The sequence below is a fragment of the Pollachius pollachius genome (assembly GCF_949987615.1).
Source record: "Pollachius pollachius genome assembly, chromosome: 5".
In the NCBI taxonomy this organism is placed as follows: Eukaryota; Metazoa; Chordata; class Actinopteri; order Gadiformes; family Gadidae; genus Pollachius; species Pollachius pollachius.
The window spans coordinates 1,040,566-1,112,654 of NC_136938.1; the positions used below are offsets into that span (position 1 = coordinate 1,040,566).

The window sequence follows — 72,089 nt, forward strand, 5'->3', positions numbered from 1 at the left end:
AACCATCCAAAGCCCGGAATAATTCTGCAGCTGTGGTGTTCCTTGGAAGTGACAGCACACACAACAAATCCTCCTGCACATCGTCCTCAAAACTGTACCGTACAAAAACAAGCAGAATTGCCCTGTTTTTCACATCAGTGGACTCATCGACCTGGATCGCATACCACGGTGAACCATTCACCCTCTCCAACAACTGTGCTTCAATATCCTCCGCTATATCATCAATTCGCCTATGGACGGTGCTGGCTGAAAGAGTTACCGAGCCTATCTTTTTTGCTGCAGCCTCCCCAAGGAGTTCATTGCACATGTCTTTTGCAGCAGTCAGAATTAGCTCTTCCCCAATAGTAAAGGGCTTCTTACACTTAGCAATTCGACTAGCCACTAAGTATGAGGCTTTTAGCGCAGCCACGTTCACAGATGTGGTTGTTTTAAGCACTATTTTTTGTGATTCTTGCTCACGTTTTTTACGCTTGTAGAAGTCAAGGGGTTTGTCTTTAAGTGTAGGATGCTTGGATTCTAAATGTCGAATAAGCTTTGACGGTTACATAGCTTCATTCGACAACGTATCGCCACATACCACACATAACGGACTTGGTGCATGTGACTTACCGGTCTCTATGAACCCATATTTTAGGTACGACTCGTCATACTTTCGATTGAAAGACCCTTTCTTTTTCTTTGCGGTTTCTTGCTCATTATCGTCAGTGGGTCTTTTCCCCCCGCTACCCCTTCCAAAGAAACTTTCTAAACACGTTTGTTTTGAGTTGCTCATTTTCGCAGTTTAGCTAACTTAGTGTGACACTACTGTTGAACTGAACACGTGAAGTTAGCTGCGCAGCTTAGGCTGCGCAGCAACTGAAGCCAATACGTGTTGGGGGCGGGACAGACAGACCGTTATGCCTAAGAAAAGAAGTTAAGACCTTGCCAAAAATGCAAACATGTTATATGCAATCTAACAACTGCATATAGACTTATGGCATGTAAAAGAGTGACAGTATTGCGAAGTAATTTGAGTTTATTAAGTATGCATGCATTTTGCATGAATTTTTTTTTTTTTATTATTATTATTTTTTTACTCATGTCGTAGCCTACGAACTTACGGCCCGGTTAGGAATGTCCCGCGGCCCGGTACCGGGCCACGGCCCGGTGGTTGGGGACCGCTGCCCTAGAGGACTCCCATGGGGAGTCCCCCAGAGGACCCACACGGGGGCCCCCAATGGTTCCAAGCGCCCCCTATTGGACACAAAGTATAACTTGGTAATCATTAAGTGAATGCGACTTCACACTCCACAAAAATTATTCGAATTAGATTCGATTAGAAATCCTCCCTGGATCTCCCTATAGTCGAGAGCAACTCCTAATGGACCGTACCATTAAATTGAAGGCCCACTGACCTTATGTGGCCGTCTCTCTGCCTCTGGGTGTTAAAGATAGGGGCCAGGTTCTTCTAGGGAACAGTGGATGGTGATAATATCTAAAAAGTGTGGGAAACTGGTAACATAAGTTTGGTATTAATACAATTATTAAATAAATATGTAAATCGCAATGATAATCATGGTTGGGGTAATGGAACCTTTGGGAGGATGAAAGGGTGGATACCTCAGGTTGGGTAGCTCCCTTGGTTCAAAGACTATGGAGAGGCTACCTGAAAACTCATTGTTTTTTTCATCCTTTTTTTTTATTTATCGATAATTATGATATTAACAGTGTCATCAATCAAACAAGTGAAAGGAATTTTTATAAAGGGAAATGGAACAATAACCGTCATGGCTCGAATATATAGTTTTAAACCAGAAAGCAAGTGTCAACTGTACGTAACGGTATGCAACACATGGAATGATCAGAAGGGATTGTATATGGATATATTTGTCAGGGAAAAAAAAAAAAAGATATATACAGTCCTCTAATCCAGGTGATCGATTAATCTTACAAGAATACTAAGTAATAGTGGGAACGTGAAAGTCCTAGAAATAAGTTAACATATATACAAAGGTATTAACATGAAAAATGTGAAAATAACACATGTCCATCACAAGGCACGGTAAGTAATAAATGTAAAGGGATTACATACATGGAAACAATTATCATTATAATTTTCTTCACAATCTAGTGATTAAAATGATCTTATTCATTCTAGCAATTTTCGAAGAACACAATCATATAGATTATTCAAAATAGTCCGAGATCGGGCCCCTCTAGGTCTCGTTTAGGCCCTTGGGGTACCATGTACCCAGTTTTTTCATCCAAAAACGCTCCATTCCTTTTCTTTCTTTCGTCGTCCAGTGGGGGTTGTGTTGTAGGCCTTCTAATCAAAGGTTTTGTAGTCCATGGGCCCTGAAGTGTTTTACTAGAAAAGGGTTTGATTTACGTCCGGTACGGATGTTATAACTATGTGCAGAAAGGCGAGCCAACAAGCTGTTTCGGGTTTCCCCTACATATATAATCTTGCAATGTCTGCAGTGGATTTTATACACACAGTTGCAGTGTTTCATGGTGATTTTCTTTTTTAAGGAATAGGTGTTTTTCGTGTTGGGGTTTGTGACAGTCCTACAACGTCCCGGGGATCCGGGCTGTGCTGATGGAGAGGGAAGTTTGGCTCGGACTAGTATGTCACGTAGATTGGGGTTTTGTTTGTAGGCAGAGATAATTTCAATGTTTTGTGTGAGACATGTTCCCGCCATGGTGCCTTCAAAGTGCTTCCTGGCACGTCTCATAGCATGTGTCGTATAAGGGGAACAGACCGCAACAAAGGGGACAATGCGTTTGCTCCTAAATCTATCCTTTTGCAGAAGTGTCTGCGTACTGTTGGCGTTTCTCCTAATTGTGCGTAATAGGGATCTCGGGTATCCACTTCTCCTCAGCGCCTGGAAGAGGGTTTGTGTGGCGGAGGTACAATCTTCCGGCCTGGAGCATATACGTCCGAAGCGGAAAAGTTGAGATTTTATTATGCCACCGAAGGTGTGTTTAGGGTGGAAACTAGAATAATGGAGTAGGGCATGCGAGTCTGTTGGTTTGAAGAATACCTTAGTATCCAAATGGCCTGTGGTGTTGAATTCTGGGCCTTTGAAAGTTGTCACATCCAGAAAATCCATGGTTGTTGAGCTGGTGAGTGGTTTTGTCTTTATTGAATGGTGATGAGAATTTAAGGTTTGGGTGAATTCCTGAAATTCTTCCTCACTATGGGTCCAAATACCCCAAATGTCGTCCAGGTAACGGTAGTAGTGGGTTGGTAATTTGGTGCACTTGGGTAAGACAGTATCTTCCCAAGCGGCCATATATATATTGGCATAAGCTGAGGCGAAACGTTTGCCCATTGCTGTACCCTTGACCTGTAGGTAGTATTGTTCATTGAATTCAAAATCATTCCTCGTCAAACTGATATTAATTAGTTGGAGGATGCCCTGATCTGGTCAGGATAGGTCAGGATGTTTGTCTATTAGTGTTTTTACGGCCTTTAATCCCCTCTGGGTGTCAATGTTTGTGAATAGACTTTCCATATCCATAGAAAAGATAAGGGAGGGCTCTTGTATGTGATACATCTAACCTTGCTGATGAAGTCATAGGTGTCTTTAAGGCAACTATTATGGAGGGTAGATATAGGGTTGAGGTAATGACCTAGAAATTCTGCTGTTTGGTAGCTCTCACTACCGCAATCCGATACAATTGGTCTCCCTGGGGGAATTCCAAATGGGATTGGCCAAGTATCTGGTGCTTCATGGATTTTCGGGAGGAGATAAAAGAATCTTCTCCGTGGTGTGTCATCCCTGAGTAGGTATTTGTTTTGTTTTTTTGTTATTGTTTTGTTTTTGGTCATTGATTCCACAATATCCTTTATTTGGGATGCCGTTTCCATATATATAGGGGCACTAAGCGGTTTGTAATAGTCAGAATTACGTAATTGCCTTAAGGCCTCATCCACATGTTGACATTTGTCCATTATCACAACTGAGCTTCCTTTCTCGACTGGTTTGATGACAATAGAGCTATTCTGTTGTAGCTCCGTTAGAGCTTGTTTCTCCATGTCTGATAGGTTGTATTTTTCCTGTACCGGTTGTATGTCGCGTAAAACCCGGCGGTCCTTTTGAAAAAGGGCCAATAGTGCCTCAGGCAGGTCAGAAGGATTAGGTTCCCAGGTCGATTTGGGATGAAAAGGGGGTGGTTCTTTGATCCATGTTCCTTCAAAATAGGATTGGAGTTTGAGTCTGCGATGGTAGCTAGAGAGATGTGCCATCAAAGATTGCCTCTGATTATTTACGGGTGGAGTTGGGATGAAGGAAAGGCCCTTTTGGAGTAATTTAAGGTGTCGATGTTGGGGTATAAAAGTGGGAGATAAATTTATGACCCACTTGTCCTGGATTAGGGGTGGTCCAACAGGTGTTGGGTCCCCTGGCCTAAAAAAGATCGCCAGTGGTTCCACATCTTGCAACCCGTAGGTCCAGTCCAATGGATATTATCTGCATCTGTGTGGAATTGTCCCTGGCTCAGTCTGGGGATGTGGTTGGGAAGACACTTGATCAGCTAATTAAGAAGGCATATGTTGTTCCTCTGTATGTTACCCAGGTCTTTGGACGCATTGACAACTGGTATGTGAATTTGGCCATTTGGAAAGGTTGCTTTGGCCGTTGAACACAGCCTTCTGAGGGAGTCGTCCAACAGGGAAGGGTTACTACGGTGCTTGTCATTTATGCCGAATGATAGGATCACACTTTCTACCATCTCTGACGTTGGGGTATTGTGTTTAAGGAGATGCATGGCATGCAAAAGATGGCTCCTGGGAAACAGTCAACTTGGACCCATTCGTCCAGGATCATTGTAAGTTGTGCAATATTGGAGTCTCCCACAACTAAGATTTTCCTGGTTGGTCTTAGGATACAATTTGTTACCCCATGGGCATGGTGAGTGTATTGGTCCAATGGGGGGGAAGGAGTCGAAATCCGATCGGGAGAGGGGTTTGGAACGGTCCGGTGGCGTGCCACCGATGGTTATGGGGAGCGGGTTCGGGTTTACAATGGGTGTCTGCGACCCGGATTGTATTGCTCCGTGTCTTATGGGGGGAAGGCGGGTTATAACTGGGGAGAGTGGGAGCTTGTTAATTCCAAGTACTTGGTTTGCTGGTAGTACATCGTCAAAAATATCGGGGCTGCCGTTTGGGGTCCAATCTCTGTGGGTATCCTGTGTTATGGGGGGATTGGTGGGTCCTTGCAGCCGGTCCTGTGGGTCCGGCCGGTGTCTCTTCCTGGGGGGTGATTGATCCGAATTTGTGTTCTGCCGTTCACGGGGGGGTGGTGATGGTTCTGTTGCAGAGGGACATGGCACACTCCACTTTTTTAGATCATCCAATATAGATTGGAAGAGTGATTCTTTAACCCCTGGGAATCTTTTCTTCACCCATTTTGTGGCTATCAGCCAAGCTACTTCCCAGTTCCCTCTTAGGAAAGGAGCTATGGTTTTATTGAGGTCCAGGATTGTCTCAGAATGGTGTTCCGTAAGGGCTTGAAGGGCTGTTTGAAGCCAATTTTTGGCATTACCATTTAGCACTAATGCTATTTTATTGTTTGGAATTGCCGGTTGGATGGTTTGGGAGAGCCGTGACTTTACTTGTTTTAGGAACCTAAGGGCTGGTGGTTCCGTAGGACCCCGTTGGACATTTTCAAGATGGTGGTTGGCCTGTATAAGGTTGTAAAAACAATGTGTCTGGTACTGGAAATCATCCAAGTTCGTGTGTTTCATCATGATTTCAGGTCTATAAGTAGGAAGACAAGAAAATAAAATAAAATTTTCAATGAGTGCTTATTGGTCATATTTTGCAGGTTTTTGTCTACTAAGCGAGTTAAACAAGTTTAATATGTAGTTGAAGTATCAATTGTATGTTTTAAACTGAAACAAAGAGTGGGAAGGGTTAGAGTCAGGGTAGAAATAGGGGTTAGGGAGATTGGGAAGGGTCAGAGGTAAGGAGATGTGCGGTGTCTACCACGACATTCTCCCCTGCCTGTCTGGGCATTCTCTGACATCCTATTCACCTCTCAATCCTTGTGGAGGACGGAGGGGTGATAGGATGGTAAAGGGAGAGAGAGAGAGGGGGGTAGGGGTTACGGAGAGTGGGAAGGGTCAGAGGTAAGGAGATGTGCGGTGTCTACCACGACATTCTCCCCTGCCTGTCTGGGCATTCTCTGACATCCTATTCACCTCTCAATCCTTGTGGAGGACGTTGGGGTGATAGGATGGTAAAGGGTTAAAACATCGTGTTACGTTACACGTTTCGAGTTCGTATTAGGCATTTTAGAGCCCCCTGCAGGCCATTACTTGTATGCAGTCCTTTTGTAGTTTCTTAATATGTGTTCATTCTCATTGGCTGACAAGAGTCACATTGTTTTAGTCACGTGATCGGTCATTATTTCGGCAGCCATTTTGATCTGTCTTTTGAGCCAGCGATCCACACGGTGAAACATATCTTTCTTGTATCTCACGTCATCCATCCGTGTAAGCCTTGGAGAAGCTTTGTTTGTAAGTAACTTAATTCATCCATGTCTTATGTAATAATTTACGTTCATATTTCATTGTATTTCACAACTTATAAGTACATTTTTATAACCAATTTGCATATTGGTTCATTTCCAGTTTCACACTTCTAAACCTGCAACAACTCGTTCAACGACTATCAATAAATGGACATACAAGTGAATGTCGACAACATTCTTTACGGACTTCCATTATTGCTCCTGTCTTCAAGTTTTGTGGGGAAAAGTGTTTAGCTGTCTGGTGATGTGTGCATCGCTACGCGCTCAGGTGCCAGAACAGTGAAAAAACAGCATCACAGCGGCCTCTAAACAACGGATACCTACCGTGATCAAGAGAGACATTCTCTGTTAGCCGTTCCAGTGCATCAGTGTGATCTCACTACTCTAAGATGGAAGCTGCTTCACGAACGGAAGAACAAAAAGACTCTACGTTAGCAGATGCTACAAAGTCTGTGTCTGTTGACTCCAGCTCAAGCTCAAGGTCTTCTTCTGCTAGCCTAGCTGCAGCTAAAGCAAGGGCTAAAGTATCAGCTGCACGTGCCCGCATCACGTTTGTTCAAAAAGAAAATGATCTACTAATAGAAAAAGCTCGTATGGACGCTCATATGGACGCTGCTCTTGCTACCCTAAAGCTAGACAAAGAGATTGCATCAGCAGAAGCAGAAGCCGAAGCCCTTGAGTCAACTGCAGCAGAATTGGAGAGAGGCTCCAGAACTATAATTTCTCTTCCAACTCAATCTCCACGTGAAAGAACGTTTAACTACGTTGAGCGTCATTCAAATGCAGCCTCTGAGTCTACCCCCACTGACCCAACACGTCGGCTTCAACGACGTAACCCTGCTAACGTTAATAGCACAAGGCAATATAATCAAGACTCCTTCGATGGAGACCTCAACAGGTCTAGGCAACCTGCTTTAACCAACCAGGCACCAAGGCCTGCTCCTGATGATAAAGCTCACATCCCCTACCCAATGGGGACACATCAGCCACTCTCGTCCACTCACCCCAGACAGGCTCCTCATACTCACAATGGTGACCATACAGGGTTCGGTGAGGTAGCTCAATTCCTTTTTCGGCGTGAACTATTGAGCTCCAGTCTTACCAAATTCGATGATCAACCTGAGAGCTACCGGGCATGGAGGTCGAGCTTCCTAAACTCCATTAGAGGAACTGATCTCACCTCCAGCGAAGAGCTCGATCTGCTCACTAAATGGTTAGGCCCGCAGTCTTCAGCGCACATCAAGAGGATAAGAGCTGTCCACGTCAACGACTCAACTCAAGGCCTGAGAATGGCATGGTCTCTTCTTGAGGAGTGTTACGGCTCACCAGAGATGATCGAAAAGGCTCTCTTTGACCGAGTGGAGAAGTTTCCCAAAATCAACAACAGGGATTATCTTAAACTCAGAGAGCTTGGAGACCTGCTACAGGAGCTAGCATTGGCTAAGCGCGAGGGCTACTTACCTGGACTTGCTTGCTTGGACACAGCTAGAGGTCTGAACCCCATAGTGGAAAAATTACCATGGAACCTCCAAGAAAAGTGGATTTCTAAGGGGAGTAACTACAAGTTAGAGCACAACGTGCTCTTCCCACCTTTCACCTACTTTGCTGACTTCGTCTCCAGAGAGGCCTACATCCGCAACGACCCAAGCTTCCTTTTTGCCAGTTCAGCTGCTACAACAACCAAGCCAGACGCTACAGATAAGAAGACAAGAAACTTCGTATCCACTCATATAACGGATGTCTCTCCGGTTTCTGACTCCGACACAACAGAGACTTCCAGTGCTAGGCCTGATGTCAGTAAGCAGTGCCCCATCCACCAAAAGCCTCACCCCCTCAAACATTGTAGAGGCTTTCGATCCAAACATATCGAAGAACGCAAGGCATTTCTCAAAGAAGCTGGTATATGTTTTCAATGTTGTTATTCAAGCAAACAAGTTGCCAAAGATTGCAAAACAGAAGTGCACTGTAAGGAGTGCAACAGCGACAGGCATATATCGGCTCTTCACGCTGGGCCAGCTCCTTTGGCTAACCAGCCCCCTCAGGCAGAGAACGGCAGGGAGTCGGAACCTCCTCCTACAGTGAACTCCATGTGCACTGAGATCTGTGGCGGAAACAACGGACCTAGCTCCTGCTCTAAAATCTGCCTCATCAAAGTGCATCCTAAGGGAGAACCAAACAGGTCAGTGAGACTCTGCGCCATTCTTGATGACCAGAGCAACCGGTCACTCACCAGGCCAGAGTTCTTCAACCTCTTTAACCTTGAAAACTCAGAGGCTCCCTACACATTACGTACGTGTGCCGGTCTCACTGAAATGTCAGGTAGGAGAGGCAGAGGCTTTGTCGCACAACCTTTGGATGGAAATCTCAGTATAGATCTTCCGACACTCATTGAATGCAACTACATTCCTGAAGACAGGTCCGAGATACCTACTCCAGAAGTAGCAAAATATCACACTCACCTCAATTCCATTGTTGAGCACATTCCTCCGCTTGACCCAGAGGCTGAGATCCTTCTTCTCCTTGGGCGTGATGTCCTACAGGCTCACAAGGTACGAGACCAGCGCAACGGACCTAATAACGCACCATATGCCCAACGCTTGGATCTTGGTTGGGTCATCATAGGTGAGGTCTGCCTAGGCACAGCTCACAAACCCAAAGATACAAGTGTGTTCCGCACTCACGTTCTGGAGAACGGCCGCCATTCACACTTCTCACCCTGTCAAAACCATCTCACAGTTAAGGATAAACTCACTGTGAAGACCCAAAGCACCAACTGCCTCTGTGAACTGTCAAGCTTACATTGACTCCTTGGGAAGCAAGATATTCCAACGCACCGAAGATGACAACAAGGTCGCTCCCTCCATTGAAGACAAGCTGTTCATCGAGTTAATGGATAAGGAGAGCTACATCGACGACGGTAACAGCTGGGTAGCCCCACTTCCGTTCCGCCCGTCAAGACCACGTCTGCCTAACAATAGAGAGCAAGCTCTGAATCATTTCAACTCTCTTTGTCGCACGCTTGGAAGAAAGCCAGAGATGAAGGAACATTTTGTCACCTTCATGCAACGTATCTTCGATCAAGATCATGCAGAGCTCGCTCCTCCGTTGGCTAACAGAGAGGAGTGCTGGTACCTCCCCACATTCGGAGTGTATCACCCCCACAAACCAGGTCAAATCAGAGTTGTCTTCGACTCCAGTGCCAAACATCTTGGAGCGTCTCTGAACGACGTGTTGTTGACCAGACCAGATATTAACAACAGTTTGCTGGCAGTTCTGATGCATTTTCGATGTGAACAGGTTGCCTTCACCGCCGACATCGAACAGATGTTCCATAGTTTCATCGTGAGAGAAGATCACAGGAACTTTCTTAGGTTCCTATGGTTCAGGAACAACGACCCTACGGACGTGGTTGTAGAATACCGAATACGGGTCCATGTGTTTGGCAACAGCCCGTCTCCAGCGGTAGCGACCTACGGCCTCAGACGAGCTGCTCTACACGGAGAAGAGGAGTTTGGTCACGCAGCGAAAAAGTTTGTACATAGAGAGTTCTATGTAGACGATGGCCTCAAATCTCTGCCCTCTGTGTCTCAAGCAATCGACCTACTTACTGCAGCACGAGGTATGTTAGCAATGTCCAACCTACGTCTCCACAGGATTGCGTCCAACTGTCCAGCAGTTATGCAAGCGTTTCCATCCTCTGAGTATGCCAAGGACTTGAAGGACCTCGACCTGGAAACTGACTCTCCACCGATGCAGCGCAGCCTGGGATTGAATTGGGACCTGAGCAGAGATAAGTTCACTTTTCGGGTCGCCAACACCAATAGGCCCTTCACACGCAGAGGTGTGCTTGCTTGTGTGAACTGTCTGTTCGATCCACTTGGCCTGGTGGCACCGATACAAGGAAAGCTCCTTCTGAGAGAACTCACCCACAACACCGTTGATTGGGACGAGTCGCTCGCTGTTGAAAAGGAAACAGAGTGGATTGCTTGGAGGGATTCACTACAAGCCCTTGAAAGCTTTGAGACGCCTCGTTGCTACACAAGCACATCTGTTTCCAACGCCCAGCGCGTGGAGCTACACATCTTTTCAGACGCTTCCGTGAAGGCCATTGCTGCAGTAGCTTACCTCAAGGTGGTAGACGACAGCGGCGAGGTCCATGTAGGATTCGTCATAGGAAAGACAAAGTTAGCTTCGATGTCAGTCCATACAGTCCCGCGGCTTGAACTGGGAGCAGCAGTCCTGGCGGTTGAGATAGCAGAATTGGCTTCAAGAGAGTTGGATCTGAAGTTTGATGATGTACGGTTCTATACAGACAGCAAGGTTGTGCTTGGGTACATTTACAACGCAACCCGCCGGTTCTACGTGTATGTCAGTAACAGGGTAGAACGCATCAGGAAGTTCTCAAGCCCCAACCAGTGGCACTATGTACCCACCGGCCAGAACCCAGCAGACGTAGCAACCAGACCAGTACATGCAGCACTGCTCACCAACACGAGCTGGTTAACCGGGCCTGACTTTCTGCTGCTACCGTCTAAAGAAGACATCACACTGGAAACACCTTTCAGCCTTGTGGACCCAGACTCTGATGCAGAAGTGCGATCTCACCTCACCACATGCACCAGCCCAAACCTGGGCTCTCAGCGGTTTGAACGGTTTTCAACATGGCAGTCTCTCATTAGAGCCATAGCCACACTCATCCACATCACAGAGGTCATCGGATCCAGCACTACAACGGGAAACAAAGAATGTAAAGGCTGGCATCAATGTTCAAAAGCACACACATCCGACAATATGTTGAAGGCAAAACAGGTCGTCATTCGATGTGTTCAAAAGGAAAGCTATCGCACTGAGATGTCCTGTCTGCAGCAAGGGATAAGCATTCCTAACGACAGTCCACTGAGGAAGTTGGATCCTGTTCTCGATTGTGACGGACTCTTGAGAATCGGTGGCCGGCTTCAACGCTCAAGTCTTACCGCGGAGGAGAAACACCCTCTCATTGTCCCTGGTCGCAGCCACGTCGGCGCTCTACTTACCAGCTACTACCACAGGAGAGTCGAACACCAGGGCCGGATCTTCACAGAGGGAGCTATGCGTGCAGACGGCATTTGGATGGTCGGAGCCAAGAGGTGCATCGCAAAGCTTCTACACAAGTGTGTCACATGTAACAAGCTCAGAGGCAAAACAGCAGAGCAAAAGATGGCCGACCTCCCTCCAGACCGCCTAAGTACAGAGCCTCCTTTCACCAACGTAGGCATTGATGTTTTTGGTCCTTGGAGTATCTCTACTCGACGCACCCGTGGAGGCGCTGCCAACAGCAAAAGGTGGGCAGTTATCTTCACCTGTCTCAGTGTACGTGCTGTTCACATAGAGCTCATTGAAGCCATGGACACATCAAGCTTCATCAACGCTCTGCGTAGATTTCTTGCCATCCGGGGTCCTGTGAAGCTTATTCGTTCAGACTGTGGCACAAATTTCAAGGGAGCCCGTAAAGAGCTGCAAGTACTCTTGCAAGACGACCAGGAGCCCAACATCTCTAAGTTCCTCAGTGCAGAGGGTTGTACATGGATCTTTAACCCGCCTCATTCATCACACATGGGCGGTGTGTGGGAGAGGATGATTGGCATCTCTAGAAGGATTCTGGATTCCATGCTAAGTCAGACTCAACCTTCCCTACTCACCCACGAAGTTCTGTCTACTACGATGGCAGAGGTGTCCGCCATTATCAACGCCAGACCTCTGACGACCATCTCTACTGATGCAGACGCTCCGTTGCTTCTGACTCCCAACACGATTCTTACCCAGAAGATTTGCCGTCCACATCCTCCTCCAGGCTGCTTCGTCGACGCAGACATACACCGTCAGCAATGGAGAAGAGTCCAGCACTTGGCCAACACCTTTTGGGAAAAGTGGCGGCGTGAGTATGTCTCAACCCTCCAGAGTCGTTCTAAGTGGCAGAAGAGCCAGCCCAACATCAAGGAGGGAGACTTAGTGCTTCTTCGCAATACTCAGCTGAAGAGAAACCAGTGGCCCATGGCATTGGTGACTATAAACTTCCCTGGAAGTGACGGAAAGATCAGGAAGTTGGAGCTCAAGATAACTAGAGGAGGCACTTCCAAGACCTTTCTTCGCCCTATCACTGAAGTGGTGGTGCTGATGACCCCTTAGGGCCACACAGACTCTTGATTGACCCCTATATGTTTAGTCATTTAAGGTGTTATTGTGTTCAATACCAGGCGGGGAGTGTTACGTTACACGTTTCGAGTTCGTATTAGGCATTTTAGAGCCCCCTGCAGGCCATTACTTGTATGCAGTCCTTTTGTAGTTTCTTAATATGTGTTCATTCTCATTGGCTGACAAGAGTCACATTGTTTTAGTCACGTGATCGGTCATTATTTCGGCAGCCATTTTGATCTGTCTTTTGAGCCAGCGATCCACACGGTGAAACATATCTTTCTTGTATCTCACGTCATCCATCCGTGTAAGCCTTGGAGAAGCTTTGTTTGTAAGTAACTTAATTCATCCATGTCTTATGTAATAATTTACGTTCATGTTTCATTGTATTTCACAACTTATAAGTACATTTTTATAACCAATTTGCATATTGGTTCATTTCCAGTTTCACACTTCTAAACCTGCAACAACTCGTTCAACGACTATCAATAAATGGACATACAAGTGAATGTCGACAACATCCTTTACGGACTTCCATTATTGCTCCTGTCTTCAAGTTTTGTGGGGAAAAGTGTTTAGCTGTCTGGTGATGTGTGCATCGCTACGCGCTCAGGTGCCAGAACACATCGACGGCAAGTCAATGTTTTAGTAGGAGAGGTTTTTCCATTGGTATCTGATGTTATGGAAATTGACGTTCTGTTGAATATTATTTTTACGGTGGTAGAATTGGATGATTCAAGTAGTTTAATTGTTTGAAATTGGTAGGGTCAAATACAACTGGGGCTCAAAAAAGACCAGTTCATCCGAAGGCTCTGGCTGGGTTAGGTGTAATTCAATATCCCAAAGATCTCCCCACGTCGTCCGCCGACTTAATAAAGATCTAAGGCAAGGCACGGGCCGGCGCTTGTTACTCTTGATCTTAATGTCCACATGTATTTTGACCCAAAAACTAGGAAAAGATTGGAAGTGATCTTCGTATTCTACTCTGGATTTTCAGATAGAAAGGCTTTTCGTATTCCAGTTGGGATTTTTAGATAGAAAAGTTTTTTATGTATTTTTTGTATTTTTTAACCTGTTTATGTTTGTTGAAAAATCTCTTGAAAGATTGCAGGACACTTCATCAGTCGTGGACCCCGGGATCACCCGAGGGAGGCCCCCCAGAGGTCGATCAACTCTCTGATCATGTCCCATAACCCATCAAGAATCTTTTCTTTATATATAAGATTTCCATGGATAGTTTACTCACATAGTTGTTTAAGTAGGTAGTGTTGTTTGCCCTTCTTATTCTAATCATTGTTATTCTTGTTATTATTCGTTCTCCTGTCGTAGTTGAGGTCGGAAAGACTATTGGTTCTCTTGTCGGAGTTGAGGTCAGAAAGATTATTCGTTCTCCTGTCGGAGTTGAGATCGGAAGTTTATTCATTCTCCTGTCGGAGTTGAGATCGGAAATATTATTCGTTCTCCTCTCGGAGTTGAGGTCGGGAATATTATTCGTTCTCCTGTCGGATTTGAGATCGGGAATATTATTCGTTCTCTTGTCGGAGTTGAGATCGGAAATATTATTCGTTCTCCTGTCGGATTTGAGATCGGGAATATTATTTATTCTCCTGTCGGAGTTGAGGGTTCAGGGCTAGAAACTCGGGTTAAGTTTAAGGAATAAGGCTAGGGGTTAGGGATCAGGGCTAGAAACTCGGGTTAAGTTTAGGGAATAAGGCTAGGGGTTAGAGATCAGGGCTAGAGACTTGGGTTAAGGTTAGGGACTAGGGCTAGTGGTTAGATTTAGGGTTAAGGTTGGGGTAAGTGGTTAGGGTTAGGGTTAGGGTTAGGATAGGGGGTTTTAACCAAAGTGCACCCCGGTGCACTTCGTTTTCGTTGAATATGTTTTGACAGGAAGGTGCCAGAGATACGGGAGGCAGACGCGCCCCCCCAAAAGGGAGGAGCGGCTTTCCAACGGCACCGACCCCAAGTCCGTGCGACCTTCCCCCCCCCGAGATGTGGAGTCGGGCATCACATATGCTGCAGGCCGTAGCGGCTTTGCACAGCCAAATCCTAAGTGTGCTCGGTGCGGGTCCCATTTTACTTGTATTTTTTTTTTTAATCGTCTCCTTTCCTCACCGTATTCCTCTCTTTTTAACACTTACATATACAACATTCATCCCTGTTCCTTCACTTTGTTCTGTTTTTTCAAGTTGGCTACACACACACATACACACATTCTTGTTGTCCCACCCATTGTTTAATAAAGAAAATACTATTTCATTCATCCAAGCGTAATGATTTGTTATTCTTTAATACATGTATATGGAACTATGCAGGCTTACCTGAACCACGTGACCACCCTGCCGGCGGGATCAGAGAGTTATGGTTAGGGTTAAGGTTAGGGTTAGGGTTAGGAGGGGTTAAGGTTAGGGTTAGGGTTAGGAGGGGTTAAGGTCAGGGCAGGGGGAGGAGGGGTTAAGGTGGGGGCTGGGGCCAAGATTAGGGGATAGGGCCAGGGTCGGGTTGGGGGTCCGGTTAGGGTTAGGGTTAGGGTTGCTATTGTTTCTAGGGAGGTTTGGCTGACCCGGTTAGGGTTAGGGTTAGGGTTGCTATTGTTTCTAGGGAGGTTTGGCTGACCCGGTTAGGGTTAGGGTTGCTATTGTTTCTAGGGAGGTTTGGCTGACCCGGTTAGGGTTAAGGTTGTTATTGTTTCTAGGGAGGTTTGGCTGACCCGGTTAGGGTTAGGGTTAGGGTTGTTATTGTTTCTAGGGAGTTTTGGCTGACCCGGTTAGGGTTAGGGTTAGAGTTGTTATTGTTTCTGGGGAGGTTTGGTTGACCCGGTTAGGGTTAGGGTTAGGGTTGTTATTGTTTCTAGGGAGGTTTGGCTGACCCGGTTAGGGTTAGGGTTAGGGTTGTTATTGTTTCTGGGGATGTTTGGTTGACCCGGTTACGGTTAGGGTTAGGGTTGTTATTGTTTCTAGGGAGGTTTGGCTGACCCGGTTAGGGTTAGGGATAGGGTTGTTATTGTTTCTAGGGAGGTTTGGTTGACCCGGTTGTAAGAGGACGGCGACTTGGCGTTTGATGGTCTGGAGAAAGCGTCTAGAATAGTCTCAAGGTTTGAGGGCATCAAAAAGGGTCTTGGTGGCCTCGTCCACATGATGGGGGAGGGAACAGATTCTGTCAAAGCGGATGAGTTAAGATTTAATGATGGAACTAAAAGTGTGTCGGGGGTGATAGCTGGTGCTGAATAATAAAGAATGTCAGTCTCTGTCTTTAAAGTAAGCTTTAGTTGTTAATGTTTTCTGTCCCTCTACCACATCAGTGAAGAAGACCACCGTGTCCAGGAAGGGGACCTGTTGGAGCTGGAGGGTGGGCTTCAATTTTATACAGGGGGGATGTGAATGAAGAATATTATTAAAGATATTGAATTCTGCCAAATATGTCATGCAGGTAACGGTAATATACCAGGAGACGTGATGAGCATTTAAGAACAGCTGCCTGCTCCCAGTCAGCCAGGTAGATGTCTGCGTACACCGGGAATACTTTCTCCCCATGGCACACCCGCACGTCTGCAGAGAGAAGGTGTCGTCAAACAGAAAGTCATTTCGGGTGAGGGTAATTCCGAAAAATTGTAAAATTAAATCATCAGGATGAGATGGAATGGGTGAAGTGTCACGTGCACTCTTTACAGCCTCCAATCCGAGAGGAGGATCAATGTTGTCGCATAGAGAATCCACATCGATAGAAAAGAAAAAAGTGTTCTCAGGGACCTTGAGATGTTTTCATTTCTGGACGAAGGTGTAGGTGTCCTTAACATAACGAGCGTGGGTGTGAGAAAGAGGATTAATATAGTAATCAATAAACTCTGCTTGGCTATAGGATTCTGAACCCCAACCGCTAACAATGGGACGACCCGGAGGGACCAGGAGTGGAATAGTCCAACTCTCAGAGGGCTTATGTATTTTAGTATGTATGTCTCGCCTCAACAGGCCGCGGTCAGGGCGTGCCAGTGTGGGGATGAAGGCGAGGCCCCGTTCGAGGACCTCACGCTCCATTGAGGACGGCTGGAAGGTGGAGAGGTTAGTGACATTGGACTGGGGGGCCGGAGGGGACGACGTTGCGCTTAGCGACCCAACTGTTAACCCAGCTGTGGTAACCAGTCCCGCAGCATCGACCTCGCCGTCTCCGGAGCCCAGTGGAGGTTGTCGTGGGTTGTCTGAAACTGAAGTAGAGATAATTGATTAAGATGGCCGCAACGGGAGTCCAAACCCTCCATGCTATCCCTCACAAATTGTTGAAAGCCTTTACGCAAAGGAGTTGGCGAGTGGATAGCCTGATGGATGCAGTGAGGAGGGGAATGGCGATGCAGGCCTAACAAGTCATCGGGTGTCTTTAATGATGGTGAGCGCTGTTTGCTCCCTGAGGCAGTTATTTATGCCGATCAAAAAGACAATTCACTTAATGTCAGGCCTAGGGGACGTGAACCTGAGTAAAATGGCGGTGAGGTCTCTCCCGGAAAACTTTCTGCTTGTATGTCATCATGTTTGATATGCGGGCAGGGACGCGGGAAGGGGGGGTTGATGGTGCCGCAGCAAAGAACTTTTCATGCCATTTTTTTCTATTTCTTTAAATATTCTAAATTGACTGACCCAGTGCTTAATTTGTAAAATGGGAGGTCCCGGAACGCAGAGGGGGGGTGGATCCGGTGACTTAGTACGGGGGTTAGAGGTAATGGAACAAAAACATATACACTGCCTACTAGGGTTGTGCCGATGAACGACGTCATCTTCCGTCGTGATGGCTGACTGACATCAGGATGGAGGGCCACCATCGTGATGGCACGCCCTCTGTCAGACACAAACTAAACCTAGTCTCTTATATAGTTAACCTAAATACTTTGTAGGGAATGCTCTGTAAATTTAATTGAGAATATTACAGATGCATATGCATGCTATTTTATATACGGCAGCCTGACGTAGTCTTCCGTGATCTGAACGCATTTCTCGAGGCGGATTACACAGTGCCATGTCGCCAAACTATGACTGATCGGCTAGTGAAAATGTACAGCGAAGCAGCAGCCTCCCTCCGTGAGATCCTGTCCTTAGCGGAGAAAGTCGCCATCACCACGGATGCTTGGAAAGCGTTGATTACGGAGTCGTGCGTGACCGTGACTTTTTTACCAACTTGGTTGTGCAGAGTGTGACCCTGCTTCCTGCAGACCCGCTCAATAAAGAGACACACACTGTGGAAAACATGAATTTTCGTTTCTAAATAAAAACAAAAATATCTGTTTTAGTGTGTGTATGTTCAATTAAATGGTTTTATATCTTAAACAAATTCCGTTGCAAAGAGGAGGCGTGCAGGATTAATATCATAATTAAAAAGAGCTAGTCAGCCAATGCTGACACATTTAGCCTATTGTAAATTGACATGAGCTATTGTAAACGTTCACAATCCTGCTCTGGGAAATATCATTTATCATAATTTCTGCATTGTGCATGGTAACCGTTTTTTGCTCATCAGGTGCGGCGAATTTCAAAATTGTCGGCGTGGTTTGTTGGCCCACAGCTTTTCAGTGCGTCAACAGATCTCTGACACTTTCAAATGACGTTAAATCTTAATAAACAACATGAAATTCTTGGGATTTGTTCTGTAAATGTTTTTTTTTCTTTTTGTATGAGAGGTACCGGATCTGCCCAAATAAGTACCGGAACACAGGGAGGGCAAACTTAAGAGGTACCGGATCTTGTACTGGCAGGATCCGGCTCAAATTAACCACTAGACTGACCATAGTATTTATCTCAACAGAGGTGGTCTTGGCAGCCTGCCGAGAAACTCACATAAATAGAATTTATGTGGCTGACAATTTCCCATGCAGCAGTGTCTTTGTCATTGTGACAAAGGCTTCACTACAGGAACATTAATATTAACATTAACATTACTATGGGTTTTTGCAAGTTATATTTTGTTCCTAGGGACATTGTAAGACATATTTATTATGTAAAAAGTCAATTGTTAGGCCTAATTTCTCTGATATAAAGGAAATTACAAAAGTAACTCAACACCAAGAATTTAACGACGTACTCAGGACTTGAACTCAAAAAACCCGCTCTACAGGGCAAATGTTAGACCACTCACTCTACTGCTGGTTGATAAAATCGATAGAATACATAGATTTGTATAAAAATGTCTTGAGAAAATATCCACGATAACAATAGCTAGCAATTAATTTAATTATTTTATTTGCATCATTTAATCTTAGACAGTGAAAATATACGCTGTTTGTACTTCATATATGTACATTTATGACAAAATCGTGAGGACTAGGCTTGGCGGAACCTTCTGATGATACACTTGTTTCCGACAGATGGACTTCTCTGAAACACCGCTCAAGAAAGTCTGACAGTTGGCCTGGTACCGAGCAGGTTAGTTTGGTCGGATAAATTGCCCTGGTTACTTAGCGGAGATTCCCTTAAGTCAGGTTCATGGAACGCAACTCTAGCTGGAAGTAGCAAGGCTAAGCGAAATAAGACCGGCTTTGCCTTTAGCTTGGTTGATGGAAAACCCCTCTGGATCGGTCCAGGGCATGTGGCGCACTTCCAGCCTAAACAACCCTGAGTGTGAACATCCGAACGATCTTTATCGTGTTCTGGGGACATCTGGTGGTCACTGGGGGTCACTGCAGTGGAAACTAATTACAGTAGTACTTAACGTTTAACTGGATCGGATTTGAATTAAAGTCGCAATGTGGCATTTCAACTTGCTTGTGGCTCGAAATATCTGGGATATATCTATATTCAATCACAATCTATAACTGACACACCAGAAATGCAGAATATACTAGTTCACTGACCCTGCTGCTGTTTGTGTTCTCCCTATCCCCCTCCTTCTCTACTTCTGCTGTTCTCTCTCTCTCTCTCTCTCTCTCTTGTGCTCTCTCTCGGTTCCTCAAGTACTTCCCCTTCCAACAGTTCGGTGTGTGTGTGTGTGTGTGTGTGTGTGTGTGTGTGTGGGTGTGTGTGTGTGTGTGCGCGCGCATGCACACTGCACAAACACACACACACACACACACACACACACACACACATTCGTTTTCCCAGAAAACATGTGATATGCGCTGAGAGGTCGGTTCAGCTAAGTTACTTCCTCATCTGAACGGTTCGTCGCAGCGAGGAGCTGTTCTTTCTCCGCTTTGAAAACCTTTCACCTGACTAACGTGTTTTATAAACACTTTAACCTACCTTTCTTCCCTTACATTTATACTTTCATAACTTTTTACCGTATGGGACGGAACGTATTTTCCCCAGTCTACTATGAATGAGGAGAGAGAGGAGGGGGGTCCTACCTCTAAGACCACTCTGTCTGGGGAACATGGCCGCCGGAGCACAGCTAAGAGGTAAGGAGAGGATCTCTCTGTCTGTGACTGTTGTCCATCTCAGAGCTCAGCAGTGATACATCATGACTTCATCATTAGTCTGAGTAAAAGCTGTGTGTGTGTGTGTGTGTGTGTGTGTGTGTGTGTGTGTGTGTGTGTGTGTGTGTGTGTGTGTGTTGAAGCCCAGAGAAGCAGGAGAGAACCGACTCCCCTGGACCCAGCTGTGTCTCCATGAAGAGTGGCCGGTCTATGGAACATCCTTATGTGCAATTTAACGATGGAAATCAGTCTATTAAGAAAAGGTAAGTATTGATTAGAGATGATGATTTGGGCTGTAGTCTTAAATTCAACCATCTCTCTGACCAATCGATTGGTCTATGGTGAAAAGATGATTATAAAACAATGCACACGTTATCTCTAGATCAACATAATCTACCACAGTGCGTTCTACTCTACCTGCAAGCCTCAATATCACATAAGGGCTTTTTGAAGGTCAGTGGGTTTCAGACCCCCTCTCGGTCAAAGTCCACTCGGTTAGAGCAGAGGTTCAATATGAAGCAGACAGAGGACGAGCCACGGAGCATCGGCCAGCGTCGTTTATAGACGACACAACCGAAGAATTGATTTGAGTTTTTATCTGTGTGTAATATAATGGGGCCCACTGGACGCTGCTGGGATTCGTGCCAAGAAGCCAATTCTGATGTGTTCCCACTCAAAGCCTAGTGAGCGTTAAATATGAAGGGAGATGAAGTATCACAGACATATTAAGAAAAAAGTACTCATGCCTTACCATTTTAGCTGATCTGCCCACAAACTTACTCTACACTTTGCATGCTTTTTTGTTGTCCTTTTTAACCAAATGCTGCCACATCGATGACTTTGTTGGAATCAATGAGTTAGTAGCGGAGTAAAGGTTCAGTAAGTTAGGACTAGCGGCCTTCCTTATCTGCCAGTTCAACGTTGAGAAACCCAGGGGTTTGACCTCTTGTCTTATAAGCCTTATAGTTTATTTAACAATATGATTATTGAAACAGAAACTACGGAGCCTTCAAACAAATTTTTATTCATAATTCATGTTATTTCTAACACGATATATCCCTTCTCTCAAATATGAAACACATCGGTCTGCATTTGTCCCTCCCGGCCCTAAAATAATGGATTAAGAAGCTCTTTGTTCTTATGAATGGAACACCAGCCATTGTCCGACCAAAGAGAATTTGGTCCAACAAGTGAATATTGATTAACCAATTGACCAACTGACCAGAATTTGACAGCCCTACAGATTATATAGGTACAGCTTCTATGAAACATCCATAAATCCTGGTTCTTGTTTTTCTAGAAGAGTCCAGCCGCAGCAGAGAGCAGACTGCCCTGGACCCAGCTGTGACTCCATGAAGACTAACTGGTCTATGGCTCTCCCTGACGAGTTTAAAGATGGAAATCAGTCTATTGAGAAGAGGTGAGGATTCATCAGAGATCATAAAGATACAGCTACTATCAAACGTCCATAAATCCTGGTTCTTGTTTTTCTAGAAGAGTCCAGCAGGAGTGAGCAGGCTCTTGTTATCAGACTTTACTGGCACTGATGTTTCCAAGGCAGGAAGAATTAAAGTGTGTGTGTGTGTGTGTGTGTGTGTGTGTGTGTGTGTGTGTGTGTGTGTGTGTGTGTGTGTGTGCGTGTGTGTGTGTGTTGAAGCCCAGAGAAGCAGCAGAGAGCAGACTCCCCTGGACCCAGCTGTGTCTCCATGAAGAGTGACCACTCTATGGATATACCATATCAATTAAAAGATGGACGCCGCTCCAGAGAGGAGAGGTAGGGGGTTCAAACAGACGATGAAAACAGACCAGTTGGTTGTTATCAGACTCTACTGATACTGATGTCTACAAGTCTTGGGAAATATAATTGTGTGTGTGTGTGTGTGTGTGTGCCTGATCCCCCACAGGCACCAGGAGAGGTCAAAGGTTACCAGCACTCAGTCTCTACAGCAGCATCAAACAGAGCTGATCAAGGTGTGTAAATGTCCACCAAGACGTTTGACTTCAGCTCTCCGTGGACATTAGAAAGCATCTCTTGTCCAGCGGGACGTGGATCCAGGACAGATGCTTCTGATGTCTCAGTTAGTTCAGAGTAAAGTTCTCCTTGATGTTTGTTCTGTTCCAGAGGGCTGAGGAGAACGCACACGCTTTTCTAGACAAGGAGCTGAAGAAGCTCTGGAGGGATCTCTTCTCAGATTACCCACAATGCTCAGAGGGTCAGAGGGAGGAGGAGGAGGAGGAGGAGGTGGATGGTAAGAAGGAGGAGCAGAGGAGGCGCGCCATAGAGGGAGTGGTGGACATCACAAAGCTCTGCCTGATGGAGATGAACCAGGAGGAACTGGCCGACACACTGGGGGGCGGTAAGAGGCTCTTATCTTGAAAACAGAGAAGAAATACACATTTTGATGAGCAGTAGGAGATTATTATTTGTTCTCTTCAGACTAAATTACATAGTGTGAGACTTATACATTTCATACTTCTATGTGGAGACAATCTTTCCTCTTTGAGTTTTTCCTCTTTCAATTTTTCCTTCTTTGTTAAATGGTTTGATCCAGTATGTGGGGTTGTTGTGGGGTATCAGGTTAAATGGTTTGATCCCGATATGTAGGGTAATGGTGGGGGTCTCAGGTTAAAGAATGTTAAACATCATCATTACCAGCACCAAATCCCCCGACCAGATCACCCCCATTCTCGTCCAACTACACTGGCTCAGTGTCCAACACCGGATTGACCTTAAAACCCTTCTGCTCACCGACAAAGCCCTCCACAACGTGGCCCCCACTTATCTCCCCGACCTCCTCCAGGAGGACAGGCCCTGCCGCTCCCTTCGTCATCCTCAGCTGGTCTTCACCGTCCGGACCTCCCGCCTCAGCACCGTGGGTGCAAGGGCTCTCAGCACCGTGGGTGCTAGGGCTCTCAGCGCCGTGGGTACTAGGGCTCTAAGCACCGTGGGTGCTAGGGCTCTCAGCACCGTGGGTGCTAGGGCTCTCAGCTGAACTGAAAGAGACGCCCTGACAACATTGAAATCCCTCCTCAAAACACATGTGTTCCCACTGGCCTGCTCGCTGTTATGACCCCCTACCGTGGGTTCCCCTCATATCCCCGTTGTGCTGCTGTTCTTACCCCCTCCTACCTGGGTCTCCTCACTGTTCTTACCCCCTCCTACCTGGGTCTCCTCACTGTTCTTACTCCTTCCTACCTGGGTCTCCTCACTGTTCCTACCCCCTCCTACCTGGGTCTCCTCACTGTTCTTACCCCCTCCTACCTGGGTCTCCTCACTGCTGTTCTTACCCCCTCCTACCTGGGTCTCCTCACTGTTCTTACTCCCTCCTACCTGGGTCTCCTCACTGTTCTTACCCCCTCCTACCTGGGTCTCCTCACTGTTCTTACTCCCTCCTACCTGGGTCTCCTCACTGTTCTTACTCCCTCCTACCTGGGTCTCCTCACTGTTCTTACCCCCTCCTACCTGGGTCTCCTCGCTGCTGTTCTTACCCCCTCCTACCTGGGTCTCCTCACTGCTGTTCTTACCCCCTCCTACCTGGGTCTCCTCACTGTTCTTACCCCCTCCTACCTGGGTCTCCTCACTGTTCTTACCCCCTCCTACCTGGGTCTCCTCGCTGCTGTTCTTACCCCCTCCTACCTGGGTCTCCTCACTGCTGTTCTTACCCCCTCCTACCTGGGTCTCCTCACTGTTCTTACCCCCTCCTACCTGGGTCTCCTCGCTGCTGTTCTTACTCCCTCCTACCTGGGTCTCCTCACTGTTCTTACCCCTCCTACCTGGGTCTCCTCACTGTTCTTACCCCCTCCTACCTGGGTCTCCTCACTGTTCTTACCCCCTCCTACCTGGGTCTCCTCACTGTTCTTACCCCCTCCTACCTGGGTCTCCTCACTGTTCTTACCCCCTCCTACCTGGGTCTCCTCGCTGCTGTTCTTACTCCCTCCTACCTGGGTCTCCTCACTGTTCTTACCCTCTCCTACCTGGGTCTCCTCACTGTTCTTACCCCCTCCTACCTGGGTCTCCTCACTGTTCTTACTCCCTCCTACCTGGGTCTCCTCACTGTTCTTACTCCCTCCTACCTGGGTCTCCTCACTGCTGTTCTTACCCCCTCCTACCTGGGTCTCCTCGCTGCTGTTCTTACTCCCTCCTACCTGGGTCTCCTCACTGTTCTTACCCTCTCCTACCTGGGTCTCCTCACTGTTCTTACCCCCTCCTACCTGGGTCTCCTCACTGTTCTTACCCCCTCCTACCTGGGTCTCCTCACTGTTCTTACCCCCTCCTACCTGGGTCTCCTCGCTGCTGTTCTTACTCCCTCCTACCTGGGTCTCCTCACTGTTCTTACCCTCTCCTACCTGGGTCTCCTCACTGTTCTTACTCCCTCCTACCTGGGTCTCCTCACTGCTGTTCTTACCCCCTCCTACCTGGGTCTCCTCACTGTTCTTACCCCCTCCTACCTGGGTCTCCTCACTGTTCTTACCCCCTCCTACCTGGGTCTCCTCACTGTTCTAACCCCCTCCTACCTGGGTCTCCTCACTGTTCCTACCCCCTCCTACCTGGGTCTCCTCACTGTTCCTACCCCCTCCTACCTGGGTCTCCTCACTGTTCTTACCCCCTCCTACCTGGGTCTCCTCACTGTTCCTACCCCCTCCTACCTGGGTCTCCTCACTGTTCTTACCCCCTCCTACCTGGGTCTCCTCACTGCTCTTCTTACCCCCTCCTTCCTGGGTCTCCTCACTGTTCTTACCCCCTCCTACCTGGGTCTCCTCACTGTTCTTACCCCCTCCTACCTGGGTCTCCTCACTGTTCTTACCCCCTCCTACCTGGGTCTCCTCACTGTTCTTACCCCCTCCTACCTGGGTCTCCTCACTGTTCTTACCCCCTCCTACCTGGGTCTCCTCACTGTTCCTACCCCCTCCTACCTGGGTCTCCTCACTGTTCTTACCCCCTCCTACCTGGGTCTCCTCACTGTTCTTACCCCCTCCTACCTGGGTCTCCTCACTGTTCTTACCCCCTCCTACCTGGGTCTCCTCACTGCTGTTCTTACCCCCTCCTACCTGGGTCTCCTCACTGTTCTTACCCCCTCCTACCTGGGTCTCCTCACTGTTCTTACCCCCTCCTACTTGGGTCTTATGTCTTGTTTTGATCATGCTGTTGGCGATGCAGCTCCTGCTGTTCTTGACCCTAGATTGTTTTATGAATTGTAAGGGGACCTTGGGTGTCATGAAAGGTGCCTTGAAATAAAATGTTATTAAATGTAATTATTATTATTATTATTAATAATATTAAACGTGAGCTGCAGATCAACAGCAGAATAACTCTGTGGAAGAGATGAAACACATCATCTCAACACGTCATTTTACACCAATTCACTATCATTATTATTATCATTAGACCAATCATATTGCTGTGGAAAAGACGAAGTCCTGAACATTTTGAATATGTAACATGCAGTCTTTGTCACGACTAGCTTCTCCGACCACAAGTTATGAAGCCACATTAACATTAAACATTATACTGGTGACCAACAGCAGAACAACTCAGTGGAAGTGATGAAACCCTGTCTTGTTGTATCAGCATTGCAAATCACTTTACACTGATTCACTATCATTATTACTATCATTAGAACAATCATATTGCTGCGGAAATAATAGTCCTTACCATTTTGAATCTGTTACATGCAGTCCTTCACTACCAGCTTTTCCGACCACCAAGTAATGAAGCCACTAAATATCATGAAGTTGGTAATTTAACAGGAAATATTGACCTGGTTCCACTGATCACTAACTGATGTCATCTGTTGTTTTCTCATTTAGGATCTGATGCTGTCGATTGCAAGCATAAAATCAAGTCTCATTTGAAGAAGAAGTTCAGGTGTGTGTTTGAGGGAATCCCTAAAGCAGGAAAGCGAACAGATCTGAACGACTTCTACACAGAGATCTTCATCACAGAGAGAGGCAGTGGAGAGGTCAACAAGGAACATGAGGTCAGACTTATTGAAACAGCTTCCAGGAAACCAGCCAAGGAAGAAACACCAATCAGATGTGAAGACATCTTTAAACCCTTACCTGGAAACGATCAACCAATCAGGACAATAATGACAACTGGAGTGGCCGGCATTGGTAAAACCGTCTTAACACACAAGTTCATTCTGGACTGGGCTGAAGGGAAAACCAACCAGGACATACACTTCACATTTCTCCTCACTTTCAGAGAGCTGAATTTACTGAAAGGGAAAGAGTTTAGCTTGGTGGAACTTCTTCATCACCTCTTTAGTGAGACCAAAGAAGCAGGAATCTGCAGATGCGACCGGTTCCAAGTTGTCTTCATCTTGGATGGTCTGGATGAGTGTCGACTTCCTCTGGACTTCCAGAACAACCCGATATGGAATGATGTCACAAAGTCCACCTCGGTGGACGTGCTGCTGACAAACCTCATCAGGGGCGACCTGCTTCCCTCTGCTCGCATTTGGATAACCACACGCCCTGCTGCAGCCAATCAGATCCCTGCTGAGTGTGTTGACGTGGTGACAGAGGTGAGGGGGTTCTCCGACCAACAGAAGGAGGAGTACTTCAGGAAGAGATTCCGAGAGGAGACGCTGGCCACCACAATCATCTCCCACGTCAAGAAATCAAGAAGCCTCCACATCATGTGTCACATCCCAGTCTTCTGTTGGATCACTGCTTCAGTTCTGGAAGACATCTTCAAAAAATCCCAGATCGAAGAGATGCCCAAGACCGTGACTCAGATGTACAGCCACTTCCTGAGGATTCAGTCCATACAGGGGGACAGGAAGTACCATGGGAGGGCTGAAAAAGATCCGGACTGGAGTTTAGAGAGCAGGGAGATCATTGTTTCTCTTGGAAAACTTGCTTTTAACCAGCTGGAGAAAGGGAACGTGATCTTCTACGAGGCAGATATGGCAGAGTGTGACATCAATATCAGAGCAGCCTCAGTGTACTCAGGAGTGTTCACCCAGATCTTTAAAGAGGAGTGTGGGCTGTACCAGGACAAGGTGTTCTGCTTTGTCCATCTGAGCATCCAGGAGTTTCTGGCTGCCCTTTATGTCTTTCTGTCCTTCATCGATACTGGTGTCAATCTGCTCTCAAACTCCTGGAAAGATCAACTCCTCCTCTACCAGAGTGCTGTGGACAAGGCCTTACAGAGTGAGAACGGACACCTGGACTTGTTCCTCCGCTTCCTCCTGGGCCTCTCTCTGGAGACCAATCAGATTGTCCTACGAGGTCTGCTGGGACAGAAAAAAAGATCACTGACCACTCAGATTAAAACAGGTCTGCTGCGACTGACAGGAAGTAGCTCACAGACCAATAAGGGAACAGTGTCTTACATCAAGGAGAAGATAAAAGGAGATCTATCTCCAGAGAGAAGCATCAATCTGTTCCACTGTCTGAATGAACTGAACGACTGTTCTCTAGTGAAGGAGATCCAACAGTACCTGACATCAGGAAGTCTCTCCGGAGAATCTCTCTCTCCTGTTCAGTGGTCAGCTCTGGTCTTCATCTTACTGACATCAGAAGAGGAGATGGACGTGTTTGACCTGAAAAAATACTCTGCTTCAGAAGATGGTCTTCTGAGGCTGCTGCCAGTGGTCAAAGCCTCCAAAACATCTCTGTAGGTTCCCTAATAACATGTATTACAAAAGACACTACACAATATAAATAAAACTGGAATATAAGGTTAAAATAATATGAAAAAGATCCCATAGGTTCATAACACTATATCATAACAGAATAAACATATTAGTTATAATAATATACAAAACATCTCTGTAGGTGTCCTATTAACTTGTAATGAATTGTAATGTATTACAATTCACATAAGAGAATATTCAGAACAATAGAATATAGGAGTATTCATTTTCAACATTTTCAATCTCAACTGAACAACAATTTAACATTTATACATCTAATTATTTAGTATTTTTTGTTTAACCAATAACATTCCTTCATTATTTAATAACTTAAAGATGTATGTTATTTTAATCACAGTTCCTAACCTGTCCTCTTTATTTTGTGTGAAGGATGAAGGGCTGTGATCTGTCAGAGAGATGCTGTGAAGCTCTGGCCTCAGTTCTCAGCTCCAACTCCTCTAGTCTGAGAGAGCTGGACCTGAGTACCAATGATCTGCAGGATTCAGGAGTGAAGCTGCTCTCTGCTGGACTGGGGAGTCCACACTGTACACTGGAAACTCTCAGGTCCGTTTTACCCAATGGTCAAACAGTTACACCACAAGGTTTAATATCAGAAGACATTTAACAGATTTACATCCATAAAAGTGCACACGTAAAGTGAAGCAGCACGCAACTGACAACCCCAAGCGCACAAATAATGTCTTAGTTCTCGTGCTCGCAAAGTGATTTCTTGATTGCTATGATATTTATTCTCCTCAAAACACAATATACATAATATTGGAATAAAACTTCTAATTATATACAAAACATCGCTTTACATGAACTAATAACATGTATTACAATACAATACATAATATGCATAATACTGCAACAAAAAGTAATACTAATATGCAGAACGATTTTCAAACACTGCAAAGCAAATGGACTGCATTTACATAGCGCTTTTCTAACTATTGACACACACACACACACACACACACACACACACACACACACACACACACACACACACACACCGAAGTCAACCATGCAAGGCGACAGCCAGCTCGTCGGGAGCAGTAAGGGTCAGGTGCCTTGCTCAAGCACACCTTGCCCCTTCACAACAACTTTCATATAGTTATACATTTTACACCCAATATTGAATAACCACAATTTCTTCATTATGTAATAAGTTGAAGATGTAAGTTAGTTTAATCACAGTTCCTAACCTGTTCTCTTTATTTTGTGTGAAGGCTGAAGGGCTGCAATCTGTCAGAGAGATGCTGTGAAGCTCTGGCCTCAGTTCTCAGCTCCAACTCCTCTAGTCTGAGAGAGCTGGACCTGAGTACCAATGATCTGCAGGATTCAGGAGTGAAGCTGCTCTCTGCTGGACTGGGGAGTCCACACTGTACACTGGAAACTCTCAGGTCAGTTTTCAGCCTCTTCAAACTGGGTCTTGGTGTTGTTTAATATGCAAGTCTGGCCCGCTGATGTGAGGGTTAGGGGTTGACCTGTTAACTACTAGTATGTTGTGTTTGTTATATGTTATGTAGCTCTGGCCAGCTGATGTGAGGGTTAGGGGTTGACCTGTTAACTACTAGTATGTTATGTATGTTTATATGTTATGTAGCTCTGGTCAGCTGATGTGAGGGTTAGGGGTTGACCTGTTAACTACTAGTATGTTATGTTTGTTATATGTTATGTAGCTCTGGCCAGCTGATGTGAGGGTTAGGGGTTGACCTGTTAACTACTAGTACGTTATGTTTGTTATATGTGATGTAACTCTGGTCAGCAGATGTGAGGGTTAGGGGTTGACCTGTTAACTACTAGTATGTTATGTTTGTTATATGTGATGTAACTCTGGTCAGCAGATGTGAGCTGAGGAGTTGTCATTAGTGTAGACATGGGGATGTGGCTTTAGCCGTGCTGTGATCTGAATATAATGTACACCTCACCATAGAACATCACTGGCCGTGGTAAAGTGAATCATATTGAACATTAAAGATGGACTTTATTAACTTCACATTAGTTTGGTGTAGTGCTGCTCATGTCCGATGCCTTTCTGTTGCTCTTTTGCCTGCTGACAAAACTCTCCCTGGTTCTACACAATGTTAGAACCTGTGAAGAAACGGTCTCAGCGTACCAAACACAGCGGACTTCTCCTGACTCTAACCAAACTGTATCTCATTGAGTTGTAGCTATTGAGAAAGGAGCATTTGCTTATGATCCTGTTTCACATCCAAGTGAAGGAAGTTCTGATGTCTGTGATGATGTCATCTCCCCACTTACTCTTCCTGTTCTCCTTGTCCTCCAAATGGAATGAATACACTTTATAAATGTGGTTACTTTAGTATGAACTGCTCTCAACTAGAATAAATATAATAAAGTGTGTGTGTGTGTGTATGTGTATGTGTGTGTGTGTGTGTGTGTGTGTGTGTGTGTGTGTGTGTGTAGCTTGTCTGGCTGCCTGGTCACACAGGAAGGCTGTGCTTCTCTGGCCTCAGCTCTGAGCTCCAACCCCTCCCATCTGAGAGAGCTGGACCTGAGCTACAATCACCCAGGAGACTCTGGAGCTGCGCTGCTCTCTGCTGGACTGGAGGATCCACGCTGGAGACTGGACACTCTCAGGTATGGAGAGGACAGCTCACCACTCAGGGACAAATTCTCCTACGAGGATTCAAGCCGCTGCTAGATGAAGTGGTTTGAAGAGGCAGCTGTAACTCACGTTGTGTACAACGTTATGAGACGGCCGATGATGAAGGTGAATGTTTCAACATGCTGCTCTCACTTTGTTTCCCCCCCAGTGTGGAGCACGGTGGAGTGTGGAGGCTGAAACCAGCTCTAAAGAAGTGTAAGTGTCTGTTTGATTCATCACATCACACACTCACTACTGAGATGGAAAGTCCATCCACACAGCAGGAAGTGAGATCAGATCCTACTGGGAATGAGGATGATGGCTGACATCATGTATCTTCCATATATTAATACTGTCCAATCATCATGAAGATAACATCTGGGCTCGGGGGAGGGGAGGGGGGGGAGATGGGGCTGAGGGTCCACACACACACACACACACACACACACACACACACACACACACACACACACACACACACACACAACACAAAGGGTGCTGAGGGGAGGGTCTGGGCTCGGGGGAGGGGAGGGGGTGAAGGTGGAGTCTGAAGCAATAGCGTTACTATAACATCACATGACCCCCCCCCCCCCCCTCACATGTCATGTTCAGGAGAACAGTACCAGTGATGATGATGAGGATGAAGAGCGGTTCAGCAGCTCATCATGTCTGGTTCTCCCTCAGATGCCTGTGAACTCACACTGGACCCCAACACGGCCCACAGACGACTCTCTCTGTCTGAGGACAACAGGAAGGTGACGGGGGTTGGAGAGGACCAGTCGTATCCGGATCACCCAGAGAGATTTGACTCCCAGCCCCAGGTGTTGGGTAGAGAGGCTCTGACTGGCCGCTGTTACTGGGAGGTAGAGAGGGAAGGAGCTGTTGATATAGGAGTGACATACAGAGGAATCACAAGGAGAGGACGGGGTGATGACAGCCTGCTTGGACAGAACAACAAGTCCTGGGGTCTTTATTGTTATGATGATCGTTACTCTGCCCGGTACAACCGTAGGAGAACAGTCCTCCCTCTCCCCCCCGCTGGCTCCACCAGAGTAGGAGTGTATCTGGACCGGCCTGCTGGCTCTCTGTCCTTCTACAGAGTGTCCCCAGGTGGAGGAGGGTCCTCAGACACACTGACACACCTCCACACCTTCTGGTCCTCCTTCACCCAGGAGGACCTCCTCCCTGGGGTGGGGGTATGGGGGGGGGGGACCCCAGGGGGAGGGGGGAGGGGGAGCTCAGCGACTCTGTGTCGGTTGTAGAAGAAAAAAAAGAACACACACACACACACACACACACACACTGAGAGGACTGATGACTCAGTGTCTCTGTTGCAGTTATAGTCTCTCTCTCTCTCCCTGTCTCTCTCTCCCTGTATCTGTCTCTCGCTCTCTCCCTGTCTCTCTCTCCCTGTATCTGTCTCTCTCTCTCGCTCTCTCTCTCTCCCTGTCTCTCTCTCTCTCTATTTTTCTTTCTCTCTCTCTCTCTCTCTATTTCTCTCTTTCTCTTTCTTTCCCCCTCTCTCTCTCTCTCTCTCTCTCCCTGTCTCTCTCCCTGTATCTCTCTCTCTCTCTCTCCCTGTCTCTCTCTCCCTGTATCTGTCTCTCGCTCTCTCCCTGTCTCTCTCTCCCTGTATCTGTCTCTCTCTCTCTCGCTCTCTCTCTCTCCCTGTCTCTCTCTCTCTCTATTTTTCTTTCTCTCTCTCTCTCTCTCTCTATTTCTCTCTTTCTCTTTCTTTCCCCCTCTCTCTCTCTCTCTCTCTCTCTCTCCCTGTCTCTCTCCCTGTATCTCTCTCTCTCTCTCTCCCTGTCTCTCTCTCCCTGTATCTCTCTCTCTCTCTCTCCCTCTCTCTCTCTTTTTCTTTCCCTCTCTCCCTCTTCTAGACAGTATAGTATGATAAACCATGAAAAGACTTTTAAGATCTCCCATAGTTAGAGAAGCTCATTTATTATTTGAAATGTATATAAAATACCTATTGATGGTAAATGTTTGTATATTTTCAGATGTCACCAGTTTTGGTCTTAAGGGCTCTGATATCATCATTTTTGTTATAACCCTGATTTACGACCTGATTTAAAGCAGATTTTATATTTTATTAATAATAACCAAAAGGTCTATGCGATAATGTTGCATGTTGTAAATTACTTTGAACTGAATCTTGATTTTTTGTGTTCTGATGGGAACCAAGCATCCACAGAACATGATCAGTTATTAAAGATATGTGCACACCTGTTGATGCTTTGTAAAGTCTGCTGCTTCTATTGTTTTTGTCCTCCTGTTTATTGTGTACATGTAAGGGACTATTTTTCTGTTGTATTTGTTAATGAAGCATAATTGCAATAAACAACTCGGTGGATCGAAGTGAATATTCTCGTGTGTTCAGCCGATTTTTTCTTCTTTTGTGAATAATGCTTCAATAAGTGCCTTAACAAAAATAATATATTAATTAGGGCTGTCAAATTAACGCGTTAATTCCGATTAATTAATCACAGGAAAAATAACGCGTTCAAAAAATTAACGCAGATTAATCACGCTTCTATAGTGCCCTTTGACCCGGTGCGTCATTTGCGTTGAAACAAAATGGAGGCAGACGAGAAGACGCTGCTCGGCCCCGTGCACGGAAAGTTCAAGTTTAAACTCCCAGACGGAACTGTAGATAGGAACACCGTTATCTGCAATCTCTGTAGTAAGGAATTTTCCTATCACCGGAGTTCATCAACCCTTAAATATCACCTCAACGCAAAACGTTTGGTAGCAAGCTGGCAGGTACGAGCTGCCACCGCCCCTGAAGCTGGCGCTAGCAGCCAGCCTCGTCAAGCCACACTCGACTGAGATGCATTGAATCCTGAGTGAGATGGAAATGTTATTCATTTGATCTTAACATGCACCGGATGTTAATGAAAGACACTCATCTGCCGTAATTTACTTGAATTAAATTAATTTTGAAATACCTTCTCGGAAAAATGTAAGCATGAGATTAATTTAGATTAATGAATCACAGAGCCTGTAATTAATTAGATTGTTTTTTAATTGCTTGACAGCCCTAATATTAATCAGAAATTCTAAATAAAACCACAAATGTTTTTCCTCCCTGGGTTTTGGTTGGGGGGGTTCTCAGTGTCTCTGTGTCGGTTGTGGAAAGAAACCACAGACAGACGGACGGACACTCTGTCTCTCTTTCTCTCTCCCCGTCTCCCTCTCCCCCCGTCTCCCTCTCCCCTCTCCCCCCGTCTCCCTCTCCCCCCGTCTCCCTCTCCCCCGTCTCCCCCCCCCCCCCTCTCACTCTCCCCCCCTCTCCCTCCCCCCCGTCTCCCTCCGTTTCGGTGTGCGTGTGCGTGTGTTCGGTGTGTGTGTGTGTGTCTATGTAAGTTCATGTGTGTGTGTGTGGGTGTGTGTGTGTCTATGTAAGTTCATGTGTGTGTGTGTGTGTGTCTATGTAAGTTCATGTGTGTGGGTGTGTGTGTTTCTATGTAAGTTCATGTGTGTGTGTGTGTGTGTCTATGTAAGTTCATGTGTGTGTGTGTCTATGTGAGTTCGTGTGTGTGTGTGTGTGTCTATGTGAGTTTGTGTGTGTGTGTGTGTGTGTGTCTATGTGAGTTCGTGTGTGTGTGTGTGGGTGTGTGTGTCTATGTAAGTTTGTGTGTGGGTGTGTGTGTGTGTGTGTTTATGTAAGTTCATGTGTATGTTTGTGTGTGTGTGTGTGTCTGTGAGTTCATGTGTGTGTGTGTGTGTGTGTGTCTATGTAAGTTCATGTGTGTGTGTGTGTGTGTGTGTGTCTATGTACGTTCATGTGTGTGTGTGTGGGTGTGTGTGTGTGTCTATGTAAGTTCATGTGTGTGTGTGTGTGTCTATGTAAGTTCATGTGTGTGTGTGTGTGTCTATGTAAGTTCATGTGTGTGTGTGTGTGTGTGTGTGTGTGTGTGTGTGTGTGTCTATGTAAGTTCATGTGTGTGTCTGTGTGTGTGTGTGTCTATGTAAGTTCATGTGTATGTGTCTATGTGAGTTCATGTGTGTGTGTGTGTGTTGTAAGTTCGTGTGTGTGTGTGGGTGTGTGTGTGTGTCTATGTGAGTTCATGTGTGTGTGTGTGTGTGTGTCTATGTAAGTTCATGTGTGTGTGTGTGTGTGTGTCTATGTAAGTTTGTGTGTGTGTGTGTCTATGTAAGTTCATGTGTGTGTGTTTGTGTGTGTGTCTATGTGAGTTCATGTGTGTGTGTGTGTGTGTCTATGTAAGTTCATGTGTGTGTGTGTGTGTGTGTGTGTCTGTGAGTTCATGTGTGTGTGTGTGTGTCTATGTAAGTTCATGTGTGTGTGTGTGTGTCTATGTAAGTTCATGTGTGTGTGTGTGTGTGTGTCTATGTAAGTTCATGTGTGTGTGGGTGTGCCTATGTGAGTTTGTGTGTGTGTGTGTGTGTCTATGTAAGTTCATGTGTGTGTGTGTGTGTGTGTCTATGTAAGTTCATGTGTGTGTGTGTGTGTGTGTGTGTGTCTATGTAAGTTCATGTGTGTGTGTGTGTGTGTCTATGTAAGTTCATGTGTGTGTGTGTGTGTGTGTGTGTGTGTGTGTGTCTATGTGAGTTCATGTGTGTGTGTGTGTGTCTATGTAAGTTCATGTGTGTGTGTGTCTAGCCCTGTAGACGGGTGTGGGGGTCTCACTCTTCTCAGCGGGGTCCGTTGGAGGGCGGAGTCAGCAGCACTTCCAGCGCCGTGGTCGCCCTTGGCAACGCCCCTCCCCCACCCAGCAGGTGTAGGTCCCGCCCTCGGACCGCTGGACCCGGTGCCCCACCAGGGCGCCGTTGCCTAGCAACTCGTATTTCCCCGGGACGGGGGTCAGGACCCGGTGGGTGGTGAAGACCCAGGAGCCCCCCCCCCAACGCAGGCTGGTGTTTTCTTCACAGTGCGCGCTGCGTCAGGTTGTCACGGACACCGAGTAGTACGATGTACCACAATGTATTTATTACCAATAACTACTATTCATGAATTACCAATGTCTAGATGTTGGTTTAGTTATCACGTAGCCTGTAGCCAACCTGAATACCGCTAGATCATTTGGATACCTGAACGTAGCATTCATGCTTAATGTAGGAGCCTAAATGCCTGTTTACTTTATTTAAGTTCATATTTTATGAACTTCCTTTTCAGTGGAGTTCTAATGTACCAGAGCAATGCTGTTTAGGGGTTCCATGAATCCATAATCCATAAAATCCATATTTTATGGATTTTTCAAAAGAGAAATAATATAATAGTCAATTGTGTTACTTTTGAATACATAGAATTTTATTTTGAAATTCACTTGCAATATTTTTGGTGTATGCGCACATTTAGTTACTTTATTTTGAAGTGTGAGAGGAACTTATTGGTGTTACCTACCGGTGACAGACAGTCAGGATAACAATGTGGAGCCACACAGTTTTTTGACCTCTCTTTCTATCTCTCACCACTAATCAAAACCTCATCTTGTGGAAAAGTATTTTTGTAGTTTGCGTTTGACAAGTAAACCTTTTAAACTTCATTTTTGTGGATATTGGGTGAGGTATGCGTCGAGGGGAAAACGGAGCATCAATCTGGAGCTTCACTAATCGACCTATTGATCCTACACTAACAACAACACAAGCTTGGCTATAATGTGTGATTCAAACACATTGAAATTGTGTGTATAAACTTTTCGGATGCACATTTTACAGGCTTAACTGAATCTTCACTTCACTTTATCCAAGACTTCATGTTTTATCTGACGCCACCACTGGAAGTCTGTCTTAGAGGGCTTGGAAGGTCAGGAAAAACAAAGGAAAAGTCACTAATCACTCATCACCTTTTCAGGGGAGTTCCAATGTACCAGAGCGACGCTGTTTAGGGGTTTTAACTGAAGCTTGTAGATGAAAACGTCCTGAAACTAAAGGCGTTGGGTATGTTTGGTGTAATGAGCTCACAGGAGTCCCAGCGTTCTGCTCTCAGCGCTTTATTAAAACATTCCTGGACACGACGCTCGGTGATGATGAGTGATGTGATGATGAGAGTTGATCAGGAGCCCGTCCTCTGGCCGGGTCACATGGGGCTCCGGGTGGGAGGTCAGAGGTCAGAGCCCGTCCTCTGGCCGGGTCACATGGGGCTCCAGGTGGGAGGTCAGAGGTCAGAGCCCGTCCTCTGGCCGGGTCACATGGGGCTCCAGGTGAGAGGTCAGAGGTCAGAGCCCGTCCTCTGGCCGGGTCACATGGGGCTCCAGGGGGGAGGTCAGAGGTCAGAGCCCGTCCTCTGGCCGGGTCACATGGGGCTCCAGGTGGGAGGTCAGAGGTCAGAACATGTCCTTCCTGTATCTGTGGATCAGCTCTGAGACGTCCTCCTTACACACCTTCACCCAGCCGTCCGCCTTCATGTGGTACACTACACACACAAACGCACACACACACACACACACACACACACACACACACGGGCGGGATCTGAAGACCGCACACACATACATATAAACAAATATCTATATATATATATATATATATATATATATATATATATATATATATATATATATATATATTTATGTACACATATAAACATATGTATAGAGAGAGACACACACAAACACATTTATGCACGCATCCAGACCCATCCATACACGTCCTCTCATAAATATTAAATCTTGCACATGAATACAAAATATAGGAATAAAAAGGATCATACTGCAATCTGAGGAATTCATGGGTGAAAAATACATGAACCCCTTTAATGTAACAATTTACAAATATACATATCTATAAAAACATGGTAAAAGCATGCAAGAAGTATTAAAAACACACAGGGAAAAATAAGTGGTCATTCACACATTCAAAAACCATTCACACATTCATACCATCCTTTCACATAAAAGAAGCCTCCATTGTAATAAATGGGGGAGTGAAAGAGGTGGAAGGCCTCAGTTAAATAATGATGCACAGGAAGCACACAGTAAAGATAAAAACATGCAACATATTAAAACACACAGTGGACCCGACGCCATGCAGGGAACCCCCAAGGAGGAGTCCCAGGACCCCCCAGCGCCCCCAGCAGCGTCCCAGCGCGGCCCCTACTCCCTGATGTTCAGGCCCAAGGGGGGAAGGGTCCTAAGCTTGGCTATCCACCTATGCTCCGCCGCCTTCCTCTGTCTGTCCCACCAGCACGCCTTCATCTCCAGCCCTGTGATGAATAGTGAGGTGATGGGGTGTGTTTGGAAGTGTTGGACCGTTTGAGTGTTGAGTGTGCCTATGTGTATTGTATATAAGTGCTGTTTAAGTCTGGTGAGTATCCTGGGCTTTGTTTCGCCGACATATATGATGTGGCATTCAGAGCATGTGATGGCATAGATGATGTTTTTGTCCTGTATGGTGAGTTTTTGTGTAATAGGGCTGGAGGTGGAGGCGTGCCGGTTCCTGATGACCGCCAGCTGCTGAAAATGGCCTCGGTGTTCAGAGGGGGCTCGCACCAGGACATCTTGTATGTTCCGTTTTTTTAAGTAGGCCAATTTTATTTTATGGTTTTGGAGTGTGGGGTTGTTGTGTTGTGCGCGTGTGAATGCGTGTTTCAGTTTGGAGTGTGTGTAATGTTTGGTGTCAATGTGCTGATGAGGGGTATGATGTGTGTGTGTGGCTGACCCCCCTGATCGTCTCCGCTCCTGATGTCAGGGGTCCCCTCAGGGAACCTGTTGGGGAAGACCACCTGACTCAGGGATCCAGGCCCTCCTAGTGGGGGCCCCCCTCAGCCGGTGTGAGGACGGGGGCGGACCCTAAGTCGGCCCCTCCAGTGTGGGAGGGGAGCCGGTTAAGGTGAGGCGTAGAGGAGGGAAGCTGGTTAGGGTTAGGGAGGTGGTGGGGGTCCGCAGTGGAGGCCCCAGGCGGGTTAAGGTGAGACGGAGTGGGTGACGAGGGGTTAAGGTGAGACGGAGTGGGTGACGAGGGGTTAAGGTGAGACGGAGTGGGTGACGAGGGGTTAAGGTGAGACGGAGTGGGTGACGAGGGGTTAAGGTGAGACGGAGTGGGTGACCAGGGGTTAAGGTGAGACGGAGCGGGTGACGAGGGGTTAAGGTGAGACGGAGTGGGTAACGAGGGGTTAAGGTGAGACGGAGTGGGTGACGAGGGGTTAAGGTGAGATGGAGTGGGTGACGAGGGGTTAAGGTGAGACGGAGTGGGTGACGAGGGGTTAAGGTGAGACGGAGGGGTTCTCAGCGTTCCTCTGGAAGGTGGAGGTTGTCGTTCATCCAGCTGATGGTGTTATCCTTGATCTGAGACAGTACAGTGTCATTAGGAGCCGCTGGCTTTATGAAAGCTGTTCAGTAGGCGACCTTCTTTGCCATCCCTAGTGGAGGGGCCCCTTTGAAGAGGGCTTCCTCCAACATCCCTCTATGGTGGATGGCACCATACAGGAGACAGGGAGGCAAAAAGAACAAAACACAACAGAAGAGAGATGTAAAGTAGACTATAATTAGGTTAAACTGTAACTTGCATTGAAAACAGATACTGTCAATAATTAATAAACAAAAATGGGGTCATAGGCTGTATAGGTTAAATCCTAAAATAAGATAAAATAAACAAAAATACACTACAACAGAGCCTATAGATAATAAATAATTACAGATGAATGATCAAATGGAGACTCCTTGAGTGTGTGGTGGAGAGGTGGGACGCTGCTGGTCCGACCGGTAGGTTGGTGGAGGGTCTCTTAGAATGTCTTTAGCTGGTGTGTAGAGAGAGGGGGGCTGGAGCTGGACCGGGGGGGGAGTCGGCCGTAGCAAGGGTCAGGTCTCTCAGGTCACTCTTTCCTTTGCTGTGACCCTTAGGTGTTGGAGTGTTCCCCGCTCTGGGAGGGTTGAAGCTGGGGCCGCCAGGGAAGGCCGGAGCAGCTTGCTGCCGCTCTAGGAGCCTCGATGGAGAGGGGTCATTTAGCTGGAGGGTGTCTCTCTCTCTCTTTGTGTGTTTGTAGTCTTCAGTGTGTACACACTTAAATGCTGAACACGCAGATGTCGGGGTACGCACCAACCGGTCGAAGCAACCGGGAGAAGCGGGATCAGGGTAGAGGGCCAGACAAACTCTTGCCACACCAAAAACCAGGTTGAATAAAGGTATGCTAACTGATACTTCAAGAGCAGTTAGAAAAAGTATTTAATAGGGTTAAAACAATAGGCAAAAAGGCCCAAGCCAAGCAGGCGAAAATAAAAATAAGCTAAAAACAAATTGGATACCAGCTCCGTCTGTTTGATTAACCAATGGGTAAGCTCCAAACCCCTCACCAGGGTATGAGCCAATCGGGAGAGGAGGAGGGGCAGGAGGAATGGAAAGTTACCAGGAGTGGGAGTGGCTCAACAGGCAACCAATCAAAACCAGAAATCATGGGGACGGGCGGAGGGGATGCATTTATAATGAAGCATAAAGTCATAGGTTATAGCTAGGCCCTGGCAAGGTTAGGCTAGAGGAGGTGCTCAAACCTATATACCAACTAGTGGCACAAGAGGAGAGAGAATGGCACGGGCACAAGCAGGTATAATACAAAATTAACTTTAGCTAAAATAAATGCAAAAAAACAAAATAAATGTATATGAGCGGTGGGGGGCCGAGGTGGTTAACAGGGAGTGTAGTGTGGTGATGGAGGATGAAGTCAGTCGCCTGCCATAGCCTGGTGGGCCCGCCTGAAGGCTCTGTCATGAGCCTCATCGTTGAAAGGCCCTAAACCAGTGCTGAGATCCAGTAGGATCCCAGCATAGTGTTCTTCCTCACAAGATATGTAACCAGCCCAGTACCGTGAATGTCGAATCATGGATCAAATGTCCGAAAAGGACGGAACGGGATCTTTTCCAGCGGGGAACAGAAGCTGCTTGTGGAGGTCTATGAGGAGTACAAGCATATAATAACTCAAAAGGGGACCACCATAACCATTCATAAATACAGGGAGGATATCTTGCAAAAAATCGCAGATCGGTTGCGGGTCGGACTTGCACCCGGTCGTCTGGGGTTCAATCCCCACGCAATTAGTAGTTTAGGAAGGATTACTGGAGAAATCAAAGAACTTTTCGTGCCATTTTTTTCTATTTCTTTAAATATTCTAAATTGACTGACCCAGTGCTTAATTTGTAAAATGGGAGGTCCCGGAACGCAGAGGGGGGGTGGATCCGGTGACTTAGTACGGGGGTTAGAGGTAATGGAACAAAAACATATACACTGCCTAGTAGGGTTGTGCCGATGGACGACGTCATCTTCCGTCGTGATGGCTGACTGACATCAGGATGGAGGGCCACCATCGTGATGGCACGCCCTCTGTCAGACACAAACTAAACCTAGTCTCTTATATAGTTAACCTAAATACTTTGTAGGGAGTGCTCTGTAAATTTAATTGAGAATATTACTGATGCATATGCATGCTATTTTATATACCGCAGCCTTTGCCAGAGACGTGATGTAGTCTTCCGTGATCTGAACGCATTTCTCGAGGCGGATTACACAGTGCCATGTCGCCAAACTATGACTTTGCGGCTGGAGAAAATGAACAGCGAAGCAGCAGCCTCCCTCCGTGAGATCCTGTCCTTAGCGGAGAAAGTCGCCATCACCACGGATGCTTGGAAAGCGTTGATTACGGAGTCGTGCGTGACCGTGACTTTTTTACCAACTTGGTTGTGCAGAGTGTGACCCTGCTTCCTGCCGACCCGCTCAATAAAGAGACGCACACTGCGGGAAACATGAATTTTCGTTTCTAAATATAAACAAAAATATCTGTTTTAGTGTGTGTATGTTCAATTAAACGGTTTTATATCTTACACAAATTCCGTTGCAAAGAGGAGGCGCGCAGGATTAATATCATAATTAAAAAGAGTTAGTCAGCCAATGCTGACACATTTAGCCTATTGTAAATTGACATGAGCTATTGTAAACGTTCACAATCCTGCTCTGGGATATATAATTTATCATAATTTCTATTAACTTGTGCGTGGCGCACATGTAGTCATGCATGGTAACCGTTTTTTCCTCTCGCGGCAAATTTCAGAAGTGTCGGGCGTGGTTTGTTGGCCCGCAGCTTTTCAGTGCGTCAACAGATCTCTGACACTTTCAAATGACGTTAAATCTTAATAAACAACATGAAATTCTTGGGATTTGTTCTGTAAATGATTTTTTTTCTTTTTTTATGTGAGGTACCGGATCTGCCCAAATAAGTACCGGAACACAGGGAGGGCAAACTTAAGAGGTCTGGGATCTTGTACTGGCAGGATCCGGCTCAAATGAACCACTGGACTGACCGTAGTATTTATCTCAACAGAGGTGGTCTTGGCAGCCTGCCGAGAAACTCACATGAATAGAATTTATGTGGCTGACAATTTCCCATGCAGCAGTATCTTTGTCATTGTGACAAAGGCTTCACTACAGGAACATTAATATTAACATTAAGATTACTATGGGTTTTTGCAAGTTATATTTTGTTCCTAGGGATATTGTAAGACATATTTATTATGTAAAAAGTCAATTGTTAGGCCTAATTTCTCTGATATAAAGGAAATTACAAAAGTAACTCAACACCAAGAATTCAACGACGTACTCAGGACTTGAACTCGAAAAACCCGCTCTACTGGGCAAATGCTAGACCACTCACTCTACTGCTGGTTGATAAATTCTATAGAATACATACATTTGTATAAAAATGTCTTGAAAAAATATCCACGATAACAATAGATAACAATATACGCTGTTTGTACTTCATATATGTACATTTATGACAAAATCGTGAGGACTAGGCTTGGCGGAACCTTCTGATGATACACTTGTTTCCGACAGATGGACTTCTCTGTAACACCGCTCCAGAAAGTCTGACAGTTGGCCTGGTACCGAGCAGGTTAGTTTGGTCGGATAAATTGCACTGGTTACTTAGCGGAGATTCCCTTAAGTCAGGTTCATGGAACGCAACTCTAGCTGGAAGTAGCAAGGCTAAGCGAAATAAGACCGGCTTTGCCTTTAGCTTGGTTGATGGAAAACCCCTCTGGATCGGTCCAGGGCATGTGGCGCACTTCCAGCCTAAACAACCCTGAGTGTCAACATCCGAACGGTCTTTATCGTGTTCTGGGGACATCTGGTGGTTACTGGGGGTCACTGCAGTGGAAACTAATTACAGTAGTACTTAACGTTTAACTGGATTGGATTTGAATTAAAGTCACAATGTGGCATTTCAACTTGCTTGTGGCTCAAAATATCTGGGATATATCTATATTCAATCACAATCTATAACTGACACACCAGAAATGCAGAATATACTAGTTCACTGACCCTGCTGCTGTCTGTGTTCTCCCTATCCCCCTCCTTCTCTACTTCTGCTGTTCTCTCTCTCTCTCTCTCTCTCTCTCTCTGTGTGTGTGTGTGTGTGTGTGTGTGTGCGCGCGCGCGCGCGTGCACACTGCACAAACACAAACACATTCGTTTTCCCAGAAAACATGTGATATGCGCTGAGAGGTCGGTTCAGCTAAGTTACTTCCTCATCTGAACGGTTCGTCGCAGCGAGGAGCTGTTCTTTCTCCGCTTTGAAAACCTTTCACCTGTGTTTTATAAACACTTTAACCTCCCTTTCTTCCCTTACATTTATACTTTTATAACTTTTTACCGTATGGGACTGAACGTATTTTCCCCAGTCTACTATGGATGAGGAGAGAGAGGAGTGGGGTTCTACCTCTAAGACCACTCTGTCTGGGGATCATGGCCGCCGGAGCAAAGCTAAGAGGTAAGAAGAGGATCTCTCTGTCTGTGACTGTTGTCCATCTCAGAGCTCAGCAGTGATACATCATGACTCATCATTAGTCTGAGTAAAAGCTGTTTGTGTGTGTGTGTGTGTGTGTGTGTGTGTGTGTGTGTGTGTGTTGAAGCCCAGAGAAGCAGGAGAGAACCGACTCCCCTGGACCCAGCTGTGTCTCCATGAAGAGTGGCCGGTCTATGGAACATCCTTATGTGCAATTTAACGATGGAAATCAGTCTATTGAGAAAAGGTAAGTATTGATTAGAGATGATGATTTGGGCTGTAGTCTTAAATTCAACCATCTCTCTGACCAATCGATTGGTCTATGGTGAAAAGATGATTATAAAACAATGCGCACGTTATCTCTAGATCAACATAATCTACCACAGTGCGTTCTACTCTACCTGCAAGCCTCAATATCACATAAGGGCTGTTTGAAGGTCAGTGGGTTTCAGACCCCCTCTCGGTCCGAGTCCACTCGGTTAGAGCAGAGGTTCAATATGAAGCAGACAGAGGACGAGCCACGGAGCATCGGCCAGCGTCGTTTATAGACGACACAACCCAAGAATTGATTTGAGCTTTTATCTGTGTGTAATATAATGGGGCCCACTGGATGCTGCTGGGATTCGTGCCAAGAAGCCAATTCTGATGTCCCCACTCAAAGCCTAGTGAGCGTTAAATATGAAGGGAGATGAAGTATCACAGACATATTAAGAAAAAAGTACTCATGCCTTACCATTTTAGCTGATCTGCCCACAAACTTACTCTACACTTTGCATGCTTTTTTGTTGTCCTTTTTAACCAAATGCTGCCACATCGATGACTTTGTTGGAATCAATGAGTTAGTAGCGGAGTAAAGGTTCAGTAAGTTAGGACTAGCGGTCTTCTTTATGGGCCAGTTCAACGTTGAGAAACCCAGGGGTTTGACCTCTTGTCTTAAAAGCCTTATAGTTTATTCAACAATATGATTATTAAAACAGAAACTACGGAGCCTTCAAACAAATTTTTATTCATAATTCATGTTATTTCTAACACGATATAGCCCTTCTCTCAAATATGAAACACAGCGGTCTGCATTTGTCCCTCCCGGCCCTAAAATAATGGATTAAGAAGCTCTTTGTTCTTATGAAAGGAACACCAGCCATTGTCCGACCAAAGAGAATTTGGTCCAACAAGTGAATATTGATTAACCAATCAACCAACTGACCAGAACTTGACAGCCCTAGAGATTATATAGGTACAGCTTCTATGAAACATCCATAAATCCTGGTTCTTGTTTTTCTAGAAGAGTCCAGCAGCAGCAGAGAGCAGACTCCCCTGGACCCAGCTGTGACTCCATGAAGAGTGACTGGTCTATGGAACATCCTGACCAGTTTAAAGATGGAAATCAGTCTATTGAGAAGAGGTGAGGATTCATCAGTGATCATAAAGATACAGCTTCTATCAAACGTCCATAAATCCTGGTTCTTGTTTTTCTAAAAGCGTCCAGCAGGAGCGAGCAGGCTCTTGTTATCAGACTTTACTGGCACTGATGTTTCCAAGGCAGGAAGAATTAAAGTGTGTGTGTGTGTGTGTGTGTGTGTGTGTGTGTGTGTGTGTGTGTGTGTGTGTGTGTGTGTGTGTGTGTGTGTGTGTGTGTGTGTGTGTGTGTGTGTGTGTGTTGAAGCCCAGAGAAGCAGCAGAGAGCAGACTCCCCTGGACCCAGCTGTGTGTCCATGAAGAGTGACCGCTCTATGGGTATACCATGGGATTTTAAAGATGGACGCCCCTCCAGAGAGGAGAGGTAGGGGGTTCAAACAGACGATGAAAACAGACCAGTCTGTTGTTATCAGACTCTACTGATACTGATATCTACAAGTCTGGGGAAATAGAATTGTGTGTGTGTGTGTGTGTGTGTGTGTGATCCCCCACAGACACCAGAAGAGGTCAAAGGTTACCAGTGCTCAGTCTCTACAGCAGCATCAAACAGAGCTGATCAAGGTGTGTAAATGTCCACCAAGACGTTTAACTTCAGCTCTCCTTGGACATTAGAAAGCATCTCTTGTCCAGCGGGACATGGATCCAGGACAGATGCTTCTGATGTCTCAGTTAGTTCAGAGTAAAGTTCTCCTTGATGTTTGTTCTGTTCCAGAGGGCTGAGGAGAACGCACACGCTTTTCTAGACAAGGAGCTGAAGAAGCTCTGGAGGGATCTCTTCTCAGATTACCCACAATGCTCAGAGGGTCAGAGAGTGGAGGAGGAGGAGGTGGATGGTAAGAAGGAGGAGCAGAGGAGGCGCGCCATAGAGGGAGTGGTGGACATCACAAAGCTCTGCCTGATGGAGATGAACCAGGAGGAACTGGCCGACACACTGGGGGGCGGTAAGAGACTCTTATCTTGAAAACAGATAAGAAATACACATTTTGATGAGCAGTAGGAGATTATTATTTGTTCTCTTCAGACTAAATTACATAGTGTGAGACTTATACATTTCATACTTCTATGTGGAGACAATCTTTCCTCTTTGAGTTTTTCCTCTTTCAATTTTTCCTTCTTTGTTAAATGGTTTGATCCAGTATGTGGGGTTGTTGTGGGGTATCAGGTTAAATGGTTTGATCCAAATATGTAGGGTAATGGTGGGGGTCTCAGGTTAAAGAATGTTAAACATCATCATTACCAGCACCAAATCACCCAACCACATCACCCCCATTCTCGTCCAACTACACTGGCTCAGTGTCCAACACCGGATTGACCTTAAAACCCTTCTGCTCACCGACAAAGCCCTCCACAATGTGGCCCCCACTTATCTCCCCGACCTCCTCCAGGAGGACAGGCCCTGCCGCTCCCTTCGTCATCCTCAGCTGGTCTTCACCGTCCGGACCTCCCGCCTCAGCACCGTGGGTGCAAGGGCTCTCAGCACCGTGGGTGCTAGGGCTCTAAGCACCGTGGGTGCTAGGGCTCTCAGCACCGTGGGTGCTAGGGCTCTCAGCACCGTGGGCGCTTGGGCTCTCAGCACCGTGGGCGCTTGGGCTCTCAGCACCGTGGGTGCTAGGGCTCTCAGCACCGTGGGTGCTAGGGCTCTCAGCTGAACAGAAAGAGACGCCCTGACAACATTGAAATCCCTCCTCAAAACACATGTGTTCCCACTGGCCTGCTCGCTGTAATGACCCCCTACCGTGGGTTCCCCTCATATCCCCGTTGTGCTGCTGTTCTTACCCCCTCCTACCTGGGTCTCCTCACTGTTCTTACTCCCTCCTACCTGGGTCTCCTCACTGTTCTTACCCCCTCCTACCTGGGTCTCCTCACTGCTGTTCTTACCCCCTCCTACCTGGGTCTCCTCACTGTTCTTACCCCCTCCTACCTGGGTCTCCTCACTGTTCTTACCCCCTCCTACTTGGGTCTTATGTCTTGTTTTGATCATGCTGTTGGCGATGCAGCTCCTGCTGTTCTTGACCCTAGATTGTTTTATGAATTGCAAGGGGACCTTGGGTGTCATGAAAGGTGCCTTGAAATAAAATGTTATTAAATGTAATTATTATTATTATTATTATTAATAATATTAAACGTAAGCTGCAGATCAACAGCAGAATAACTCTGTGGAAGAGATGCAACACTATCTTGTTATATCAGCATGTCATTTTACACCATTTCACTATCATTATTATTATCATCAGACCAATCATATTGCTGTGGAAAAAACAAAGTCCTGAACATTTTGAATATGTAACATGCAGTCTTTGTCACGACCACCTTCTCCGACCACAAGTTATGAAGCCACATTAACATTAAACATTATACTGTTGACCAACAGCAGAACAACTCAGTGGAAGTGATGAAACCCTGTCTTGTTGTATCAGCATAGCAAATCAGTTTACACTGATTCACTATCATTATTACTATCATTAGAACAATCATATTGCTTTGGAAATAATAGTCCTTACCATTTTGAATCTGTTACATGCAGTCCTTCACAACCAGCTTTTCCGACCACCAAGTAATGAAGCCACTAAATATCATGAAGTTGGTAATTTAACAGGAAATATTGACCTGGTTCCACTGATCACCATCCACTAACTGATGTCATCTGTTGTTTTCTCATTTAGGATCTGATGCTGTCGATTGCAAGCATAAAATCAAGTCTCATTTGAAGAAGAAGTTCAGGTGTGTGTTTGAGGGAATCGCTAAAGCAGGAAAGCGAACAGATCTGAACGACTTCTACACAGAGATCTTCATCACAGAGAGAGGCAGTGGAGAGGTCAACAAGGAACATGAGGTCAGACTTATTGAAACAGCTTCCAGGAAACCAGCCAAGGAAGAAACACCAATCAGATGTGAAGACATCTTTAAACCCTTACCTGGAAACGATCAACCAATCAGGACAATAATGACAACTGGAGTGGCCGGCATTGGTAAAACCGTCTTAACACACAAGTTCATTCTGGACTGGGCTGAAGGGAAAACCAACCAGGACATACACTTCACATTTCTCCTCACTTTCAGAGAGCTGAATTTACTGAAAGGGAAAGAGTTTAGCTTGGTGGAACTTCTTCATCACCTCTTTAGTGAGACCAAAGAAGCAGGAATCTGCAGATTCGACAGGTTCCAAGTTGTCTTCATCTTGGATGGTCTGGATGAGTGTCGACTTCCTCTGAACTTTCAGAACAACCCGATATGGAATGATGTCACAAAGTCCACCTCGGTGGACGTGCTTCTGACAAACCTCATCAGGGGCGACCTGCTTCCCTCCGCTCGCATTTGGATAACCACACGCCCTGCGGCAGCCAATCAGATCCCTGCTGAGTGTGTTGACATGGTGACAGAGGTGAGGGGGTTCACCGACCAACAGAAGGAGGAGTACTTCAGGAAGAGATTCCGAGAGGAGACGCTGGCCACCACAATCATCTCCCACGTCAAGAAATCAAGAAGCCTCCACATCATGTGTGACATCCCAGTCTTCTGTTGGATCACTGCTTCAGTTCTGGAAGACATCTTCAAAAAATCCCAGATCGAAGAGATGCCCAAGACCGTGACTCAGATGTACAGCCACTTCCTGAGGGTTCAGTCCATACAGGGGGACAGGAAGTACCATGGGAGGGCTGAAACAGATCCGGACTGGAGTTTAGAGAGCAGGGAGATCATTGTTTCTCTTGGAAAACTTGCTTTTAACCAGCTGGAAAAAGGGAACCTGATCTTCTACGAGGCAGATATGGCAGAGTGTGACATCAATATCAGAGCAGCCTCAGTGTACTCAGGAGTGTTCACCCAGATCTTTAAAGAGGAGTGTGGGCTGTACCAGGACAAGGTGTTCTGCTTTGTCCATCTGAGCATCCAGGAGTTTCTGGCTGCCCTTTATGTCTTTCTGTCCTTCACTGATAGTGGTGTCAATCTGCTCTCAGAAGAACCACCAACCTCCAGGAAAGATAAACACCTCTTCTACCAGAGTGCTGTGGACAAGGCCTTACAGAGACAGAACGGACACCTGGACTTGTTCCTCCGCTTCCTCCTGGGCCTCTCTTTGGAGACCAATCAGATTGTCTTACGCGGTCTGCTGGGACAGAAAAAAAGATCACTGACCACTCAGATTAAAACAGGTCTGTTGCAATGGACAGGAAACAGCTCAAAGACCAATAAGGGAACAGTGTCTTACATCAAGGAGAAGATAAAAGGAGACCTATCTCCAGAGAGAAGCATCAATCTGTTCCACTGTCTGAATGAGCTGAACGACTGTTCTCTATTGAAGGAGATCCAACAGTACCTGACATCAGGAAGTCTCTCCGGAGAATCTCTCTCCCCTGCTCAGTGGTCAGCTCTGGTCTTCATCTTACTGACATCAGAAGAGGAGCTGGACGTGTTTGACCTGAAAAAATACTCTGCTTCAGAAGATGGTCTTCTCAGGCTGCTGCCAGTGGTCAAAGCCTCCAAAATATCTCTGTAGGTTCACTAATAACGTGTATTACAATACACACTACACAATATAAATACAACTGGAATATAAGGTTAAAATAATATGAAAAAGATTTCTGTAGGTTCATTACAACATGTATTACTATTCTGCTCATAACAGAATAAACATACTAGTTATAATAATATACAAAACATCTCTGTAGGTGTCCTATTAACGTGTAATGTATTATAGTACACATAAGAGAATATTCAGAAAAATAGAATATAGGAGTATTCATTTAAACATCTAATTATTTAGTTTTTTTTGATAAACTAATAACATTCCTTCATTATTGAATAACTTAAAGATGTATGTTATTTTAATCACAGTTCCTGACATGTTCTCTTTATTTTGGGTAAAGGCTGAAGGGCTGTGATCTGTCAGAGAGATGCTGTGAAGCTCTGGCCTTAGTTCTCAGCTCCAACTCCTCTAGTCTGAGAGAGCTGGACCTGAGTACCAATGATCTGCAGGATTCAGGAGTGAAGCTGCTCTCTGCTGGACTGGGGAGTCCACACTGTACACTGGAAACTCTCAGGTCTGTTTTACCGAATGGTCAAACAGTTACACCACAAGGTGCAATATCAGAAGACATTTAAAAGATTTACATCCATAAAAGTGCACACATAAAGTGAAGCAGCAAGCAACTGACATCCCTAAGCGCACAAATGCTTTCTTAGTTCTTGTGCTCGCAAAGTGTTTTCCTGATCGCTATGATATTTATTCTCCTCTAAACACAATATGCATAATATTGGAATAAAACTTCTAATTATACTCAAAACAGTGCTTTAGATGAACTAATAACATGTATTACAATACAATACATAATATCCATAATACTGCAACAAAAAGTAATATTAATATACAAAACGACTTTGAAACACTGCAAATTGACTGTGTTTATAAAGTGCTTTCCTAACCATTGGCAACCCAAAGTGCTTTACAATATTGCCTCACATTGATCATTCACACACACACACACACACACACACACACACACCGACGGCGGAGTCAGCCAGCTCGTCGGGAGCAGTTAGGGTCAGGTGCCTTGCTCAAGCACACCTCAACACTCAGCTATCAGGAGCTGGGGATTGAACCAGCAACCTCCAGGTTACCAGGCAACCCGCTCGTCCTCCTGAGCTACTGCCGCCCCTTCACAACAACTTTCATGTAGTTACACATTTTAGACCCAATATTGAATAACCACAATTTCTTCATTATGTAATAAGTAGTGCTGTCAGTTTAACGCGTTATTAACGGCGTTAACGCAAACCAATTTTAACGGCGTTAATTTTTTTATCGCGCGATTAACGCTCTTTTGGTTTGGCAAACATTGTCGTTTTTTCACCTGCTGTCTAGCAACAACTAGTCACTTAAGAAAAACTCCAAAACCATACCGGATCTAGCTACACCGGAAACAAAACAACAAGCACGCCGCACAAAAACTCCTTAAAAGTGTGTGTGTGTTTGTGTGTCACTCTGTTTGAGCCTGGTACTATATAGACGGTGGGCCGAGACGCCGTATCAGCTTTAGTTTTTGAAAATAATGATCCCCATGGAGGGAGAACCTGGATCTTTGAAGTTTTAAAGTTTATTTTTTTCTCAATCAGATTTTCCTTGTTGGCACTCGTAATTCTTGCACATTTTTTCATAATCATAGTTTAAAGTTCGTTAAATTTTCAGGCAAACGCGGCAGCCTACTATGTCAGTGGAACCAATGGCACGCAGCGCTACAAATCACGTGATGTTATTAAACCAATCAGACGGAGATGCTAGGAACAGCTGTTGATCTAAACATTTACCTGGTGGACACATCACGAAATATTATAAGCTAAATAAGAAGCTTACACGTGTGTGGGTAAGTATTAATGTTGTTGGAAAATGCTAGCTATGTGCTAGTTATTTGTATAACCTTTGCGAGGCGGCGTGAGCTTCACGCGTGAAGCGTAGGAGACCTGAATCTATATTTCAATATCACTGACTATTCTCATCGAGTTTATATTAACATTATTCATGTCACACGATGTGAATAACCCAAATTGTTGGAGGTTAAGCTGTGGCAATTTGGCAGCTGGCCAGCGTCATTAAGAGCTTGTTAAGCCACGCACTCAGTATAAGTGTGTGAGTATAAGTAACGTTACTGGTTATTATATTGGTGTTGCCGTTATACCCAGAGAGAGGGATAACAGAAGGAATTTAAATGATCTAAAGACATGGTTCTCTGTGGTATACCCCAGTCAGCAAATTTCAAACAGTGAAGTAAACCCCCCTGAAATGTTGTTGAGCATAATGGCATGTTTTAATAGTTAGGCTAATAATGTATTGATTCATTAGATAAAAATGGACCTTTCTGTCTAAGTTTAAATTGTATTTAAACCAGCTTCGTGCCATATCAATTATGTGAAAGATGAATTCAACTAATGGAGTAACAATATTCCCACTAGGTGATACTCCCATGGCAGACAATGAGAAATGGTGCTCAAACCATACACTGTTGGTGAGTTAACTTTTATTCTAATATCTAACTGTTAATAAATCAGAATGCTTGGTAACATATTTACAGAAACAAATAACATTAACATGAACAGTACTCTTGTTTTCACCATGTGTTCTTGAACACGGCACTGGTTGATGAAGGGTGTTAGCCTCTCATGCTGGCCCTGGAACCACTAGTCATCTTCAAATGACCTATTGCCACAGTTTGTGCATTGGCACAGGTTTGTACATGGCAGCTCATGCATTTTGCAAGTGCACCTGCCCTTAACACAGTTTGTTTTTTTACAAGAGCAGTGCACCAGTTCAAGGATTGCCTCTGGAGCTGGGGGAAGGGTCATCCAGTCCACTTCTAAGAATTCTCCTGCCATCTTCCAGCCATGACATTCAGGGGCAGGAATATCAGGCCTACAGTCAAGGCTCCTTCTGTGGACTGCAGCCTGATAGTTAGCACGCTGGATGTGCTTGTCCAAGCAGTCTTTGTTTGGAGGTAAGTCTCTCTCAGAGCACTTTCCTGACTTGAACAGCTTAACTCTTGCCTTGTTAACATCCATACACTCCTGATCATACAGGTCACATGTGAAAGCCTCCACTGCCTTGCAGAACTCTGGGGATGGAGAGAAACTTGTTCCTAGTTCTCATACGAGTTACAAAGTTTGGTTCTCAAATGTAATTTGCATAATGTAATTGTGTTTTCATATTGTTTTTATTCACAGATTCACAGCTGAAGTTCAAGATTCACATTGACATGACTATTCTTTTCTTATTGGACACCTACCCTCTTTTTCTGCCTCCTTGTAAAATAAAGGCGCCTTTTCAAATCTTCTCTGGGCTCGTTTTATGTTTGTGATGTTGGTGAAGTGGCTGTAGCAGTCTCTGTGGTAGCCACAGTTAGCTGGAATAGCAGCAGGTTCCTGAAGTTTGAGGTTCACAGTTAACTTATTTGAAAGGACAGATAATGAAAGCACACATAATAAATAAAAAGATATATAGTCAAAGTTAATTTCCATTTTCAGTCTCTTGGCAAGCCAAAGCCAGCCATATAACTACTATATAGTATGACGACAAACCTGGGTTCTAAGATTAAATCTCAGCACTGCCTCTTCTGCCACAGTACTCTCTCTGGTACCAAGGTCTTTCCAGAGAAACAAGGCAGCAATAAATTTCCTCCATCCTGTGTCTGTAAACGGGGTTACAGGACCATCTTTTTCCGAAACATGCATACAGCACTCCATTGTTTGCTAGCTAACGTAGTTTCAACAAGAGAAATGTAGTGTGGCTAATTGCGAAGTCATTTTTGTCGGATTGACAGGTGGAAAGAACTGTACTCCGATGCCGGTACTGACAGCAGTTAAACAAAATATCCCTGGTAACCGCCAGCAAACAAAGAAAAAACTTAAACCCCCGGGAAATTTCGAGGCTTGTCATTGGACAATAACTACAATGACATCATACATGTCGGACCCCGAGCATAGCTGCCCGCTCAGTTTGCCGGAACCAGTAACTCAGACAAAGTTACCGATAAACAAAAAATGTGCAAGAGGTAAGAGTGCCAACAATTTTTGTTTAATTTGTTGAAAAATGAAGATGTTGTACACAGAAAATTACGTCCTCCCTCGGTGGGGATCGTCTGAATACACGTAATCTCCCCTTGGCCCACCATCTAAACGTTATGAGACGGCCGATGATGAAGGTGAATGTTTCAACATGCTGCTCTCACTTTGTTTCCCCCCCAGTGTGGAGCACGGTGGAGTGTGGAGGCTGAAACCAGCTCTAAAGAAGTGTAAGTGTCTGTTTGATTCATCACATCACACACTCACTACTGAGATGGAAAGTCCATCCACACAGCAGGAAGTGAGATCAGATCCTACTGGGAATGAGGATGATGGCTGACATCATGTATCTTCCATATATTAATACTGTCCAATCATCATGAAGATAACATCTGGGCTCGGGGGAGGGGGGGGGGAGATGGGGCTGAGGGTCCACACACACACACACACACACACACACACACACACACACACGCAAAGGGTGCTGAGGGGAGGGTCTGGGCTCGGGGGAGGGGGGGGGGTGAAGGCGGAGTCTGAAGCAATAGCGTTACTATAACATCACATGACCCCCCCCCCCCCCTCACATGTCATGTTCAGGAGAACAGTACCAGTGATGATGATGAGGATGAAGAGCGGTTCAGCAGCTCATCATGTCTGGTTCTCCCTCAGATGCCTGTGAACTCACCCTGGACCCCAACACGGCCCACAGAGACCTCTCTCTGTCTGAGGACAACAGGAAGGTGACGGGGGCCGGAGAGGACCAGTCGTATCCGGATCACCCAGAGAGATTTGACTCCTGGCCCCAGGTGTTGGGTAGAGAGGCTCTGACTGGCCGCTGTTACTGGGAGGTAGAGTGGGAAGGAGGTGTTGGTATAGGACTGACATACAGAGGAATCACAAGGAGAGGAACGGGTCGTGACAGCGGGCTTGGATGGAACAACAAGTCCTGGTGTCTTTATTGTTCTGATGGTCGTTACTCTGTCCGGTACAACGGTACAGTAACAGCCCTCCCTCTCCCCCCCGCTGGCTCCACCAGAGTAGGAGTGTATCTGGACCGGCCTGCTGGCTCTCTGTCCTTCTACAGAGTGTCCCCAGGTGGAGGAGGGTCCTCAGACACACTGACACACCTCCACACCTTCTGGTCCTCCTTCACCCAGGAGGACCTCCTCCCGGGGGTCTGGGTATGGAGGCGGGGGGGGTCCTCAGCGTCTCTCTGTCGGTTGTAGACACACACACACACACACGAAGGGTGCTGGGTAGGGTCCTCGGGGGTCGGTGGGGCCTCAGTGTCTCTGAGTGGGAGTTGGGGGGGGCTAAGGGGGAGGGGGGGTGAGGTTGAGACACACACACACACACACACACACACATGAAGGGTGCGTGAGGGGGGCTTGGGGAGGGGGGGGAGGGTGAGACACCCAATTACCAATTGGTCTCGCTCACTTCTCTCCTGTTCAAACTCAACTGGCAGAACCCTTGAGTCATGTGTGAGGGCATAGAAGAGGCCTCAGGTGAGCTCTGCTGTGTTGGAGATGAGCTGCTCTGGCCTGATCAGGATGGAGGTGGGATACAGACTGATTTACATGTGTGGGATGGCTCAGCGGGTTGGGTGGCTCTATGTTTTCTCAGATAGTCCAAATGGCTCTGCCGTTTGTCCTTTCCGTTATTATGCTCTATGTGGTCATCGAGTTATCTCCCTGTGTGTTTCACCGGATGACCGACCCCCCAACCGACCCCCCCGGGGACTGACCCGATCTTGTTGCCCCCCCTCAGGGTAGCTGTGTTAGAGAGCCCACCCCGTCCCAAGGTCTGGTGCCCCAAACTCCCCAACGTTTCTAAGGCTAAGCCTTCCTCTGGGCCCTTTAATGTTGTTAGACTAACAGAACCACTTTTCTGCTGGGGACAGAGAGAGCTGTCAGAGAAAGGTGGAGCTTCACCGCCCAGCAGAGGGAGGTGTCTGGACAGTCCATTTCCTTTATTTTACAATTTAAAATCTGTTTTGGTTTAATCATGAGTAACCTAATGAGTTTTTTATTTTTTAATTAGCCTACACCTGGTTTACTTGTGGTTGATGAGTATACTTTTTTATGTTTGCTATTGCCTTTTATGCTTCATTTTGTTGATTTAGATAATTGTTAATTTCTTACCAGTAGATCCACTGAATTGTCATTTTAAAGGGTGATCTTTAAACTACGTTTAATATGATGGAGAGGGAGGAATGTATAATGTTGGTGTATTTTAATGCCTCTCTGTGTTCACATCTCTTAGTCTAGGACCAGGCCAGTGCCTCTCCTACTGTACGAGGCGTTATTTCCAACATTCCATTCCATCATTTGTGATGTCCCAACAAGGACGAACCAACCCGGTCGTCTGGGACATAGCCAGGGCCGCCATATACCTTATCAAGGGAGACACTGTTATTTTGTTATTCACGCTTTCTTTCCTATAATACTGGCCTCAAACCTTTGGTTCGGTGAGAAGAGGGATCGACAGCCAAGGAGCACGTCTGGAGACTGTTCCTCTCCTCCTACACTGAGACTATCCCACCTAAATCTGTACCTGTGCTGTATTACATCCTCCAATAAACCTGCTATTCAACCCTCTGACCAAACCTGGCAAGTTGATTTGATTCCACTTCAAGAATTACTACTACGAGGGAGAAATACACAACGCAGTCTTTACAGTTTAGAAATGAGCAGAAATCGAACACATATAGATCTGTTTCACCTTCACCTCATTTATAATCTTTCTATTTTTTTTGGCCTAAGGGAAGCTTTTTTTGCAGTCAGTTCAGCTGAACATTTAACTGTATTACAGTAACAAATAAGTTACATTTTTGAACTTGTGCACTGATTTAATCATTAAATCCCCTGAAAAAACATTCTCTTACTGTAGTGTTTTTCATTTTACTTATCAGTGCAATTACTGTACTGTGAGTTTTGCCAAAATTGGTAACATTGGTGTATTTTCAGAACTCCAACAATGTTGCAGTATCAACTATAGGTGTACAGCATGACTCTGTGGGATTGTGAGTTTAGCCCATTGAAGCTCATTGGATAGACAAATATGCATTGTATCCTATCGAGATACAATTGTGTCAATGCAATATTGATGTGATATATTCACAGTATTGTATTAAAATATGGCAAGAATATTTATACTGTATGTACCACATAATTGCAACTTTAAAAAAGACGTTTTTTCTAAACAATTGTATACATTTGAATATGTAACATGGCCTCATAAAGTCAAAACAAAGGTAAACAGTATTTTGATGGAAGTGTTTTAAATGTATCACACAAGTGTTTAATTGATGCTCTCTAATAGATATTCATATGATCATTGTGTTTCTCGTTTTGGTGGAAAAAAAATCTGTTTTGAGATGAGAAAACATGGTATTGAGTGCTGTGGTTCATTTTGAAAGAGATTTGTGGAGTTTTGACAAAATGGTAAACTCTTTTCAGATTTGTCCTTAGCGTTTTGAGAAATTGAGCTATAGTTTCAGAAAACGTGTTTAAACAATTGAGAAAAACTGTCAGAAAAGCTTCCTGCTTGTTCAGAACACCGCTGATAGACTCCTAGAGCCCTATTTTAGCGGTTTGAAACGCAAGTGAGAAGCGCAAAACGGAAGTAGCTTTGTGGGCGGGGCTCTGCCTCTGTTGCTATTATAATGGTGGATACATTAGTCTTGCGCCCGACGCAAATCTAAAAAGGGTTGCCCTGAAGTAGCCTAATTTCCCGTAGGTGTGGTTTGGGCCTAACGTGCAATAAACCAATGAGAGCGCCGTCTCCCATCCCCTTTAAGAGCCATGAGCACATTTGAACCTGATGAGTTGATATTTTCTATTTCCCCTCTACCTGCTCTGACCCGGTCTCTCTCTCTCTCTCTCTCTCTCTCTCTCTCATCCTCCAAGCTGGAGCAGGATGAATGGGGGCCCTGACTTTGGCCCCGCCTCCTTCGTGCCCTCCTGGGGCGCCATGGTAACGGGGGCGTGTCACTTCCTGTTCACCTTCAACGTAAACCAATCAGCACCAAGGAGCAGGAGGACTGCACCGGGCTGGACCTCAGGGAGCTGGGGAGACCCCCCAGGACCAGGACCAGATACAGGGGGGTTAGATAGTCTTCATCTGGGGGGGGGAGGTACCAGGACCAGATACAGGGGGGTTAGATAGTCTTCATCTGGAGGGAGGTACCAGGACCAGATACAGGGGGGTTAGATAGTCTTCATCTGGGGGGGGGAGGTACCAGGACCAGATACAGGGGGGTTAGATAGTCTTCATCTGGAGGGAGGTACCAGGACCAGATACAGGGGGGTTAGATAGTCTTCATCTGGGGGAGGGGAGGTACCAGGACCAGATACAGGGGGGTTAGATAGTCTTCATCTGGAGGGAGGTACCAGGACCAGATACAGGGGGGTTAGATAGTCTTCATCTGGAGGGAGGTACCAGGACCAGATACAGGGGGGTTAGATAGTCTTCATCTGGAGGGAGGTACCAGGACCAGATACAGGGGGGTTAGATAGTCTTCATCTGGGGGGGGGGAGGTACCAGGACCAGATACAGGGGGGTTAGATAGTCTTCATCTGGGGGGGAGGTACCAGGACCAGATACAGGGGGGTTAGATAGTCTTCATCTGGGGGGGAGGTACCAGGACCAGATACAGGGGGGTTAGATAGTCTTCATCTGGGGGGGGGGAGGTACCAGGACCAGATACAGGGGGGTTAGATAGTCTTCATCTGGGGGGGGGGGAGGTACCAGGACCAGATACAGGGGGGTTAGATAGTCTTCATCTGGGGGGGGGAGGTACCAGGACCAGATACAGGGGGGTTAGATAGTCTTCATCTGGGGGGGGAGGTACCAGGACCAGATACAGGGGGGTTAGATAGTCTTCATCTGGGGGGAGGTACCAGGACCAGATACAGGGGGGTTAGATAGTCTTCATCTGGGGGGGGGAGGTACCAGGACCAGATACAGGGGGGTTAGATAGTCTTCATCTGGGGGGGAGGTACCAGAACCAGATACAGGGGGGTTAGATAGTCTTCATCTGGGGGGGGGGAGGTACCAGGACCAGATACAGGGGGGTTAGATAGTCTTCATCTGGGGGGAGGTACCAGGACCAGATACAGGGGGGTTAGATAGTCTTCATCTGGGGGGGGGAGGTACCAGGACCAGATACAGGGGGGTTAGATAGTCTTCATCTGGGGGGGAGGTACCAGAACCAGATACAGGGGGGTTAGATAGTCTTCATCTGGGGGGGGGGAGGTACCAGGACCAGATACAGGGGGGTTAGATAGTCTTCATCTGGGGGGAGGTACCAGGACCAGATACAGGGGGGTTAGATAGTCTTCATCTGGGGGGGGGAGGTACCAGGACCAGATACAGGGGGGTTAGATAGTCTTCATCTGGGGGGGAGGTACCAGGACCAGATACAGGGGGGTTAGATAGTCTTCATCTGGGGGGAGGTACCAGGACCAGATACAGGGGGGTTAGATAGTCTTCATCTGGGGGAGGGGAGGTACCAGGACCAGATACAGGGGGGTTAGATAGTCTTCATCTGGGGGGGGGGGGAGGTACCAGGACCAGATACAGGGGGGTTAGATAGTCTTCATCTGGGGGTTAGGGCCCCCTTGGGGTCCGCCCCGGGGCGTGTGTGCGGTGGGAGCCCCCCTGACCCCCCCCAGAAGGTGCAGGCTCTGGGCTGGTACCTGGAGGAGCCCCAGCTGGCCTAGGTCTCCACCAACCTGCTGGACTACCAGGTCACAGCCCTCCACCCCGTCTACGAGGCCGTCTGCGGCCGCGCTCAGGTCAGGGCTCCTCCTGGGGCTGTGCTGCCATGTTCCAGTACTGGGAGTACTGCACAGCGTCACTGCATTGTGTAGTCCAGTGTTGTGTACTGGACGGCCTCACCTTAGCAAGCCAACTGAAACCACTGTAGATAGAAAACGTATTCTTTCCTCTTCATGTTCCCCTTCCTGTCTTCCTCCCAATTTACTTCCTGTCTTCCTCCCAATGTACTTCCTGTCCTTCTCCCCATGTACTTCCTGTCCTCCTCCCCATGCACTTCCTGTCCTCCTCCCACCCCAGAGGGAGACCACGCCCACCTCAGAGAGGAGGCCAAGCCCACCTCAGAGGAAGGCCCCGCCCATCTTTGAGCTGCTGGGCCATCGGAGGTCACAGACTTTTGGTCGACCAATCATGTTGCCGGGGGCGGGATCTGTATGAGTGGCATGGAACTGGAAACCAGCGGAGAGGCAGAACCAGTCCCAGTATGAGAGCACTTAACCAACCCTACTGAATGACTCTATGGAGACCTGACCTGATGACTAGTGGCTAACTAGCTGTGGCTAACTGGCTATGGCTAACTGGCTGTGGCTAACTAGCAGTTGCTAACTGGCTGTGGCTAACTAGCTGTGGCTAACTAGCTGTCTCTCTCTGCAGGTCATCAGTAAACAAGGACTGGACTCTCTGGGACTGTCCAACCCCAAGGAGAGAGTCATTGAGTTGGTTATAGTGCGCACACACACACACACACCACAAACACACACACTCACATAGACACACACACATAAACAGTGTGGCATCCCGCCCCTTAAACCTCGGCCCGGGCGGGTCCGAGAATCAGTGGTGGACGGGGTATACCGCCGCCACCTACCAACCGGTGGCAGAGAGCACCACGTCTCTCCCCCCAATCAGCGAGATGGGGAACACCTGGCCGCAGGGAGTAGAAAGCCCCGGAGCCATCTTAAAAAGGACCACAGAGCGGGAGACGGGAGAAGAGCGACACAAAGGGATTACTCGACACGCCCGCGGACTAGAGGCTCACAGAGACCTTAGATCGAGTACCTGTATTTCTGATTCTTGTTGAATAAATGCAGAGTGCGGCTTAACCCTTGTTCAACGTGTGATTCGTACCTGAAACCTGGCACATTGGGAAGCGGGCTACCACATATGGTGGAGAATGCAGGCAGTCTGAAGGACCCCACTACACCACCAGTCCGGCATGCAGAACCCGGACGGAAATGCGGCGACGGCCGCCCAGCAACAGCAGCGGGAGACCTCGGAGAGCATTGCCCTGCTCCGCGAGGCCGTAGTGCGGCTCACCCAGCACGCCGTCCGCCCGCCCCGACCGCTGCCCCTGCCAGCCGGCTCACCAAGCTGGGGCCCGACGACGACGTGGAGGCGTACCTGGAGGTCTTTGAGCGGACCGCCCAGAGGGAAAGCTGGCCAGAGGAGCAGTGGGCCCATATTGTGGCCCCGTTCCTCACCGGGCCCGCCCAGCAGGCGAGCCAGGACCTACCGGCGGAGACTGCCGGACAGTACCCGGCCCTCAAACAGGCAATCCTGGCGTACTACGGTCACAACCTCACGGCTCGCGTGCAACGCGTCCATGACTGGCGATTCGACGTCCGGGGCGCCGTACGGACGCAGATCGCCCAGCACAGTCGACTGGTGAAGCGGTGGCTGGCAACAGGAGAAGGACCCAGCCCTATCGACAGGCTGATATGACAACACCCTTCGTCGGCTCCCGCCGGACGCCCGACGGGTGCTGGCACACCACCATCCCGACACAGTGGATGACCTGGTCCGACAGCTGGAGAACTGGCAGGTGGCCCAGCACCTGAGCGCCAGAACCGGAACACCCCACGACTCGTCAAGACCCGCCGAGACCAATGGGGACACACGACCGGGGCCCCGGCACCCTCCCCTGACCCGCCGAGCGGGATGCAGGAGAGTCGCGAGGGGAGGCGCTGCTACGAGTGCGGCCAGCCCAGCCATCTCGCCCGCTACTGCCCGGGAGACCGAGACACGTCGATGCCGTCGGCCTACGCGGACAAGGGGACGGGCCGACCCTGCATGCTGGCGACCTGTTGGGCGCAGGGGACGTCCGGAAGCCTGACCATACCGGCAGGTTATGAATCGGGACACGCAGGCCCTTTTGGACACCGGCAGCGTGGTCACCCTCCTCCGCCCCGACTTGGCGGGCGGAAGGGAAGGGGAACCCGCCTGCGTGCACGGGGATACCCGAACTTACGAAACCTGCCACGTGGTCGTCCGGACCCCACACGGGGTGTTCACGGCTCGGGCGGGGATCGTACCCCACCTCCTGGTGCCGCTACTGATCAGAAGGGACTGCCCGATCTTCCACCGGCTGTGGGACCCGGCGCGAGAAATCCGGAGCCGGAGAGAACCTCCCCGCGGAGGGGCGAGGGGAGCTCGGCAGGCCTACGGGGCCACCAGGCTCCCGTCATCCCCCGGAGAGCTGACGGCGGAGGACCAGGAGTCCGAGGGGAACGGACCCTCCCCACCGGGGTCCCCGCTCCACACGGGAAGAGGACCCGTCCGGACCGGGTCACCGGAACCTTCCCCCGACACCCCGGAAACCCTCACGGCACCCGAGCAGCTAGATCCCCCGGAGGAGCCGGAGAGTTCCCCCCTCACGAGTTCTCTGACTTCTTGCCGGGGAGGGGGGAAGGCTCGGCCCGACCCGGCCAGTTTGCCACCGCCCAGCTCCAAGACGAGGCCATGAAACATGCCTGGAGGCACGTATTGGTCCACGACGGACAGACCCGAGACTCGGTGAGTCACCTCCCGCACCCACACTTCAGCACAAAGGGGGGGCTACGATACAGAGTAGTGGCAGGAGAGGGGGGAGTGAGGGAGCAGTTAGTGGTGCCCCACACATACGTCAGCAAGGTGCTGTTCATGGCCCACACCCACCTCCTCGGAGCCCATCTGGGCATGGACAAGACCCGGGAACGGGTCCTCGCGAGATCCTATTGGCCGGGGGTAAAGAGGGATGTCGAGCGTCACTGTCAGGGGTGTCCCGAGTGCCAGAGGGTAGCGCCTCAGGCCACAGTCAGAAACCCCCTTATCCCCATGCCGATCATAGAAACTCCCTTCGAACGAAAAACACTGGACATTGTGGGGCCCCTTCCCAAGACCAGCCGGGGACACGATACATCCTGGTACTGGTGGACTACGCCACCCGGTACCCCGAGGCGCTACCCCTGCGCGCAGGCACCGTGGAGGCGGTCGCCCGGGAGCTAATGCTACTGTTTAGTTGGGTAGGGATAGCCAAGGAGGAGTTAACGGATCAGGGCTCCTGCTTCATGTCCTGTGTAATGAAAGAATTACTCAGACTCCTGCAGGTAAAGCAGCTTCGGACCTCAGTCTACCATCCCCAGACGGATTGCCTGGTGGAGCGGTTCAACAAGACCCTGAAGCAGATGCTTCAAAAGGCCATGGACCTGGACGGTAAGAACTGGGACCAGCTGTTACCACACATATTGTTTGCCGTATGGGAGGTCCCCCAGGCGTCCACCAGATTCTCCCCCTTCGAGCTGCTGTACGGACGAAGGCCCCGCGGCATCCTGGAAATAGCCAAGGAGGCATGGGAGAGCCAGCCATCCCCCCACCGCACCACCCTGGACCATGTGGAACAGGTGAGGGACCGCATGGCCCAGGTGTGGCCCATCGTCCAGGTACACCTCCGGCAAGCCCAGCAGGCCCAGGCGAGGGTCTACAACCGGGGAGCCCAGCTGCGAACCTTCCAGCCTGGGGATCTGGTCCTGGTCCTGGTCCCCAGGGCGGAATGTAGGTTCCTTGCGAAGTGGCAGGGACCCCATGAGGTGGTTGAAGGTGTGGGGGAGGTAAACTACCGGGTTAGACAACCAGGGAGGCGAAAGCCTACCCAAATATACCACATTAACATTTTGAAGCAGTGGAGGGGGGGGTGGACCCCTGACCCTGCTCCCCTGGCGCTGGTGGCCCGACGCGAGATCCCGGAGGTCCCGGTGGGAGAGGACCTCAGCCCGGCCCAGAAGCACGACCTCGACGAGGTCGTCATGCAGCACCGGGACGTGTTTTCCGAGCTGCCATGGAGGACCACGATCGCCCACCATGATATCCGGACGGCGCCGGGAGTGAAGGTGAGAGTCCACCCCTATAGGATCCCGGAGGCCCGGAGGGAGGCCATACAGGCCGAGGTACGCCGAATGCTGCAGCTCGGGGTCATCGAGGAGTCGCGCAGTGCCTGGTCCAGCCCGGTAGTCCTCGTACCAAAACCAGATGGGACCTATAACTTCTGTAATGACTTCCGGAGGCTGAACGAGGCGTCCGAGTTCGATGCCTACCCCATGCCCCGCGTCGACGAGCTAATCGAATGCCTTGGTCCGGCCCGTTATCTCACGACCCTGGACCTGACCAAGGGATATTGGCAGGTACCGTTGACCCGGGCGGCCCGGGAGAAGACGGCGTTCTCAACTCCAGGGGGCTTGTACCAGTACACGTCCTCCCCTTCGGAGTACATGGCGCTCCGGCCACCTTCCAGCGCATAATGGACCAGCAGGAATGACATGGGGAAACAGCTCGAAACCCCAATGGACTAGAGGCTCTCGGAGACCCTAGATCAGGGGTGCCCAACCTTTTTTGACCCAAGATCTACTTTTCAAGTAGCCAACCTCCCGAGATCTACCAGTCTAGGGTCAATATTGCAAACCCACACACATTGTTCCCAGCCTGCAGTAACTAACCTCACAACACTTTTTCTTGTTGTCACACAACCACTAGACATCACATCACAAACCATCCCTCTCTCAAACACACACACACAGACAAATTCCTCTCACAGTTGCCAATTTGGATAGTGTGCTGTAGCACTCTCTCTCTCTCTCTCTCTCTCTCTCGACACACACATGCCAATCTGCATGATGAGCAATAGCCATAACTGACCTTAATATGAACAGTATATGACAAAACAGAAAAATAACCAGATACAAAACAGGTAGATCTCTTGAGTTAGAAAAAAGGAAATCACTTCCTACCTTAATGGGAGACCTGGCATTGGGAGGAGGAGGCTAACTTCTCGTAGTCAGGAGTGTAGGAGCTGGTTGCAAGGCGTAGGCAGGCTGCAAGATGGTCATCTGTCATTGTTGATCTGTTCTTGGACTTGATGATTTTCATGTGCGAGAAAGCAGACTCGCACAAATAAGTTGATCCAAAAAGAGCTGTCAGGTTCAAGGCACATCTTCTGAGATTGGGATACTTCTCCTCCACCAGTAGTTTCCAGAACACTGCATGCTCTCCTGGTTGAGCGGATGTTGATCTGGCTTTGATCTCAATGTCATTTTGCAATTTCAGAATCTCATCCTCAAGAGCGGAGCTTTCAAAGTCGAAAAGTGATTTGACTTTGGCGGCAATGTCACCAACATCAATACTTGCAGAGAATGGATAACACAAATAGCTGGCTACAGGCTCGATGGATGCAAAGTCAGTAAAACGCCTCTCAAACTCTGACGAGATGCTCTGAACACGCTCCTCATTACGTGCACGGTCAAGCTGTGTCACACCTTTACCCTGACGTTGTAGTTCTGCTTGCATGTGAGGGAAGTTGCGCAGGTTACCACGCTGCAGCCTGCTTGACATCAGCTGTAGCTTGCTTTTAAACGTGTTTACTGAACTCATCATGTTGATTACATCTTTACCCTTACCCTGCAGCTCTAAATTAAATTCATTGAGCTCGCAAGTGAGATCAGTGAGGAAAGATAAATCTAAAAGCCACTGGTGGTCCTCTAGCTTTGTATGGTAATCCACATGTGTTGAAAGCTTCAGGAAGTCCTTGATTTCAGGCAACAGCTCTGTGAATCTGGCCAAAAATGTTCCTCTACTTAACCACCTAACATCCGTGTGGAGCAGCAGGTCTGTGTGGTCAGCACCATTCTCCTCCAAGTGAGCACGGAAAAGCCTTCTCTGCAGACTCCTGGCCCGAACTGAACACACAATTTTCATTGCAATATCCATCACTTCTTTCATATTTAAAATCTTTCCACACTACGCTTGCTGGTGAATTATACAGTGATAATTCAGGATATCTGGGAAAGATTCACTTTCTTTGCACAGTGCAATGAACCCACTGGTGCGGCCCATCATAGCAGGCGCCCCATCAGTTGTGATGGAGATCAGCTTGAAGAGCATCAGTTTTTTCTCGTTAACGAATCCCATGAAAGCATTAAAGATATCCTCACCTCTGGTGTGTCCTTTTAATGGCAAAATGGTGAGTAGCTCTTCCTTGGTGCTCATGTCTTCAAAAACCATCCTGATGAAAACACACAATTGTGCCACATCCACCATATCAGTCGACTCGTCAAATTGGAGGGAAAAGCACTCACACAAGTCAATGTCCTTCCTTAGCTGCTCCGCTACATCCACCGCCATTCCCTCACATCGCCTTGTGGTAGTATTGCGGGAGAGTTGCACTTCTTTAATGGCCTTCACGATCTCTGCTTTATTTTTAAAGTCTTCTAAAAGGCTATCCGCTGCTTCGAGAAAGGCTTCCTTCACAATATCGCCGTCTTTGAATGGCTTCTTGTGTTTAGCAAGGACGTGACTGACGCGATAGGAAGCAACAGTTGCGGCATTATTAGCCTGGGTCTTTGGTTTGGTGAAGATTGACTGCCGTGCTGCAAGCTGTGCTTTCAAATCCCGCACTTTTGTGGCATGTAAAGGCGTTTCTGCAGGGAAATCCCTCTCGTACCTCCCGTGTACTGTTTTAAAATGCCGCTCCAGATTTCCTTTCTTTGCCAACGCCACCGTTGCATTGCAGATCAAACAAACAGGCTTTGAATGAGAATAAACAAAAAAATAATCTTCCTCCCACTCAGGGTGAAAATGGTAGGTTTTAGCTTGTTTCCCCTCAGCCATGTCAACGTTTGGGAGTGCGTAACTACTGTTGACAGCTTTCAACTGCTGTTGGCAGCGCATGTCATGCGGGAACATAGGACCCTTTTTTTTATTTATTTTTAAGTCCTATGTTCCCCTTTTTTCCCAAAAAGGGTCCTATGTTCCCCTGTATTGATACATACCGGGGAGCATAATACCCTTTTTCTGAAAAAGGGTCCTATGTTCCCCGCAATCTATCAATCTTTAAAAAATATTTAAACTGTGACGCAACATTCGCGTGATGACAGCCAATCAGCGTTCAACAGCATGGCCACTGAGTGACATGTGTAACGTAACAGCCAATCAGCGTTCAACCAGCCAACTCAGTGCAGTGCAGTCCGAGGTGAACTGCAGCATGGAGGAGAAAGTGATTGTTGCCGTTTGCGACTCCCGGAGCTCTATATATAACATAATATAATATAATTGTATGTATAATATCACGACCAAAAGCTCAGTGCGCCTCCGGATGGCCGTAGCGTGGCGAGCTCTCGTTTTTTTTTCTTCACCCCTCGCGGTCGACTTGGGATCTGTCGGCGGTCTACTGGTAGACCGCGATCGACTGGTTGGGCACTCCTGCCCTAGATCGAGTACATGTGTTCTCCGTCTTGCTAATAAACGCTGTGTGTGGCTTAAACCCTGACTTCGCAGTGAGATCTATCCTTGACCACGACACAACGGGGAGCGGGTACCGGACACACACACACACACACACACACACACACACACACACACACACACACACACACACACACAGAGACCACAGATAACAAGACTCAGGGTGTAGCGTCCTGTAGCTCTACGTATCTGGAGATGCAGCGGTGCAAGGGAGGAAATGAAGATCGGTGTGATCTATTCCAGTTTCCCCCAACAGAGCCATACAGCCGAAAACAAACATGTTGCCCTGGCTTGTAAATATTTTACTTTAAATAAAATGAGCATGGACTGAATTGAGAATAGTATTGGTCTACAAGTGTCCATCACAGCTTGCACAACAGCAAAGGTGTGTGTGTGTGTGTGTGTGTGTGTGTGTGTATGTGTGTGTGTCAACATCAACTTTATTATGAGGCCTTGTCCCTCGGATAAATACATTTACCATTCACTTGTCCAGGCAGAAAAGTGACTTTTCCAAGTAAAAATGTGTCATTTTACAATAGTCATTATTGTTCTTGTTGTTTGCGAATGGAGAATGTAGAATTCAGACGAACAAACAGTTGCAATCATTCACACCATGTCAACCACATCACTAAAACAGCCATAACCCTCCTCTCATTCACACCACCTCTGAGCAATAACTGTTTAAATCCTCACTTCTTCTCAATTGACTGATTTCCATCTTTAAACTGTCCAGGATCTCCCATAGACCAGTCCCTCTTCATGGAGACACAGCTGGGTCCAGGGGAGTCTGCTCTCTCCTCCTGCTCTGGGCTTTAACGCAACACAACACAGCTGTTTATCAGACTAATGATGGAGTCATGAAATACATCCAAACAGTGTCAACATAGAAATGTTTCGGTAACACGTTACAATAAGGTACGCAAAAACGTGGGTAGTTACTGAGGAACAAATGAGTAACAAATGATTAACAACTTGGGCCCTAACTGGGGCCCTAAGTGACAGTTATTCAGTAACTACTTAGGAGTTACTGTTAAACAGACTAGGGAATACTATATTAATTAATCATTCTGTGAATTAGCAAACTGATCAATTTATTATGAAAGCAACTGTATTTTCCTGGGATATCACGATTATTTGTTAAATTAACAGGGCACAGATGGGTTCATTGTCATATTTTCATAAAGACTAGAGTTTTCAACCTCTAGTTGTAGTCAAACCCATAGCAATATTGTGGAAACCCCAGTCGATAATGTAAGAAATTCCTCCAGTATGTTCATCAGGTCTTCTATGATCTCTTGGAGTTGGGGGAGGGGTTGATGTGGTGGGGACCTGATATGTCAGGTGCACACACTGTTCTTAAAACCTCCAGTAAGTTCATCAGGCCTTCGATGATCTCGTGGAGCCGGGTTAGGGTTGGGCTTGGGTGGGGGTGCAGTGGGTGTGGTGGGGACCTGATATGTCAGGTGAACACACAGTTCACACACAGTTATTCTAGATCTGACCAGTAGGGGTGCATTCCCAAAAATACATACACACACAGATACACACACACACACACCCTTAAAATCCGGTGAAACCTACCTGACGAGGACCTATATGGATTTTGAGGGGTACATTGCCAAGCATGTTAAAATTGTGTTTTCTTTCATTTGCAATGCTTGTGCCTCTGGGGACCTGGACTCAGGTCCTCACCACACACGAGGTCCCCACGGGTTTGGTGTGCAATCAGGTTCAAGTCCCCACCAAGTACACACACACACCCACACACAGACCACAGATAACAAGACTCAGGGTGTAGCGTCCTGTAGCTCTAGGTATCTGGAGACGCAGCGGTGCAAAGGAGGAAATGAAGATCTGAAGACAAATAAGTTTCTTCATTACTATTACCTTATCATAAAGGTTAATGAAGGTTTAATAAAAGAGTTCTCAACAGCTTGATTTTTTATCATCCTTCATTCCTATAACTATATCAGTCTTATTATAAAGGGTAATGATGATAGTTTGATGATATACTCTCGCAAAACAAAATAGCTTGTTGAACAGATCTGGTTCAGATTATCTGGTTCGGTGAGATCTATTCCAGTTTCCCCCAACAGAGCCATACAGCTGAACACAAACATGTTGCCCTGGCTTGCAAGTATTTTACTTTAAATAAAATTAGTTTGGACTGAAATGAGAATAGTGTTGGTCTACAAGTGTCCATCACAGATTGCACAACAGCAAAGGTGTGTGTGTGTGTGTGTGTGTGTGTGTGTGTGTGTGTGTGCGCGTGCGTGTGTGTGTCAACAATAACTTTTTCATGAGGCCTTGTCCCTCGGATAAGTACATTTACCTTTCACTTGTCCGGACACAAAAGTCACTTTTCCGAGCAAAAATGCGTCCTTTTACAAAAGTAATTATTTTTCATGTTGTTTGTGAAGGGAGAATGCAGAATTCAGACAAACAAACAGTTGCAATAATTCACACCATGTCAACCACATCACTAAAACAGCCATATCCCTCCTCTCAATCACACCACCTGAAGTGGCGAACCCTTTTTTCGCCATATTTGTTCCTGAGGCAGAGATAATCCGACACACATTTCTTGGGAAGCACGCACAGAGAGTGTTTAACTTTGTGTTGATTCATTTATTAAGCATTAACTCTGGTTGACTTTCCAGGAAATAACGAAACATAAAGACTCCAAACAATGTAACTGTTAGGGCCAAAACAGGGTTCTTAGTACAAAAAGGGACTTTTCCATGTAAAATAATAAGTCAAATAATGCGTCCAATATTGTGTCCAATAATGCAAAATAATGCGTCCAATATTGTGTCCAATAATGCAAAATAATGCGTCCAATATTGTGTCCAATAATGCGAAATAATGCGTCCAATATTGTGTCCAATAATGCTAAATAATGCGTCCAATATTGTGTCCGATGATGCAAAATAATGCGTCCAATATTGTATCCAATAATGTGAAATAATGCGGTCAGAAAACTGTTGGCTCCCTGCCTTCCAAACCTGAACAATAGTAGTTAGCCTGCCCTATATGAGGGCCTCCAATAGGATCCAGGTAGATCGTGACACACCTATTTCCCCAGGTGACACAAAGGACTAATCACCACATCATCACAAAATGCATAAATAAACATATGAATGAAAATTAGATTAATATTTCATGCACTTTATAAATTATAACTCATACTTTTAGCCTTAGACTCAAAATATATTTACTTAAAAATATTAAACACAAAAGACCTCTAAATGGCTCACTCACTCACTCACTCACATGCTCATCGCACATAGACAAACACGCTCACACACAGTCTTTCAAAAACACACCTTACACACACACTCTTCCTAATTCCCAATTCCCAATTTAATATTCCCTCTGTGAGCCCAACCCTCTCCCTGTGATTGGACGACACTGTGGATCAGAGTGAGCGTACGTTAACCTGCTGACCACTGATTGGTCAACGAGCAACAGGTGTGCCCTAGTCAACAAATGAGTAACGAATGAGTAACATCCAGGGCCTCCGTTAGGGCCCCAGTTAGGGCCCCAGTTGTTCATCATTCGTTACTCATTCGTTCCTCAGTAACTACCCACGTTTATGCGTACCTTGTTGTAAAGTGTTACCGTAACATCAACTACTGGAACAACCCTAAATGCTTTTAGACCACACACACAATGTCTCTCTCTCTCTCTCTCTCTCTCTCTCTCGCTCTCTCTCTCGCTCTCTCTCTCTTTCACTCACTCACGCACATATACACACACACACACACACACAATGTCTCTCTCTCTCTCTCTCTCTCTCTCTCACTCACACACACACACAATGTCTCCCTCTCTATCTCTCTCTCTCTCTCTCACGCATGCACGCACGCACACACACACACACACACACACACACACACACACACACACACAATGTCTCTCTCTCACTCTCTCTCTCGCTCTCTCTCTCTCTCACTCACTCACGCACATATACACACACACACACACACACAATGTCTCTCTCTCTCTCTCTCTCTCTCTCTCTCACTCACACACACACACAATGTCTCCCTCTCTATCTCTCTCTCTCTCTCTCACGCACGCACGCACGCACACACACACACACACACACACACACACACACACACACACAATGTCTCTCTCTCACTCTCTCTCTCGCTCTCTCTCTCTCTCACTCACTCACGCACATATACACACACACACACACACACACAATTTCTCTCTCTCTCTCTCTCTCTCACTCACACACACACACAATGTCTCCCTCTCTATCTCTCTCTCTCTCTCACGCACGCACGCACGCACACACACACACACACACACACACACACACACACACAATGTCTCTCTCTCACTCTCTCTCTCCCTCTCTCTCTCTCTCTCGCACGCACGCACGCACGCACACACACACACACACACACACACAAGGTCTCTCTCTCACTCTCTCTCTCTCTCTCTCTCACTCACTCACTCAAACACACAATATGTCTCTCTCTCTCTCTCTCTCTCTCTCACTCACTCACTCACTCACTCACTCACTCACTCACTCACACAATATGTCTCTCCCACACACACACACACACACAGACAACGTCAGCAAAATAAACTGATTCTGCCGTTCCCATAATGTGGTGAGTTAAGTTGTATTCAAATATGAATACAAATCTGTAGTGGACTCCTAGACATGTCCACCACGCTATCTGCTATATTATACCTATGTATGTTGTGTCTTTATATTCAATGAAAAATAATCTTGTGTGTGTGTGTTTGTGTTTGCATGCGTCCGTGAGTCTGTGTGTCAACTGAAGACATTTGATAAGAGTAGAAGGAAAACACTGTCACTTCCTGACACTGATGATATCAGATTGCAGGCTGATGATTGGTCAGAACTAAAACATGTGAGGTGGTTTTTCCAGCTGATATAGAAGAGCTGACTCCTGAGAGCAGACATATTGGAAGCTGTCAGGGAGGAACCATGGTTACCATCTCTGAACCGGACCCTGGAATCTCTGAGGAACCTGAGGACACGTCTTTGGACCGGAGGAAGCGCAGGAAGAGAAGATTTGGTAGGTGCCCTTTTGAGAGGATTTAAAATAAATAATCCAGTACAAAAAACGTGTTTTCATCTGCATATATTTGAAATGTACTTTTAGAAAATGTTTATAGCCAAAGGGACCGACCTGATGAACCAGCGACCGTATAGACAGATTTATTCTCCTAAATAACGAAATGTGTGTGTTTGAGACAAAAAGCTCACATTAGCCTTACTTGACTTGTAATTACGCCCATGAGTTACGGACTATTGATAGGCATCTCAAGTAGTTGTGTGTTTCATGATATATGTTTGTTATATACATGGAACAGAGTGCAAATGAACTTTAGGGAGCAGAACACAAGTTTAGTTTTTTCATTACTTATTATTAATGGTAGTGCAACGTGACATTAGAGTGACAATGGTTTATTTAATCAACAATTTTGTGTTTTAATAAAGGCTGCTCATTTAACTGAAGTGACATCAGGTGTACTTTACTTGTACTCTATTTAACATAATTATATAAAGTTTGTCATTAATATGAACATATCTCAAACTATCCCACAATACATGTCCTCATATTTTCTGCGTGGGCCGATGTGAAAGACCGTGGTGACACGCAGGCCACATGTTGTCCCCCCTCGATTACTGTGTGTGTACGTATGTATTTCTGTGTGTATTACTGTAAACTATGTG

General features: G+C 46.8%; 2 protein-coding genes and 1 long non-coding RNA gene across 5 annotated transcripts; all 3 read left to right on the forward strand.

Moving 5' to 3' along the window:
• Positions 1-22,307: 22,307 nt before the first annotated feature.
• On the forward strand, positions 22,308-49,828 carry LOC307075957 (NLR family CARD domain-containing protein 3-like). 3 transcript variants are annotated; one of them, XM_079736732.1, is made up of 6 exons: positions 22,308-22,439; positions 25,891-27,706; positions 28,116-28,289; positions 28,958-29,131; positions 30,159-30,332; positions 49,351-49,828. In XM_079736732.1, the coding sequence occupies exons 1-6, from the start codon at positions 22,397-22,399 to the stop codon at positions 49,583-49,585; spliced, it is 2,616 nt and encodes an 871-aa protein (XP_079592858.1). In that variant the 5' UTR covers positions 22,308-22,396; the 3' UTR covers positions 49,586-49,828. The 3 variants fall into 3 exon arrangements, with proteins under 3 accessions (XP_079592858.1, XP_079592859.1, XP_079592860.1); XM_079736733.1 differs by lacking the exon at positions 49,351-49,828 and adding an exon at positions 30,509-30,719; XM_079736734.1 differs by lacking the exon at positions 30,159-30,332 and having other exon boundaries at positions 49,351-49,826.
• LOC307076266 (NLR family CARD domain-containing protein 3-like) lies at positions 42,980-48,980 on the forward strand (the record flags this gene model as incomplete). The annotated part of the gene is made up of 7 exons (XM_079737201.1): positions 42,980-43,054; positions 43,197-43,316; positions 44,352-44,471; positions 44,733-44,849; positions 44,980-45,046; positions 45,198-45,426; positions 47,149-48,980. Exons 2-7 carry the CDS (start codon positions 43,246-43,248, stop codon positions 48,978-48,980), a joined length of 2,436 nt encoding a protein of 811 aa, XP_079593327.1. The 5' UTR covers positions 42,980-43,054; positions 43,197-43,245.
• A 742-nt stretch (positions 49,829-50,570) lies between the features above and the next one.
• On the forward strand, positions 50,571-52,900 carry LOC307075958. The gene is made up of 3 exons (XR_013811877.1): positions 50,571-50,844; positions 51,431-51,969; positions 52,196-52,900. It is a non-coding gene; the product is annotated as an uncharacterized lncRNA (long non-coding RNA).
• The last annotated feature ends 19,189 nt before the right edge of the window (positions 52,901-72,089 follow it).

Excerpts from the sequence above, each read along its gene's own strand:
- LOC307075957 (XM_079736732.1), top strand. The coding sequence starts at position 22,397 with ATGGAGATGAACCAGGAGGAACTGGCCGACACACTGGGGGGCG. Across the intron at positions 27,707-28,115 it reads AAAGCCTCCAAAACATCTCT|GATGAAGGGCTGTGATCTGT; the intron begins GTAGGTTCCCTA and ends TTTTGTGTGAAG. Across the intron at positions 28,290-28,957 it reads TGTACACTGGAAACTCTCAG|GCTGAAGGGCTGCAATCTGT; the intron begins GTCCGTTTTACC and ends TTTTGTGTGAAG.